Genomic DNA, 72089 nt, shown 5'->3' on the forward strand with positions numbered 1-72089 from the left:
CCACTGAGCTATACCCCCTCTCCTATTACGATATAAATTAAGTTGATCCTTGTCTTATTCTTGGCTTGGGATAACGATGATGATGTATTTTCATGTAGAACTCCAGATATCCAACTAACAATACTTTGAAAAGGTAGTCCAACTACAACCCAAATACACTTGATGCATTGGGATACCCTGTATCTGTTGGTACAAGTTAGTCTATATAAGCCCCAGTGGCCTAATGGATAAGGCACTGGCCTCCTAAGCCAGGGATTGTGGGTTCGAGTCCCGTCTGGGGTGTTACAAAGCAGAGTGGCGCAGCGGAAGCGTGCTGGGCCCATAACCCAGAGGTCGATGGATCGAAACCATCCTCTGCTAAGTTTCTTTTGAGCCACTGTTGCTACACAAGTCCATGGGGACATCATCAATCAACGTTACGTTCACAGCGTTGGAAGAACAACTGGACTTCATTCAAACAAATAGCAACTTAACAAGGAAAAGTGCCAACAGTCCAAACTCCCCACTTTCAATAGAGAGCATGTCCTGACCTGTTAGCTCTACAGTCACAAATGTTGTTGTGCATATTCATGACACCTGGAAGGAGAGACCGGCTGTTGGTGATCCTGTGATCGTTCCTCTATCTCATTGATTCAGACCCTGGGTCTGTGTAGACTGGCAATATCTGTCATTCTTGTTTCGGCCACATACCCAGTATAAGGATTTGCAATTATTAAAGGCCCTATAGGTAGAAATATTAGGAATTGGGCAGCCACACTACCAAATATGAAGGCACATGGAAACATTGTACTGAATCATGAAATTCAGCTGCAAAGGATCATTCACCGATGTGACCTTGATAGTAGGGGGCACTGGGAGTTGAACCCAGGACCTCTTGATCTGCAGTCAAATGCTCTACCACTGAGCTATACCCCCTCTCCTATTACGATATAAATTAAGTTGATCCTTGTCTTATTCTTGGCTTGGGATAACGATGATGATGTATTTTCATGTAGAACTCCAGATATCCAACTAACAATACTTTGAAAAGGTAGTCCAACTACAACCCAAATACACTTGATGCATTGGGATACCCTGTATCTGTTGGTACAAGTTAGTCTATATAAGCCCCAGTGGCCTAATGGATAAGGCACTGGCCTCCTAAGCCAGGGATTGTGGGTTCGAGTCCCGTCTGGGGTGTTACAAAGCAGAGTGGCGCAGCGGAAGCGTGCTGGGCCCATAACCCAGAGGTCGATGGATCGAAACCATCCTCTGCTAAGTTTCTTTTGAGCCACTGTTGCTACACAAGTCCATGGGGACATCATCAATCAACGTTACGTTCACAGCGTTGGAAGAACAACTGGACTTCATTCAAACAAATAGCAACTTAACAAGGAAAAGTGCCAACAGTCCAAACTCCCCACTTTCAATAGAGAGCATGTCCTGACCTGTTAGCTCTACAGTCACAAATGTTGTTGTGCATATTCATGACACCTGGAAGGAGAGACCGGCTGTTGGTGATCCTGTGATCGTTCCTCTATCTCATTGATTCAGACCCTGGGTCTGTGTAGACTGGCAATATCTCTCATTCTTGTTTTGGTCACATACCCAGTAAAATGATTTGCAATTATTAAAGGCCCTATAGGTAGAAATATTAGGAATTGGGCAGCCACACTACCAAATATGAAGGCACATGGAAACATTGTACTGAATCATGAAATTCAGCTGCAAAGGATCATTCACCGATGTGACCTTGATAGTAGGGGGCACTGGGAGTTGAACCCAGGACCTCTTGATCTGCAGTCAAATGCTCTACCACTGAGCTATACCCCCTCTCCTATTACGATATAAATTAAGTTGATCCTTGTCTTATTCTTGGCTTGGGATAACGATGATGATGTATTTTCATGTAGAACTCCAGATATCCAACTAACAATACTTTGAAAAGGTAGTCCAACTACAACCCAAATATACTTGATGCATTGGGATACCCTGTATCTGTTGGTACAAGTTAGTCTATATAAGCCCCAGTGGCCTAATGGATAAGGCACTGGCCTCCTAAGCCAGGGATTGTGGGTTCGAGTCCCGTCTGGGGTGTTACAAAGCAGAGTGGCGCAGCGGAAGCGTGCTGGGCCCATAACCCAGAGGTCGATGGATCGAAACCATCCTCTGCTAAGTTTCTTTTGAGCCACTGTTGCTACACAAGTCCATGGGGACATCATCAATCAACGTTACGTTCACAGCGTTGGAAGAACAACTGGACTTCATTCAAACAAATAGCAACTTAACAAGGAAAAGTGCCAACAGTCCAAACTCCCCACTTTCAATAGAGAGCATGTCCTGACCTGTTAGCTCTACAGTCACAAATGTTGTTGTGCATATTCATGACACCTGGAAGGAGAGACCGGCTGTTGGTGATCCTGTGATCGTTCCTCTATCTCATTGATTCAGACCCTGGGTCTGTGTAGACTGGCAATATCTGTCATTCTTGTTTCGGCCACATACCCAGTATAAGGATTTGCAATTATTAAAGGCCCTATAGGTAGAAATATTAGGAATTGGGCAGCCACACTACCAAATATGAAGGCACATGGAAACATTGTACTGAATCATGAAATTCAGCTGCAAAGGATCATTCACCGATGTGACCTTGATAGTAGGGGGCACTGGGAGTTGAACCCAGGACCTCTTGATCTGCAGTCAAATGCTCTACCACTGAGCTATACCCCCTCTCCTATTACGATATAAATTAAGTTGATCCTTGTCTTATTCTTGGCTTGGGATAACGATGATGATGTATTTTCATGTAGAACTCCAGATATCCAACTAACAATACTTTGAAAAGGTAGTCCAACTACAACCCAAATACACTTGATGCATTGGGATACCCTGTATCTGTTGGTACAAGTTAGTCTATATAAGCCCCAGTGGCCTAATGGATAAGGCACTGGCCTCCTAAGCCAGGGATTGTGGGTTCGAGTCCCGTCTGGGGTGTTACAAAGCAGAGTGGCGCAGCGGAAGCGTGCTGGGCCCATAACCCAGAGGTCGATGGATCGAAACCATCCTCTGCTAAGTTTCTTTTGAGCCACTGTTGCTACACAAGTCCATGGGGACATCATCAATCAACGTTACGTTCACAGCGTTGGAAGAACAACTGGACTTCATTCAAACAAATAGCAACTTAACAAGGAAAAGTGCCAACAGTCCAAACTCCCCACTTTCAATAGAGAGCATGTCCTGACCTGTTAGCTCTACAGTCACAAATGTTGTTGTGCATATTCATGACACCTGGAAGGAGAGACCGGCTGTTGGTGATCCTGTGATCGTTCCTCTATCTCATTTATTCAGACCCTGGGTCTGTGTAGACTGGCAATATCTGTCATTCTTGTTTCGGCCACATACCCAGTATAAGGATTTGCAATTATTAAAGGCCCTATAGGTAGAAATATTAGGAATTGGGCAGCCACACTACCAAATATGAAGGCACATGGAAACATTGTACTGAATCATGAAATTCAGCTGCAAAGGATCATTCACCGATGTGACCTTGATAGTAGGGGGCACTGGGAGTTGAACCCAGGACCTCTTGATCTGCAGTCAAATGCTCTACCACTGAGCTATACCCCCTCTCCTATTACGATATAAATTAAGTTGATCCTTGTCTTATTCTTGGCTTGGGATAACGATGATGATGTATTTTCATGTAGAACTCCAGATATCCAACTAACAATACTTTGAAAAGGTAGTCCAACTACAACCCAAATACACTTGATGCATTGGGATACCCTGTATCTGTTGGTACAAGTTAGTCTATATAAGCCCCAGTGGCCTAATGGATAAGGCACTGGCCTCCTAAGCCAGGGATTGTGGGTTCGAGTCCCGTCTGGGGTGTTACAAAGCAGAGTGGCGCAGCGGAAGCGTGCTGGGCCCATAACCCAGAGGTCGATGGATTGAAACCATCCTCTGCTAAGTTTCTTTTGAGCCACTGTTGCTACACAAGTCCATGGGGACATCATCAATCAACGTTACGTTCACAGCGTTGGAAGAACAACTGGACTTCATTCAAACAAATAGCAACTTAACAAGGAAAAGTGCCAACAGTCCAAACTCCCCACTTTCAATAGAGAGCATGTCCTGACCTGTTAGCTCTACAGTCACAAATGTTGTTGTGCATATTCATGACACCTGGAAGGAGAGACCGGCTGTTGGTGATCCTGTGATCGTTCCTCTATCTCATTGATTCAGACCCTGGGTCTGTGTAGACTGGCAATATCTCTCATTCTTGTTTTGGTCACATACCCAGTAAAATGATTTGCAATTATTAAAGGCCCTATAGGTAGAAATATTAGGAATTGGGCAGCCACACTACCAAATATGAAGGCACATGGAAACATTGTACTGAATCATGAAATTCAGCTGCAAAGGATCATTCACCGATGTGACCTTGATAGTAGGGGGCACTGGGAGTTGAACCCAGGACCTCTTGATCTGCAGTCAAATGCTCTACCACTGAGCTATACCCCCTCTCCTATTACGATATAAATTAAGTTGATCCTTGTCTTATTCTTGGCTTGGGATAACGATGATGATGTATTTTCATGTAGAACTCCAGATATCCAACTAACAATACTTTGAAAAGGTAGTCCAACTACAACCCAAATATACTTGATGCATTGGGATACCCTGTATCTGTTGGTACAAGTTAGTCTATATAAGCCCCAGTGGCCTAATGGATAAGGCACTGGCCTCCTAAGCCAGGGATTGTGGGTTCGAGTCCCGTCTGGGGTGTTACAAAGCAGAGTGGCGCAGCGGAAGCGTGCTGGGCCCATAACCCAGAGGTCGATGGATCGAAACCATCCTCTGCTAAGTTTCTTTTGAGCCACTGTTGCTACACAAGTCCATGGGGACATCATCAATCAACGTTACGTTCACAGCGTTGGAAGAACAACTGGACTTCATTCAAACAAATAGCAACTTAACAAGGAAAAGTGCCAACAGTCCAAACTCCCCACTTTCAATAGAGAGCATGTCCTGACCTGTTAGCTCTACAGTCACAAATGTTGTTGTGCATATTCATGACACCTGGAAGGAGAGACCGGCTGTTGGTGATCCTGTGATCGTTCCTCTATCTCATTGATTCAGACCCTGGGTCTGTGAAGACTGGCAATATCTGTCATTCTTGTTTCGGCCACATACCCAGTATAAGGATTTGCAATTATTAAAGGCCCTATAGGTAGAAATATTAGGAATTGGGCAGCCACACTACCAAATATGAAGGCACATGGAAACATTGTACTGAATCATGAAATTCAGCTGCAAAGGATCATTCACCGATGTGACCTTGATAGTAGGGGGCACTGGGAGTTGAACCCAGGACCTCTTGATCTGCAGTCAAATGCTCTACCACTGAGCTATACCCCCTCTCCTATTACGATATAAATTAAGTTGATCCTTGTCTTATTCTTGGCTTGGGATAACGATGATGATGTATTTTCATGTAGAACTCCAGATATCCAACTAACAATACTTTGAAAAGGTAGTCCAACTACAACCCAAATACACTTGATGCATTGGGATACCCTGTATCTGTTGGTACAAGTTAGTCTATATAAGCCCCAGTGGCCTAATGGATAAGGCACTGGCCTCCTAAGCCAGGGATTGTGGGTTCGAGTCCCGTCTGGGGTGTTACAAAGCAGAGTGGCGCAGCGGAAGCGTGCTGGGCCCATAACCCAGAGGTCGATGGATCGAAACCATCCTCTGCTAAGTTTCTTTTGAGCCACTGTTGCTACACAAGTCCATGGGGACATCATCAATCAACGTTACGTTCACAGCGTTGGAAGAACAACTGGACTTCATTCAAACAAATAGCAACTTAACAAGGAAAAGTGCCAACAGTCCAAACTCCCCACTTTCAATAGAGAGCATGTCCTGACCTGTTAGCTTTACAGTCACAAATGTTGTTGTGCATATTCATGACACCTGGAAGGAGAGACCGGCTGTTGGTGATCCTGTGATCGTTCCTCTATCTCATTGATTCAGACCCTGGGTCTGTGTAGACTGGCAATATCTCTCATTCTTGTTTTGGTCACATACCCAGTAAAATGATTTGCAATTATTAAAGGCCCTATAGGTAGAAATATTAGGAATTGGGCAGCCACACTACCAAATATGAAGGCACATGGAAACATTGTACTGAATCATGAAATTCAGCTGCAAAGGATCATTCACCGATGTGACCTTAATAGTAGGGGGCACTGGGAGTTGAACCCAGGACCTCTTGATCTGCAGTCAAATGCTCTACCACTGAGCTATACCCCCTCTCCTATTAAGATATAAATTAAGTTGATCCTTGTCTTATTCTTGGCTTGGGATAACGATGATGATGTATTTTCTTGTAGAACTCCAGATATCCAACTAACAATACTTTGAAAAGGTAGTCCAACTACAACCCAAATACACTTGATGCATTGGGATACCCTGTATCTGTTGGTACAAGTTAGTCTATATAAGCCCCAGTGGCCTAATGGATAAGGCACTGGCCTCCTAAGCCAGGGATTGTGGGTTTGAGTCCCGTCTGGGGTGTTACAAAGCAGAGTGGCGCAGCGGAAGCGTGCTGGGCCCATAACCCAGAGGTCGATGGATCGAAACCATCCTCTGCTAAGTTTCTTTTGAGCCACTGTTGCTACACAAGTCCATGGGGACATCATCAATCAACGTTACGTTCACAGCGTTGGAAGAACAACTGGACTTCATTCAAACAAATAGCAACTTAACACTTTGACTGCCTAAAAACGCTTTACAGCGTCATTGCTGGCCATGCTAAGGTTGCCGGGGGACGCTGTACAGCGTCCTTATATCAATATTTCAAAAATCTGTAATCGGATTCATATTCCCCCTCCGCTGGCCTGAGATTCACCAGCAGGACCCACTGAGCTCTCTGGCGGTTCAGGAGCGCCATCTGGTGGCCGATCGGCGCAACTGCTTAACAGGAAGCGCAGTAGAGGTTTTGCTGGTCGGCCCTATTGCTTCCGGCCACTCGGGATAGGTTCCGGCACTCTAGCTCGTCACTCTACATAGCGATCGATTGCCAATAACTCGATAAACAACATGATTTGGACGTATATACCATTATACAAGCTGGAGATGGACCGGGTAATAATATATCCCATAATGATAAAATTTCTACTCGACGATGATCGCCCAACGGCGCGCGGAGACTGGGGTGAGTTTCAGCGTGTAACGTTACCATCTTCGATACTAACTGCTTTTATCAACATTTGACCCACATTAGATGATTGGTATAACGCTGCCCACGGAATTATAAACGCCCCCTCGCCCATCCGGTCAACATCAGATGACGTGTAGTAACTTCTAGAAGTACGTCTAGTTGGAATTTTTTATATCGCGCTGATTGCCATCAAACTGTATTTCATCATCAATATAATGCATTTGGGGCTATATATCACGTTCTGGAGAAAGTTGCAGAAAGAGATGAAAACATACTTATACATTAGACCATACTTTACTATGAATATGTGAATGAAAAAGTTTAACGTTGCTACACAATGAACAATACATATAGGACTTTGAATGGGCCCTAATAATGGCAATGTAGCAATAGAATTTAAAAAGTTATAGCCCTGCAAAGAAGGGGACTTTCTCCATAGACAAATAGCGCTGGCAATCTATGGTATATCATTAATTTAACCCAAGGCAACCAAAGTGTTAACAAGGAAAAGTGCCAACAGTCCAAACTCCCCACTTTCAATAGAGAGCATGTCCTGACCTGTTAGCTCTACAGTCACAAATGTTGTTGTGCATATTCATGACACCTGGAAGGAGAGACCGGCTGTTGGTGATCCTGTGATCGTTCCTCTATCTCATTGATTCAGACCCTGGGTCTGTGTAGACTGGCAATATCTCTCATTCTTGTTTTGGTCACATACCCAGTAAAATGATTTGCAATTATTAAAGGCCCTATAGGTAGAAATATTAGGAATTGGGCAGCCACACTACCAAATATGAAGGCACATGGAAACATTGTACTGAATCATGAAATTCAGCTGCAAAGGATCATTCACCGATGTGACCTTGATAGTAGGGGGCACTGGGAGTTGAACCCAGGACCTCTTGATCTGCAGTCAAATGCTCTACCACTGAGCTATACCCCCTCTCCTATTAAGATATAAATTAAGTTGATCCTTGTCTTATTCTTGGCTTGGGATAACGATGATGATGTATTTTCTTGTAGAACTCCAGATATCCAACTAACAATACTTAGAAAAGGTAGTCCAACTACAACCCAAATACACTTGATGCATTGGAATACCCTGTATCTGTTGGTACAAGTTAGTCTATATAAGCCCCAGTGGCCTAATGGATAAGGCACTTGCCTCCTAAGCCAGGGATTGTGGGTTCGAGTCCCGTCTGGGGTGTTACAAAGCAGAGTGGCGCAGCAGAAGCGTGCTGGGCCCATAAACCAGATGTCGATGGATCGAAACCATCCTCTGCTAAGTTTCTTTTGAGCCACTGTTGCTACACAAGTCCATGGGGACATCATCAATCAACGTTACGTTCACAGCGTTGGAAGAACAACTGGACTTCATTCAAACAAATAGCAACTTAACAAGGAAAAGTGCCAACAGTCCAAACTCCCCACTTTCAATAGACAGCATGTCCTGACCTGTTAGCTCTACAGTCACAAATGTTGTTGTGCATATTCATGACACCTGGAAGGAGAGACCGGCTGTTGGTGATCCTGTGATCGTTCCTCTATCTCATTGATTCAGACCCTGGGTCTGTGTAGACTGGCAATATCTCTCATTCTTGTTTTGGTCACATACCCAGTAAAATGATTTGCAATTATTAAAGGCCCTATAGGTAGAAATATTAGGAATTGGGCAGCCACACTACCAAATATGAAGGCACATGGAAACATTGTACTGAATCATGAAATTCAGCTGCAAAGGATCATTCACCGATGTGACCTTGATAGTAGGGGGCACTGGGAGTTGAACCCAGGACCTCTTGATCTGCAGTCAAATGCTCTACCACTGAGCTATACCCCCTCTCCTATTACGATATAAATTAAGTTGATCCTTGTCTTATTCTTGGCTTGGGATAACGATGATGATGTATTTTCATGTAGAACTCCAGATATCCAACTAACAATACTTTGAAAAGGTAGTCCAACTACAACCCAAATACACTTGATGCATTGGGATACCCTGTATCTGTTGGTACAAGTTAGTCTATATAAGCCCCAGTGGCCTAATGGATAAGGCACTGGCCTCCTAAGCCAGGGATTGTGGGTTCGAGTCCCGTCTGGGGTGTTACAAAGCAGAGTGGCGCAGCGGAAGCGTGCTGGGCCCATAACCCAGAGGTCGATGGATCGAAACCATCCTCTGCTAAGTTTCTTTAGAGCCACTGTTGCTACACAAGTCCATGGGGACATCATCAATCAACGTTACGTTCACAGCGTTGGAAGAACAACTGGACTTCATTCAAACAAATAGCAACTTAACAAGGAAAAGTGCCAACAGTCCAAACTCCCCACTTTCAATAGAGAGCATGTCCTGACCTGTTAGCTCTACAGTCACAAATGTTGTTGTGCATATTCATGACACCTGGAAGGAGAGACCGGCTGTTGGTGATCCTGTGATCGTTCCTCTATCTCATTGATTCAGACCCTGGGTCTGTGTAGACTGGCAATATCTCTCATTCTTGTTTTGGTCACATACCCAGTAAAATGATTTGCAATTATTAAAGGCCCTATAGGTAGAAATATTAGGAATTGGGCAGCCACACTACCAAATATGAAGGCACATGGAAACATTGTACTGAATCATGAAATTCAGCTGCAAAGGATCATTCACCGATGTGACCTTGATAGTAGGGGGCACTGGGAGCTGAACCCAGGACCTCTTGATCTGCAGTCAAATGCTCTACCACTGAGCTATAACCCCTCTCCTATTAAGATATAAATTAAGTTGATCCTTGTCTTATTCTTGGCTTGGGATAACGATGATGATGTATTTTCTTGTAGAACTCCAGATATCCAACTAACAATACTTAGAAAAGGTAGTCCAACTACAACCCAAATACACTTGATGCATTGGAATACCCTGTATCTGTTGGTACAAGTTAGTCTATATAAGCCCCAGTGGCCTAATGGATAAGGCACTGGCCTCCTAAGCCAGGGATTGTGGGTTCGAGTCCCGTCTGGGGTGTTACAAAGCAGAGTGGCGCAGCAGAAGCGTGCTGGGCCCATAAACCAGATGTCGATGGATCGAAACCATCCTCTGCTAAGTTTCTTTTGAGCCACTGTTGCTACACAAGTCCATGGGGACATCATCAATCAACGTTACGTTCACAGCGTTGGAAGAACAACTGGACTTCATTCAAACAAATAGCAACTTAACAAGGAAAAGTGCCAACAGTCCAAACTCCCCACTTTCAATAGAGAGCATGTCCTGACCTGTTAGCTCTACAGTCACAAATGTTGTTGTGCATATTCATGACACCTGGAAGGAGAGACCGGCTGTTGGTGATCCTGTGATCGTTCCTCTATCTCATTGATTCAGACCCTGGGTCTGTGTAGACTGGCAATATCTCTCATTCTTGTTTTGGTCACATACCCAGTAAAATGATTTGCAATTATTAAAGGCCCTATAGGTAGAAATATTAGGAATTGGGCAGCCACACTACCAAATATGAAGGCACATGGAAACATTGTACTGAATCATGAAATTCAGCTGCAAAGGATCATTCACCGATGTGACCTTGATAGTAGGGGGCACTGGGAGTTGAACCCAGGACCTCTTGATCTGCAGTCAAATGCTCTACCACTGAGCTATACCCCCTGTCCTATTACGATATAAATTAAGTTGATCCTTGTCTTATTCTTGGCTTGGGATAACGATGATGATGTATTTTCATGTAGAACTCCAGATATCCAACTAACAATACTTTGAAAAGGTAGTCCAACTACAACCCAAATACACTTGATGCATTGGGATACCCTGTATCTGTTGGTACAAGTTAGTCTATATAAGCCCCAGTGGCCTAATGGATAAGGCACTGGCCTCCTAAGCCAGGGATTGTGGGTTCGAGTCCCGTCTGGGGTGTTACAAAGCAGAGTGGCGCAGCAGAAGCGTGCTGGGCCCATAAACCAGATGTCGATGGATCGAAACCATCCTCTGCTAAGTTTCTTTTGAGCCACTGTTGCTACACAAGTCCATGGGGACATCATCAATCAACGTTACGTTCACAGCGTTGGAAGAACAACTGGACTTCATTCAAACAAATAGCAACTTAACAAGGAAAAGTGCCAACAGTCCAAACTCCCCACTTTCAATAGAGAGCATGTCCTGACCTGTTAGCTCTACAGTCACAAATGTTGTTGTGCATATTCATGACACCTGGAAGGAGAGACCGGCTGTTGGTGATCCTGTGATCGTTCCTCTATCTCATTGATTCAGACCCTGGGTCTGTGTAGACTGGCAATATCTCTCATTCTTGTTTTGGTCACATACCCAGTAAAATGATTTGCAATTATTAAAGGCCCTATAGGTAGAAATATTAGGAATTGGGCAGCCACACTACCAAATATGAAGGCACATGGAAACATTGTACTGAATCATGAAATTCAGCTGCAAAGGATCATTCACCGATGTGACCTTGATAGTAGGGGGCACTGGGAGTTGAACCCAGGACCTCTTGATCTGCAGTCAAATGCTCTACCACTGAGCTATACCCCCTGTCCTATTACGATATAAATTAAGTTGATCCTTGTCTTATTCTTGGCTTGGGATAACGATGATGATGTATTTTCATGTAGAACTCCAGATATCCAACTAACAATACTTTGAAAAGGTAGTCCAACTACAACCCAAATACACTTGATGCATTGGGATACCCTGTATCTGTTGGTACAAGTTAGTCTATATAAGCCCCAGTGGCCTAATGGATAAGGCACTGGCCTCCTAAGCCAGGGATTGTGGGTTCGAGTCCCGTCTGGGGTGTTACAAAGCAGAGTGGCGCAGCGGAAGCGTGCTGGGCCCATAACCCAGAGGTCGATGGATCGAAACCATCCTCTGCTAAGTTTCTTTTGAGCCACTGTTGCTACACAAGTCCATGGGGACATCATCAATCAACTTTACGTTCACAGCGTTGGAAGAACAACTGGACTTCATTCAAACAAATAGCAACTTAACAAGGAAAAGTGCCAACAGTCCAAACTCCCCACTTTCAATAGAGAGCATGTCCTGACCTGTTAGCTCTACAGTCACAAATGTTGTTGTGCATATTCATGACACCTGGAAGGAGAGACCGGCTGTTGGTGATCCTGTGATCGTTCCTCTATCTCATTGATTCAGACCCTGGGTCTGTGTAGACTGGCAATATCTCTCATTCTTGTTTTGGTCACATACCCAGTAAAATGATTTGCAATTATTAAAGGCCCTATAGGTAGAAATATTAGGAATTGGGCAGCCACACTACCAAATATGAAGGCACATGGAAACATTGTACTGAATCATGAAATTCAGCTGCAAAGGATCATTCACCGATGTGACCTTGATAGTAGGGGGCACTGGGAGTCGAACCCAGGACCTCTTGATCTGCAGTCAAATGCTCTACCACTGAGCTATACCCCCTCTCCTATTAAGATATAAATTAAGTTGATCCTTGTCTTATTCTTGGCTTGGGATAACGATGATGATGTATTTTCTTGTAGAACTCCAGATATCCAACTAACAATACTTAGAAAAGATAGTCCAACTACAACCCAAATACACTTGATGCATTGGAATACCCTGTATCTGTTGGTACAAGTTAGTCTATATAAGCCCCAGTGGCCTAATGGATAAGGCACTGGCCTCCTAAGCCAGGGATTGTGGGGTCGAGTCCCGTCTGGGGTGTTACAAAGCAGAGTGGCGCAGCAGAAGCGTGCTGGGCCCATAAACCAGATGTCGATGGATCGAAACCATCCTCTGCTAAGTTTCTTTTGAGCCACTGTTGCTACACAAGTCCATGGGGACATCATCAATCAACGTTACGTTCACAGCGTTGGAAGAACAACTGGACTTCATTCAAACAAATAGCAACTTAACAAGGAAAAGTGCCAACAGTCCAAACTCCCCACTTTCAATAGACAGCATGTCCTGACCTGTTAGCTCTACAGTCACAAATGTTGTTGTGCATATTCATGACACCTGGAAGGAGAGACCGGCTGTTGGTGATCCTGTGATCGTTCCTCTATCTCATTGATTCAGACCCTGGGTCTGTGTAGACTGGCAATATCTCTCATTCTTGTTTTGGTCACATACCCAGTAAAATGATTTGCAATTATTAAAGGCCCTATAGGTAGAAATATTAGGAATTGGGCAGCCACACTACCAAATATGAAGGCACATGGAAACATTGTACTGAATCATGAAATTCAGCTGCAAAGGATCATTCACCGATGTGACCTTGATAGTAGGGGGCACTGGGAGTTGAACCCAGGACCTCTTGATCTGCAATCAAATGCTCTACCACTGAGCTATACCCCCTCTCCTATTATGATATAAATTAAGTTGATCCTTGTCATATTCTTGGCTTGGGATAACGATGATGATGTATTTTCATGTAGAACTCCAGATATCCAACTAACAATACTTTGAAAAGGTAGTCCAACTACAACCCAAATACACTTGATGCATTGGGATACCCTGTATCTGTTGGTACAAGTTAGTCTATATAAGCCCCAGTGGCCTAATGGATAAGGCACTGGCCTCCTAAGCCAGGGATTGTGGGTTCGAGTCCCGTCTGGGGTGTTACAAAGCAGAGTGGTGCAGCGGAAGCGTGCTGGGCCCATAACCCAGAGGTCGATGGATCGAAACCATCCTCTGCTAAGTTTCTTTTGAGCCACTGTTGCTACACAAGTCCATGGGGACATCATCAATCAACGTTACGTTCACAGCGTTGGAAGAACAACTGGACTTCATTCAAACAAATAGCAACTTAACAAGGAAAAGTGCCAACAGTCCAAACTCCCCACTTTCAATAGAGAGCATGTCCTGACCTGTTAGCTCTACAGTCACAAATGTTGTTGTGCATATTCATGACACCTGGAAGGAGAGACCGGCTGTTGGTGATCCTGTGATCGTTCCTCTATCTCATTGATTCAGACCCTGGGTCTGTGTAGACTGGCAATATCTCTCATTCTTGTTTTGGTCACATACCCAGTAAAATGATTTGCAATTATTAAAGGCCCTATAGGTAGAAATATTAGGAATTGGGCAGCCACACTACCAAATATGAAGGCACATGGAAACATTGTACTGAATCATGAAATTCAGCTGCAAAGGATCATTCACCGATGTGACCTTGATAGTAGGGGGCACTGGGAGCTGAACCCAGGACCTCTTGATCTGCAGTCAAATGCTCTACCACTGAGCTATACCCCCTCTCCTATTAAGATATAAATTAAGTTGATCCTTGTCTTATTCTTGGCTTGGGATAACGATGATGATGTATTTTCTTGTAGAACTCCAGATATCCAACTAACAATACTTAGAAAAGGTAGTCCAACTACAACCCAAATACACTTGATGCATTGGAATACCCTGTATCTGTTGGTACAAGTTAGTCTATATAAGCCCCAGTGGCCTAATGGATAAGGCACTGGCCTCCTAAGCCAGGGATTGTGGGTTCGAGTCCCGTCTGGGGTGTTACAAAGCAGAGTGGCGCAGCAGAAGCGTGCTGGGCCCATAAACCAGATGTCGATGGATCGAAACCATCCTCTGCTAAGTTTCTTTTGAGCCACTGTTGCTACACAAGTCCATGGGGACATCATCAATCAACGTTACGTTCACAGCGTTGGAAGAACAACTGGACTTCATTCAAACAAATAGCAACTTAACAAGGAAAAGTGCCAACAGTCCAAACTCCCCACTTTCAATAGAGAGCATGTCCTGACCTGTTAGCTCTACAGTCACAAATGTTGTTGTGCATATTCATGACACCTGGAAGGAGAGACCGGCTGTTGGTGATCCTGTGATCGTTCCTCTATCTCATTGATTCAGACCCTGGGTCTGTGTAGACTGGCAATATCTCTCATTCTTGTTTTGGTCACATACCCAGTAAAATGATTTGCAATTATTAAAGGCCCTATAGGTAGAAATATTAGGAATTGGGCAGCCACACTACCAAATATGAAGGCACATGGAAACATTGTACTGAATCATGAAATTCAGCTGCAAAGGATCATTCACTGATGTGACCTTGATAGTAGGGGGCACTGGGAGTTGAACCCAGGACCTCTTGATCTGCAGTCAAATGCTCTACCACTGAGCTATACCCCCTGTCCTATTACGATATAAATTAAGTTGATCCTTGTCTTATTCTTGGCTTGGGATAACGATGATGATGTATTTTCATGTAGAACTCCAGATATCCAACTAACAATACTTTGAAAAGGTAGTCCAACTACAACCCAAATACACTTGATGCATTGGGATACCCTGTATCTGTTGGTACAAGTTAGTCTATATAAGCCCCAGTGGCCTAATGGATAAGGCACTGGCCTCCTAAGCCAGGGATTGTGGGTTCGAGTCCCGTCTGGGGTGTTACAAAGCAGAGTGGCGCAGCGGAAGCGTGCTGGGCCCATAACCCAGAGGTCGATGGATCGAAACCATCCTCTGCTGAGTTTCTTTTGAGCCACTGTTGCTACACAAGTCCATGGGGACATCATCAATCAACGTTACGTTCACAGCGTTGGAAGAACAACTGGACTTCATTCAAACAAATAGCAACTTAACAAGGAAAAGTGCCAACAGTCCAAACTCCCCACTTTCAATAGAGAGCATGTCCTGACCTGTTAGCTCTACAGTCACAAATGTTGTTGTGCATATTCATGACACCTGGAAGGAGAGACCGGCTGTTGGTGATCCTGTGATCGTTCCTCTATCTCATTGATTCAGACCCTGGGTCTGTGTAGACTGGCAATATCTCTCATTCTTGTTTCGGTCACATACCCAGTAAAATGATTTGCAATTATTAAAGGCCCTATAGGTAGAAATATTAGGAATTGGGCAGCCACACTACCAAATATGAAGGCACATGGAAACATTGTACTGAATCATGAAATTCAGCTGCAAAGGATTGTGGGTTCGAGTCCCGTCTCGGGTGTTACAAAGCAGAGTGGCGCAGCGGAAGCGTGCTGGGCCCATAACCCAGAGGTCGATGGATCGAAACCATCCTCTGCTAAGTTTCTTTTGAGCCACTGTTGCTACACAAGTCCATGGGGACATCATCAATCAACTTTACGTTCACAGCGTTGGAAGAACAACTGGACTTCATTCAAACAAATAGCAACTTAACAAGGAAAAGTGCCAACAGTCCAAACTCCCCACTTTCAATAGAGAGCATGTCCTGACCTGTTAGCTCTACAGTCACAAATGTTGTTGTGCATATTCATGACACCTGGAAGGAGAGACCGGCTGTTGGTGATCCTGTGATCGTTCCTCTATCTCATTGATTCAGACCCTGGGTCTGTGTAGACTGGCAATATCTGTCATTCTTGTTTCGGCCACATACCCAGTATAAGGATTTGCAATTATTAAAGGCCCTATAGGTAGAAATATTAGGAATTGGGCAGCCACACTACCAAATATGAAGGCACATGGAAACATTGTACTGAATCATGAAATTCAGCTGCAAAGGATCATTCACCGATGTGACCTTGATAGTAGGGGGCACTGGGAGTCGAACCCAGGACCTCTTGATCTGCAGTCAAATGCTCTACCACTGAGCTATACCCCCTCTCCTATTAAGATATAAATTAAGTTGATCCTTGTCTTATTCTTGGCTTGGGATAACGATGATGATGTATTTTCTTGTAGAACTCCAGATATCCAACTAACAATACTTAGAAAAGATAGTCCAACTACAACCCAAATACACTTGATGCATTGGAATACCCTGTATCTGTTGGTACAAGTTAGTCTATATAAGCCCCAGTGGCCTAATGGATAAGGCACTGGCCTCCTAAGCCAGGGATTGTGGGGTCGAGTCCCGTCTGGGGTGTTACAAAGCAGAGTGGCGCAGCAGAAGCGTGCTGGGCCCATAAACCAGATGTCGATGGATCGAAACCATCCTCTGCTAAGTTTCTTTTGAGCCACTGTTGCTACACAAGTCCATGGGGACATCATCAATCAACGTTACGTTCACAGCGTTGGAAGAACAACTGGACTTCATTCAAACAAATAGCAACTTAACAAGGAAAAGTGCCAACAGTCCAAACTCCCCACTTTCAATAGACAGCATGTCCTGACCTGTTAGCTCTACAGTCACAAATGTTGTTGTGCATATTCATGACACCTGGAAGGAGAGACCGGCTGTTGGTGATCCTGTGATCGTTCCTCTATCTCATTGATTCAGACCCTGGGTCTGTGTAGACTGGCAATATCTCTCATTCTTGTTTTGGTCACATACCCAGTAAAATGATTTGCAATTATTAAAGGCCCTATAGGTAGAAATATTAGGAATTGGGCAGCCACACTACCAAATATGAAGGCACATGGAAACATTGTACTGAATCATGAAATTCAGCTGCAAAGGATCATTCACCGATGTGACCTTGATAGTAGGGGGCACTGGGAGTTGAACCCAGGACCTCTTGATCTGCAATCAAATGCTCTACCACTGAGCTATACCCCCTCTCCTATTATGATATAAATTAAGTTGATCCTTGTCATATTCTTGGCTTGGGATAACGATGATGATGTATTTTCATGTAGAACTCCAGATATCCAACTAACAATACTTTGAAAAGGTAGTCCAACTACAACCCAAATACACTTGATGCATTGGGATACCCTGTATCTGTTGGTACAAGTTAGTCTATATAAGCCCCAGTGGCCTAATGGATAAGGCACTGGCCTCCTAAGCCAGGGATTGTGGGTTCGAGTCCCGTCTGGGGTGTTACAAAGCAGAGTGGTGCAGCGGAAGCGTGCTGGGCCCATAACCCAGAGGTCGATGGATCGAAACCATCCTCTGCTAAGTTTCTTTTGAGCCACTGTTGCTACACAAGTCCATGGGGACATCATCAATCAACGTTACGTTCACAGCGTTGGAAGAACAACTGGACTTCATTCAAACAAATAGCAACTTAACAAGGAAAAGTGCCAACAGTCCAAACTCCCCACTTTCAATAGAGAGCATGTCCTGACCTGTTAGCTCTACAGTCACAAATGTTGTTGTGCATATTCATGACACCTGGAAGGAGAGACCGGCTGTTGGTGATCCTGTGATCGTTCCTCTATCTCATTGATTCAGACCCTGGGTCTGTGTAGACTGGCAATATCTCTCATTCTTGTTTTGGTCACATACCCAGTAAAATGATTTGCAATTATTAAAGGCCCTATAGGTAGAAATATTAGGAATTGGGCAGCCACACTACCAAATATGAAGGCACATGGAAACATTGTACTGAATCATGAAATTCAGCTGCAAAGGATCATTCACCGATGTGACCTTGATAGTAGGGGGCACTGGGAGCTGAACCCAGGACCTCTTGATCTGCAGTCAAATGCTCTACCACTGAGCTATACCCCCTCTCCTATTAAGATATAAATTAAGTTGATCCTTGTCTTATTCTTGGCTTGGGATAACGATGATGATGTATTTTCTTGTAGAACTCCAGATATCCAACTAACAATACTTAGAAAAGGTAGTCCAACTACAACCCAAATACACTTGATGCATTGGAATACCCTGTATCTGTTGGTACAAGTTAGTCTATATAAGCCCCAGTGGCCTAATGGATAAGGCACTGGCCTCCTAAGCCAGGGATTGTGGGTTCGAGTCCCGTCTGGGGTGTTACAAAGCAGAGTGGCGCAGCAGAAGCGTGCTGGGCCCATAAACCAGATGTCGATGGATCGAAACCATCCTCTGCTAAGTTTCTTTTGAGCCACTGTTGCTACACAAGTCCATGGGGACATCATCAATCAACGTTACGTTCACAGCGTTGGAAGAACAACTGGACTTCATTCAAACAAATAGCAACTTAACAAGGAAAAGTGCCAACAGTCCAAACTCCCCACTTTCAATAGAGAGCATGTCCTGACCTGTTAGCTCTACAGTCACAAATGTTGTTGTGCATATTCATGACACCTGGAAGGAGAGACCGGCTGTTGGTGATCCTGTGATCGTTCCTCTATCTCATTGATTCAGACCCTGGGTCTGTGTAGACTGGCAATATCTCTCATTCTTGTTTTGGTCACATACCCAGTAAAATGATTTGCAATTATTAAAGGCCCTATAGGTAGAAATATTAGGAATTGGGCAGCCACACTACCAAATATGAAGGCACATGGAAACATTGTACTGAATCATGAAATTCAGCTGCAAAGGATCATTCACTGATGTGACCTTGATAGTAGGGGGCACTGGGAGTTGAACCCAGGACCTCTTGATCTGCAGTCAAATGCTCTACCACTGAGCTATACCCCCTGTCCTATTACGATATAAATTAAGTTGATCCTTGTCTTATTCTTGGCTTGGGATAACGATGATGATGTATTTTCATGTAGAACTCCAGATATCCAACTAACAATACTTTGAAAAGGTAGTCCAACTACAACCCAAATACACTTGATGCATTGGGATACCCTGTATCTGTTGGTACAAGTTAGTCTATATAAGCCCCAGTGGCCTAATGGATAAGGCACTGGCCTCCTAAGCCAGGGATTGTGGGTTCGAGTCCCGTCTGGGGTGTTACAAAGCAGAGTGGTGCAGCGGAAGCGTGCTGGGCCCATAACCCAGAGGTCGATGGATCGAAACCATCCTCTGCTGAGTTTCTTTTGAGCCACTGTTGCTACACAAGTCCATGGGGACATCATCAATCAACGTTACGTTCACAGCGTTGGAAGAACAACTGGACTTCATTCAAACAAATAGCAACTTAACAAGGAAAAGTGCCAACAGTCCAAACTCCCCACTTTCAATAGAGAGCATGTCCTGACCTGTTAGCTCTACAGTCACAAATGTTGTTGTGCATATTCATGACACCTGGAAGGAGAGACCGGCTGTTGGTGATCCTGTGATCGTTCCTCTATCTCATTGATTCAGACCCTGGGTCTGTGTAGACTGGCAATATCTCTCATTCTTGTTTCGGTCACATACCCAGTAAAATGATTTGCAATTATTAAAGGCCCTATAGGTAGAAATATTAGGAATTGGGCAGCCACACTACCAAATATGAAGGCACATGGAAACATTGTACTGAATCATGAAATTCAGCTGCAAAGGATTGTGGGTTCGAGTCCCGTCTCGGGTGTTACAAAGCAGAGTGGCGCAGCGGAAGCGTGCTGGGCCCATAACCCAGAGGTCGATGGATCGAAACCATCCTCTGCTAAGTTTCTTTTGAGCCACTGTTGCTACACAAGTCCATGGGGACATCATCAATCAACTTTACGTTCACAGCGTTGGAAGAACAACTGGACTTCATTCAAACAAATAGCAACTTAACAAGGAAAAGTGCCAACAGTCCAAACTCCCCACTTTCAATAGAGAGCATGTCCTGACCTGTTAGCTCTACAGTCACAAATGTTGTTGTGCATATTCATGACACCTGGAAGGAGAGACCGGCTGTTGGTGATCCTGTGATCGTTCCTCTATCTCATTGATTCAGACCCTGGGTCTGTGTAGACTGGCAATATCTGTCATTCTTGTTTCGGCCACATACCCAGTATAAGGATTTGCAATTATTAAAGGCCCTATAGGTAGAAATATTAGGAATTGGGCAGCCACACTACCAAATATGAAGGCACATGGAAACATTGTACTGAATCATGAAATTCAGCTGCAAAGGATCATTCACCGATGTGACCTTGATAGTAGGGGGCACTGGGAGTTGAACCCAGGACCTCTTGATCTGCAGTCAAATGCTCTACCACTGAGCTATACCCCCTCTCCTATTAAGATATAAATTAAGTTGATCCTTGTCCTATTCTTGGCTTGGGATAACGATGATGATGTATTTTCATGTAGAACTCCAGATATCCAACTAACAATACTTTGAAAAGGTAGTCCAACTACAACCCAAATACACTTGATGCATTGGGATACCCTGTATCTGTTGGTACAAGTTAGTCTATATAAGCCCCAGTGGCCTAATGGATAAGGCACTGGCCTCCTAAGCCAGGGATTGTGGGTTCGAGTCCCGTCTGGGGTGTTACAAAGCAGAGTGGCGCAGCGGAAGCGTGCTGGGCCCATAACCCAGAGGTCGATGGATCGAAACCATCCTCTGCTGAGTTTCTTTTGAGCCACTGTTGCTACACAAGTCCATGGGGACATCATCAATCAACGTTACGTTCACAGCGTTGGAAGAACAACTGGACTTCATTCAAACAAATAGCAACTTAACAAGGAAAAGTGCCAACAGTCCAAACTCCCCACTTTCAATAGAGAGCATGTCCTGACCTGTTAGCTCTACAGTCACAAATGTTGTTGTGCATATTCATGACACCTGGAAGGAGAGACCGGCTGTTGGTGATCCTGTGATCGTTCCTCTATCTCATTGATTCAGACCCTGGGTCTGTGTAGACTGGCAATATCTCTCATTCTTGTTTCGGTCACATACCCAGTAAAATGATTTGCAATTATTAAAGGCCCTATAGGTAGAAATATTAGGAATTGGGCAGCCACACTACCAAATATGAAGGCACATGGAAACATTGTACTGAATCATGAAATTCAGCTGCAAAGGATCATTCACCGATGTGACCTTGATAGTAGGGGGCACTGGGAGTTGAACCCAGGACCTCTTGATCTGCAGTCAAATGCTCTACCACTGAGCTATACCCCCTCTCCTATTACGATATAAATTAAGTTGATCCTTGTCTTATTCTTGGCTTGGGATAACGATGATGATGTATTTTCTTGTAGAACTCCAGATATCCAACTAACAATACTTTGAAAAGGTAGTCCAACTACAACCAAAATACACTTGATGCATTGGAATACCCTGTATCTGTTGGTACAAATTAGTCTATATAAGCCCCAGTGGCCTAATGGATAAGGCACTGGCCTCCTAAGCCAGGGATTGTGGGTTCGAGTCCCGTCTGGGGTGTTACAAAGCAGAGTGGCGCAGCGGAAGCGTGCTGGGCCCATAACCCAGAGGTCCATGGATAGAAACCATCCTCTGCTAAGTTTCTTTTGAGCCACTGTTGCTACACAAGTCCATGGGGACATCATCAATCAACTTTACGTTCACAGCGTTGGAAGAACAACTGGACTTCATTCAAACAAATAGCAACTTAACAAGGAAAAGTGCCAACAGTCCAAACTCCCCACTTTCAATAGAGAGCATGTCCTGACCTGTTAGCTCTACAGTCACAAATGTTGTTGTGCATATTCATGACACCTGGAAGGAGAGACCGGCTGTTGGTGATCCTGTGATCGTTCCTCTATCTCATTGATTCAGACCCTGGGTCTGTGTAGACTGGCAATATCTGTCATTCTTGTTTCGGCCACATACCCAGTATAAGGATTTGCAATTATTAAAGGCCCTATAGGTAGAAATATTAGGAATTGGGCAGCCACACTACCAAATATGAAGGCACATGGAAACATTGTACTGAATCATGAAATTCAGCTGCAAAGGATCATTCACCGATGTGACCTTGATAGTAGGGGGCACTGGGAGTTGAACCCAGGACCTCTTGATCTGCAGTCAAATGCTCTACCACTGAGCTATACCCCCTCTCCTATTACGATATAAATTAAGTTGATCCTTGTCTTATTCTTGGCTTGGGATAACGATGATGATGTATTTTCATGTAGAACTCCAGATATCCAACTAACAATACTTTGAAAAGGTAGTCCAACTACAACCCAAATACACTTGATGCATTGGGATACCCTGTATCTGTTGGTACAAGTTAGTCTATATAAGCCCCAGTGGCCTAATGGATACGGCACTGGCCTCCTAAGCCAGGGATTGTGGGTTCGAGTCCCGTCTGGGGTGTTACAAAGCAGAGTGGCGCAGCGGAAGCGTGCTGCGCCCATAACCCAGAGGTCGATGGATCGAAACCATCCTCTGCTAAGTTTCTTTTGAGCCACTGTTGCTACACAAGTCCATGGGGACATCATCAATCAACTTTACGTTCACAGCGTTGGAAGAACAACTGGACTTCATTCAAACAAATAGCAACTTAACAAGGAAAAGTGCCAACAGTCCAAACTCCCCACTTTCAATAGAGAGCATGTCCTGACCTGTTAGCTCTACAGTCACAAATGTTGTTGTGCATATTCATGACACCTGGAAGGAGAGACCGGCTGTTGGTGATCCTGTGATCGTTCCTCTATCTCATTGATTCAGACCCTGGGTCTGTGTAGACTGGCAATATCTCTCATTCTTGTTTCGGTCACATACCCAGTAAAATGATTTGCAATTATTAAAGGCCCTATAGGTAGAAATATTAGGAATTGGGCAGCCACACTACCAAATATGAAGGCACATGGAAACATTGTACTGAATCATGAAATTCAGCTGCAAAGGATCATTCACCGATGTGACCTTGATAGTAGGGGGCACTGGGAGTTGAACCCAGGACCTCTTGATCTGCAGTCAAACGCTCTACCACTGAGCTATACCCCCTCTCCTATTAAGATATAAATTAAGTTGATCCTTGTCTTATTCTTGGCTTGGGATAACGATGATGATGTATTTTCTTGTAGAACTCCAGATATCCAACTAACAATACTTTGAAAAGGTAGTCCAACTACAACCCAAATACACTTGATGCATTGGAATACCCTGTATCTGTTGGTACAAATTAGTCTATATAAGCCCCAGTGGCCTAATGGATAAGGCACTGGCCTCCTAAGCCAGGGATTGTGGGTTCGAGTCCTGTCTGGGGTGTTACAAAGCAGAGTGGCGCAGCGGAAGCGTGCTGGGCCCATAACCCAGAGGTCGATGGATCGAAACCATCCTCTGCTAAGTTTCTTTTGAGCCACTGTTGCTACACAAGTCCATGGGGACATCATCAATCAACTTTACGTTCACAGCGTTGGAAGAACAACTGGACTTCATTCAAACAAATAGCAACTTAACAAGGAAAAGTGCCAACAGTCCAAACTCCCCACTTTCAATAGAGAGCATGTCCTGACCTGTTAGCTCTACAGTCACAAATGTTGTTGTGCATATTCATGACACCTGGAAGGAGAGACCGGCTGTTGGTGATCCTGTGATCGTTCCTCTATCTCATTGATTCAGACCCTGGGTCTGTGTAGACTGGCAATATCTGTCATTCTTGTTTCGGCCACATACCCAGTATAAGGATTTGCAATTATTAAAGGCCCTATAGGTAGAAATATTAGGAATTGGGCAGCCACACTACCAAATATGAAGGCACATGGAAACATTGTACTGAATCATGAAATTCAGCTGCAAAGGATCATTCACCGATGTGACCTTGATAGTAGGGGGCACTGGGAGTTGAACCCAGGACCTCTTGATCTGCAGTCAAATGCTCTACCACTGAGCTATACCCCCTCTCCTATTACGATATAAATTAAGTTGATCCTTGTCTTATTCTTGGCTTGGGATAACGATGATGATGTATTTTCATGTAGAACTCCAGATATCCAACTAACAATACTTTGAAAAGGTAGTCCAACTACAACCCAAATACACTTGATGCATTGGGATACCCTGTATCTGTTGGTACAAGTTAGTCTATATAAGCCCCAGTGGCCTAATGGATAAGGCACTGGCCTCCTAAGCCAGGGATTGTGGGTTCGAGTCCCGTCTGGGGTGTTACAAAGCAGAGTGGCGCAGCGGAAGCGTGCTGGGCCCATAACCCAGAGGTCGATGGATCGAAACCATCCTCTGCTAAGTTTCTTTTGAGCCACTGTTGCTACACAAGTCCATGGGGACATCATCAATCAACGTTACGTTCACAGCGTTGGAAGAACAACTGGACTTCATTCAAACAAATAGCAACTTAACAAGGAAAAGTGCCAACAGTCCAAACTCCCCACTTTCAATAGAGAGCATGTCCTGACCTGTTAGCTCTACAGTCACAAATGTTGTTGTGCATATTCATGACACCTGGAAGGAGAGACCGGCTGTTGGTGATCCTGTGATCGTTCCTCTATCTCATTGATTCAGACCCTGGGTCTGTGTAGACTGGCAATATCTCTCATTCTTGTTTTGGTCACATACCCAGTAAAATGATTTGCAATTATTAAAGGCCCTATAGGTAGAAATATTAGGAATTGGGCAGCCACACTACCAAATATGAAGGCACATGGAAACATTGTACTGAATCATGAAATTCAGCTGCAAAGGATCATTCACCGATGTGACCTTGATAGTAGGGGGCACTGGGAGTTGAACCCAGGACCTCTTGATCTGCAGTCAAATGCTCTACCACTGAGCTATACCCCCTCTCCTATTACGATATAAATTAAGTTGATCCTTGTCTTATTCTTGGCTTGGGATAACGATGATGATGTATTTTCATGTAGAACTCCAGATATCCAACTAACAATACTTTGAAAAGGTAGTCCAACTACAACCCAAATATACTTGATGCATTGGGATACCCTGTATCTGTTGGTACAAGTTAGTCTATATAAGCCCCAGTGGCCTAATGGATAAGGCACTGGCCTCCTAAGCCAGGGATTGTGGGTTCGAGTCCCGTCTGGGGTGTTACAAAGCAGAGTGGCGCAGCGGAAGCGTGCTGGGCCCATAACCCAGAGGTCGATGGATCGAAACCATCCTCTGCTAAGTTTCTTTTGAGCCACTGTTGCTACACAAGTCCATGGGGACATCATCAATCAACGTTACGTTCACAGCGTTGGAAGAACAACTGGACTTCATTCAAACAAATAGCAACTTAACAAGGAAAAGTGCCAACAGTCCAAACTCCCCACTTTCAATAGAGAGCATGTCCTGACCTGTTAGCTCTACAGTCAAATGTTGTTGTGCATATTCATGACACCTGGAAGGAGAGACCGGCTGTTGGTGATCCTGTGATCGTTCCTCTATCTCATTGATTCAGACCCTGGGTCTGTGAAGACTGGCAATATCTGTCATTCTTGTTTCGGCCACATACCCAGTATAAGGATTTGCAATTATTAAAGGCCCTATAGGTAGAAATATTAGGAATTGGGCAGCCACACTACCAAATATGAAGGCACATGGAAACATTGTACTGAATCATGAAATTCAGCTGCAAAGGATCATTCACCGATGTGACCTTGATAGTAGGGGGCACTGGGAGTTGAACCCAGGACCTCTTGATCTGCAGTCAAATGCTCTACCACTGAGCTATACCCCCTCTCCTATTACGATATAAATTAAGTTGATCCTTGTCTTATTCTTGGCTTGGGATAACGATGATGATGTATTTTCATGTAGAACTCCAGATATCCAACTAACAATACTTTGAAAAGGTAGTCCAACTACAACCCAAATACACTTGATGCATTGGGATACCCTGTATCTGTTGGTACAAGTTAGTCTATATAAGCCCCAGTGGCCTAATGGATAAGGCACTGGCCTCCTAAGCCAGGGATTGTGGGTTCGAGTCCCGTCTGGGGTGTTACAAAGCAGAGTGGCGCAGCGGAAGCGTGCTGGGCCCATAACCCAGAGGTCGATGGATCGAAACCATCCTCTGCTGAGTTTCTTTTGAGCCACTGTTGCTACACAAGTCCATGGGGACATCATCAATCAACGTTACGTTCACAGCGTTGGAAGAACAACTGGACTTCATTCAAACAAATAGCAACTTAACAAGGAAAAGTGCCAACAGTCCAAACTCCCCACTTTCAATAGAGAGCATGTCCTGACCTGTTAGCTCTACAGTCACAAATGTTGTTGTGCATATTCATGACACCTGGAAGGAGAGACCGGCTGTTGGTGATCCTGTGATCGTTCCTCTATCTCATTGATTCAGACCCTGGGTCTGTGTAGACTGGCAATATCTGTCATTCTTGTTTCGGCCACATACCCAGTATAAGGATTTGCAATTATTAAAGGCCCTATAGGTAGAAATATTAGGAATTGGGCAGCCACACTACCAAATATGAAGGCACATGGAAACATTGTACTGAATCATGAAATTCAGCTGCAAAGGATCATTCACCGATGTGACCTTGATAGTAGGGGGCACTGGGAGTTGAACCCAGGACCTCTTGATCTGCAGTCAAATGCTCTACCACTGAGCTATACCCCCTCTCCTATTAAGTTATAAATTAAGTTATAAATTAAGTTGATCCTTGTCCTATTCTTGGCTTGGGATAACGATGATGATGTATTTTCATGTAGAACTCCAGATATCCAACTAACAATACTTTGAAAAGGTAGTCCAACTACAACCCAAATACACTTGATGCATTGGGATACCCTGTATCTGTTGGTACAAGTTAGTCTATATAAGCCCCAGTGGCCTAATGGATAAGGCACTGGCCTCCTAAGCCAGGGATTGTGGGTTCGAGTCCCGTCTGGGGTGTTACAAAGCAGAGTGGCGCAGCGGAAGCGTGCTGGGCCCATAACCCAGAGGTCGATGGATCGAAACCATCCTCTGCTAAGTTTCTTTTGAGCCACTGTTGCTACACAAGTCCATGGGGACATCATCAATCAACGTTACGTTCACAGCGTTGGAAGAACAACTGGACTTCATTCAAACAAATAGCAACTTAACAAGGAAAAGTGCCAACAGTCCAAACTCCCCACTTTCAATAGAGAGCATGTCCTGACCTGTTAGCTCTACAGTCACAAATGTTGTTGTGCATATTCATGACACCTGGAAGGAGAGACCGGCTGTTGGTGATCCTGTGATCGTTCCTCTATCTCATTGATTCAGACCCTGGGTCTGTGTAGACTGGCAATATCTCTCATTCTTGTTTTGGTCACATACCCAGTAAAATGATTTGCAATTATTAAAGGCCCTATAGGTAGAAATATTAGGAATTGGGCAGCCACACTACCAAATATGAAGGCACATGGAAACATTGTACTGAATCATGAAATTCAGCTGCAAAGGATCATTCACCGATGTGACCTTGATAGTAGGGGGCACTGGGAGTTGAACCCAGGACCTCTTGATCTGCAGTCAAATGCTCTACCACTGAGCTATACCCCCTGTCCTATTACGATATAAATTAAGTTGATCCTTGTCTTATTCTTGGCTTGGGATAACGATGATGATGTATTTTCATGTAGAACTCCAGATATCCAACTAACAATACTTTGAAAAGGTAGTCCAACTACAACCCAAATACACTTGATGCATTGGGATACCCTGTATCTGTTGGTACAAGTTAGTCTATATAAGCCCCAGTGGCCTAATGGATACGGCACTGGCCTCCTAAGCCAGGGATTGTGGGTTCGAGTCCCGTCTGGGGTGTTACAAAGCAGAGTGGCGCAGCGGAAGCGTGCTGGGCCCATAACCCAGAGGTCGATGGATCGAAACCATCCTCTGCTAAGTTTCTTTTGAGCCACTGTTGCTACACAAGTCCATGGGGACATCATCAATCAACTTTACGTTCACAGCGTTGGAAGAACAACTGGACTTCATTCAAACAAATAGCAACTTAACAAGGAAAAGTGCCAACAGTCCAAACTCCCCACTTTCAATAGAGAGCATGTCCTGACCTGTTAGCTCTACAGTCACAAATGTTGTTGTGCATATTCATGACACCTGGAAGGAGAGACCGGCTGTTGGTGATCCTGTGATCGTTCCTCTATCTCATTGATTCAGACCCTGGGTCTGTGTAGACTGGCAATATCTCTCATTCTTGTTTCGGTCACATACCCAGTAAAATGATTTGCAATTATTAAAGGCCCTATAGGTAGAAATATTAGGAATTGGGCAGCCACACTACCAAATATGAAGGCACATGGAAACATTGTACTGAATCATGAAATTCAGCTGCAAAGGATCATTCACCGATGTGACCTTGATAGTAGGGGGCACTGGGAGTTGAACCCAGGACCTCTTGATCTGCAGTCAAACGCTCTACCACTGAGCTATACCCCCTCTCCTATTAAGATATAAATTAAGTTGATCCTTGTCTTATTCTTGGCTTGGGATAACGATGATGATGTATTTTCTTGTAGAACTCCAGATATCCAACTAACAATACTTTGAAAAGGTAGTCCAACTACAACCCAAATACACTTGATGCATTGGAATACCCTGTATCTGTTGGTACAAATTAGTCTATATAAGCCCCAGTGGCCTAATGGATAAGGCACTGGCCTCCTAAGCCAGGGATTGTGGGTTCGAGTCCTGTCTGGGGTGTTACAAAGCAGAGTGGCGCAGCGGAAGCGTGCTGGGCCCATAACCCAGAGGTCGATGGATCGAAACCATCTTCTGCTAAGTTTCTTTTGAGCCACTGTTGCTACACAAGTCCATGGGGACATCATCAATCAACTTTACGTTCACAGCGTTGGAAGAACAACTGGACTTCATTCAAACAAATAGCAACTTAACAAGGAAAAGTGCCAACAGTCCAAACTCCCCACTTTCAATAGAGAGCATGTCCTGACCTGTTAGCTCTACAGTCACAAATGTTGTTGTGCATATTCATGACACCTGGAAGGAGAGACCGGCTGTTGGTGATCCTGTGATCGTTCCTCTATCTCATTGATTCAGACCCTGGGTCTGTGTAGACTGGCAATATCTGTCATTCTTGTTTCGGCCACATACCCAGTATAAGGATTTGCAATTATTAAAGGCCCTATAGGTAGAAATATTAGGAATTGGGCAGCCACACTACCAAATATGAAGGCACATGGAAACATTGTACTGAATCATGAAATTCAGCTGCAAAGGATCATTCACCGATGTGACCTTGATAGTAGGGGGCACTGGGAGTTGAACCCAGGACCTCTTGATCTGCAGTCAAATGCTCTACCACTGAGCTATACCCCCTCTCCTATTAAGTTATAAATTAAGTTATAAATTAAGTTGATCCTTGTCCTATTCTTGGCTTGGGATAACGATGATGATGTATTTTCATGTAGAACTCCAGATATCCAACTAACAATACTTTGAAAAGGTAGTCCAACTACAACCCAAATACACTTGATGCATTGGGATACCCTGTATCTGTTGGTACAAGTTAGTCTATATAAGCCCCAGTGGCCTAATGGATAAGGCACTGGCCTCCTAAGCCAGGGATTGTGGGTTCGAGTCCCGTCTGGGGTGTTACAAAGCAGAGTCGCGCAGCGGAAGCGTGCTGGGCCCATAACCCAGAGGTCGATGGATCGAAACCATCCTCTGCTAAGTTTCTTTTGAGCCACTGTTGCTACACAAGTCCATGGGGACATCATCAATCAACTTTACGTTCACAGCGTTGGAAGAACAACTGGACTTCATTCAAACAAATAGCAACTTAACAAGGAAAAGTGCCAACAGTCCAAACTCCCCACTTTCAATAGAGAGCATGTCCTGACCTGTTAGCTCTACAGTCACAAATGTTGTTGTGCATATTCATGACACCTGGAAGGAGAGACCGGCTGTTGGTGATCCTGTGATCGTTCCTCTATCTCATTGATTCAGACCCTGGGTCTGTGTAGACTGGCAATATCTGTCATTCTTGTTTCGGCCACATACCCAGTATAAGGATTTGCAATTATTAAAGGCCCTATAGGTAGAAATATTAGGAATTGGGCAGCCACACTACCAAATATGAAGGCACATGGAAACATTGTACTGAATCATGAAATTCAGCTGCAAAGGATCATTCACCGATGTGACCTTGATAGTAGGGGGCACTGGGAGTTGAACCCAGGACCTCTTGATCTGCAGTCAAATGCTCTACCACTGAGCTATACCCCCTCTCCTATTAAGTTATAAATTAAGTTATAAATTAAGTTGATCCTTGTCCTATTCTTGGCTTGGGATAACGATGATGATGTATTTTCATGTAGAACTCCAGATATCCAACTAACAATACTTTGAAAAGGTAGTCCAACTACAACCCAAATACACTTGATGCATTGGGATACCCTGTATCTGTTGGTACAAGTTAGTCTATATAAGCCCCAGTGGCCTAATGGATAAGGCACTGGCCTCCTAAGCCAGGGATTGTGGGTTCGAGTCCCGTCTGGGGTGTTACAAAGCAGAGTGGCGCAGCGGAAGCGTGCTGGGCCCATAACCCAGAGGTCGATGGATCGAAACCATCCTCTGCTGAGTTTCTTTTGAGCCACTGTTGCTACACAAGTCCATGGGGACATCATCAATCAACGTTACGTTCACAGCGTTGGAAGAACAACTGGACTTCATTCAAACAAATAGCAACTTAACAAGGAAAAGTGCCAACAGTCCAAACTCCCCACTTTCAATAGAGAGCATGTCCTGACCTGTTAGCTCTACAGTCACAAATGTTGTTGTGCATATTCATGACACCTGGAAGGAGAGACCGGCTGTTGGTGATCCTGTGATCGTTCCTCTATCTCATTGATTCAGACCCTGGGTCTGTGTAGACTGGCAATATCTCTCATTCTTGTTTCGGTCACATACCCAGTAAAATGATTTGCAATTATTAAAGGCCCTATAGGTAGAAATATTAGGAATTGGGCAGCCACACTACCAAATATGAAGGCACATGGAAACATTGTACTGAATCATGAAATTCAGCTGCAAAGGATCATTCACCGATGTGACCTTAATAGTAGGGGGCACTGGGAGTTGAACCCAGGACCTCTTGAGCTGCAGTCAAATGCTCTACCACTGAGCTATACCCCCTCTCCTATTACGATATAAATTAAGTTGATCCTTGTCTTATTCTTGGCTTGGGATAACGATGATGATGTATTTTCTTGTAGAACTCCAGATATCCAACTAACAATACTTTGAAAAGGTAGTCCAACTACAACCCAAATACACTTGATGCATTGGAATACCCTGTATCTGTTGGTACAAATTAGTCTATATAAGCCCCAGTGGCCTAATGGATAAGGCACTGGCCTCCTAAGCCAGGGATTGTGGGTTCGAGTCCTGTCTGGGGTGTTACAAAGCAGAGTGGCGCAGCGGAAGCGTGCTGGGCCCATAACCCAGAGGTCGATGGATCGAAACCATCCTCTGCTAAGTTTCTTTTGAGCCACTGTTGCTACACAAGTCCATGGGGACATCATCAATCAACGTTACGTTCACAGCGTTGGAAGAACAACTGGACTTCATTCAAACAAATAGCAACTTAACAAGGAAAAGTGCCAACAGTCCAAACTCCCCACTTTCAATAGAGAGCATGTCCTGACCTGTTAGCTCTACAGTCACAAATGTTGTTGTGCATATTCATGACACCTGGAAGGAGAGACCGGCTGTTGGTGATCCTGTGATCGTTCCTCTATCTCTTTGATTCAGACCCTGGGTCTGTGTAGACTGGCAATATCTCTCATTCTTGTTTCGGTCACATACCCAGTAAAATGATTTGCAATTATTAAAGGCCCTATAGGTAGAAATATTAGGAATTGGGCAGCCACACTACCAAATATGAAGGCACATGGAAACATTGTACTGAATCATGAAATTCAGCTGCAAAGGATTGTGGGTTCGAGTCCCGTCTCGGGTGTTACAAAGCAGAGTGGCGCAGCGGAAGCGTGCTGGGCCCATAACCCAGAGGTCGATGGATCGAAACCATCCTCTGCTAAGTTTCTTTTGAGCCACTGTTGCTACACAAGTCCATGGGGACATCATCAATCAACTTTACGTTCACAGCGTTGGAAGAACAACTGGACTTCATTCAAACAAATAGCAACTTAACAAGGAAAAGTGCCAACAGTCCAAACTCCCCACTTTCAATAGAGAGCATGTCCTGACCTGTTAGCTCTACAGTCACAAATGTTGTTGTGCATATTCATGACACCTGGAAGGAGAGACCGGCTGTTGGTGATCCTGTGATCGTTCCTCTATCTCATTGATTCAGACCCTGGGTCTGTGTAGACTGGCAATATCTGTCATTCTTGTTTCGGCCACATACCCAGTATAAGGATTTGCAATTATTAAAGGCCCTATAGGTAGAAATATTAGGAATTGGGCAGCCACACTACCAAATATGAAGGCACATGGAAACATTGTACTGAATCATGAAATTCAGCTGCAAAGGATCATTCACCGATGTGACCTTGATAGTAGGGGGCACTGGGAGTTGAACCCAGGACCTCTTGATCTGCAGTCAAATGCTCTACCACTGAGCTATACCCCCTCTCCTATTAAGATATAAATTAAGTTGATCCTTGTCCTATTCTTGGCTTGGGATAACGATGATGATGTATTTTCATGTAGAACTCCAGATATCCAACTAACAATACTTTGAAAAGGTAGTCCAACTACAACCCAAATACACTTGATGCATTGGGATACCCTGTATCTGTTGGTACAAATTAGTCTATATAAGCCCCAGTGGCCTAATGGATAAGGCACTGGCCTCCTAAGCCAGGGATTGTGGGTTCGAGTCCTGTCTGGGGTGTTACAAAGCAGAGTGGCGCAGCGGAAGCCTGCTGGGCCCATAACCCAGAGGTCGATGGATCGAAACCATCCTCTGCTAAGTTTCTTTTGAGCCACTGTTGCTACACAAGTCCATGGGGACATCATCAATCAACTTTACGTTCACAGCGTTGGAAGAACAACTGGACTTCATTCAAACAAATAGCAACTTAACAAGGAAAAGTGCCAACAGTCCAAACTCCCCACTTTCAATAGAGAGCATGTCCTGACCTGTTAGCTCTACAGTCACAAATGTTGTTGTGCATATTCATGACACCTGGAAGGAGAGACCGGCTGTTGGTGATCCTGTGATCGTTCCTCTATCTCATTGATTCAGACCCTGGGTCTGTGTAGACTGGCAATATCTCTCATTCTTGTTTCGGTCACATACCCAGTAAAATGATTTGCAATTATTAAAGGCCCTATAGGTAGAAATATTAGGAATTGGGCAGCCACACTACCAAATATGAAGGCACATGGAAACATTGTACTGAATCATGAAATTCAGCTGCAAAGGATCATTCACCGATGTGACCTTGATAGTAGGGGGCACTGGGAGTTGAACCCAGGACCTCTTGATCTGCAGTCAAATGCTCTACCACTGAGCTATACCCCCTCTCCTATTAAGATATAAATTAAGTTGATCCTTGTCTTATTCTTGGCTTGGGATAACGATGATGATGTATTTTCTTGTAGAACTCCAGATATCCAACTAACAATACTTTGAAAAGGTAGTCCAACTACAACCCAAATACACTTGATGCATTGGAATACCCTGTATCTGTTGGTACAAATTAGTCTATATAAGCCCCAGTGGCCTAATGGATAAGGCACTGGCCTCCTAAGCCAGGGATTGTGGGTTCGAGTCCTGTCTGGGGTGTTACAAAGCAGAGTGGCGCAGCGGAAGCGTGCTGGGCCCATAACCCAGAGGTCCATGGATAGAAACCATCCTCTGCTAAGTTTCTTTTGAGCCACTGTTGCTACACAAGTCCATGGGGACATCATCAATCAACTTTACGTTCACAGCGTTGGAAGAACAACTGGACTTCATTCAAACAAATAGCAACTTAACAAGGAAAAGTGCCAACAGTCCAAACTCCCCACTTTCAATAGAGAGCATGTCCTGACCTGTTAGCTCTACAGTCACAAATGTTGTTGTGCATATTCATGACACCTGGAAGGAGAGACCGGCTGTTGGTGATCCTGTGATCGTTCCTCTATCTCATTGATTCAGACCCTGGGTCTGTGTAGACTGGCAATATCTGTCATTCTTGTTTCGGCCACATACCCAGTATAAGGATTTGCAATTATTAAAGGCCCTATAGGTAGAAATATTAGGAATTGGGCAGCCACACTACCAAATATGAAGGCACATGGAAACATTGTACTGAATCATGAAATTCAGCTGCAAAGGATCATTCACCGATGTGACCTTGATAGTAGGGGGCACTGGGAGTTGAACCCAGGACCTCTTAATCTGCAGTCAAATGCTCTACCACTGAGCTATACCCCCTCTCCTATTAAGATATAAATTAAGTTGATCCTTGTCTTATTCTTGGCTTGGGATAACGATGATGATGTATTTTCTTGTAGAACTCCAGATATCCAACTAACAATACTTTGAAAAGGTAGTCCAACTACAACCCAAATACACTTGATGCATTGGAATACCCTGTATCTGTTGGTACAAATTAGTCTATATAAGCCCCAGTGGCCTAATGGATAAGGTACTGGCCTCCTAAGCCAGGGATTGTGGGTTCGAGTCCTGTCTGGGGTGTTACAAAGCAGAGTGGCGCAGCGGAAGCGTGCTGGGCCCATAACCCAGAGGTCGATGGATCGAAACCATCCTCTGCTAAGTTTCTTTTGAGCCACTGTTGCTACACAAGTCCATGGGGACATCATCAATCAACTTTACGTTCACAGCGTTGGAAGAACAACTGGACTTCATTCAAACAAATAGCAACTTAACAAGGAAAAGTGCCAACAGTCCAAACTCCCCACTTTCAATAGAGAGCATGTCCTGACCTGTTAGCTCTACAGTCACAAATGTTGTTGTGCATATTCATGACACCTGGAAGGAGAGACCGGCTGTTGGTGATCCTGTGATCGTTCCTCTATCTCATTGATTCAGACCCTGGGTCTGTGTAGACTGGCAATATCTGTCATTCTTGTTTCGGCCACATACCCAGTATAAGGATTTGCAATTATTAAAGGCCCTATAGGTAGAAATATTAGGAATTGGGCAGCCACACTACCAAATATGAAGGCACATGGAAACATTGTACTGAATCATGAAATTCAGCTGCAAAGGATCATTCACCGATGTGACCTTGATAGTAGGGGGCACTGGGAGTTGAACCCAGGACCTCTTGATCTGCAGTCAAATGCTCTACCACTGAGCTATACCCCCTCTCCTATTAAGTTATAAATTAAGTTATAAATTAAGTTGATCCTTGTCCTATTCTTGGCTTGGGATAACGATGATGATGTATTTTCATGTAGAACTCCAGATATCCAACTAACAATACTTTGAAAAGGTAGTCCAACTACAACCCAAATACACTTGATGCATTGGGATACCCTGTATCTGTTGGTACAAGTTAGTCTATATAAGCCCCAGTGGCCTAATGGATAAGGCACTGGCCTCCTAAGCCAGGGATTGTGGGTTCGAGTCCCGTCTGGGGTGTTACAAAGCAGAGTGGCGCAGCGGAAGCGTGCTGGGCCCATAACCCAGAGGTCGATGGATCGAAACCATCCTCTGCTAAGTTTCTTTTGAGCCACTGTTGCTACACAAGTCCATGGGGACATCATCAATCAACTTTACGTTCACAGCGTTGGAAGAACAACTGGACTTCATTCAAACAAATAGCAACTTAACAAGGAAAAGTGCCAACAGTCCAAACTCCCCACTTTCAATAGAGAGCATGTCCTGACCTGTTAGCTCTACAGTCACAAATGTTGTTGTGCATATTCATGACACCTGGAAGGAGAGACCGGCTGTTGGTGATCCTGTGATCGTTCCTCTATCTCATTGATTCAGACCCTGGGTCTGTGTAGACTGGCAATATCTGTCATTCTTGTTTCGGCCACATACCCAGTATAAGGATTTGCAATTATTAAAGGCCCTATAGGTAGAAATATTAGGAATTGGGCAGCCACACTACCAAATATGAAGGCACATGGAAACATTGTACTGAATCATGAAATTCAGCTGCAAAGGATCATTCACCGATGTGACCTTGATAGTAGGGGGCACTGGGAGTTGAACCCAGGACCTCTTGATCTGCAGTCAAATGCTCTACCACTGAGCTATACCCCCTCTCCTATTAAGTTATAAATTAAGTTATAAATTAAGTTGATCCTTGTCCTATTCTTGGCTTGGGATAACGATGATGATGTATTTTCATGTAGAACTCCAGATATCCAACTAACAATACTTTGAAAAGGTAGTCCAACTACAACCCAAATACACTTGATGCATTAGGATACCCTGTATCTGTTGGTACAAGTTAGTCTATATAAGCCCCAGTGGCCTAATGGATAAGGCACTGGCCTCCTAAGCCAGGCATTGTGGGTTCGAGTCCCGTCTGGGGTGTTACAAAGCAGAGTGGCGCAGCGGAAGCGTGCTGGGCCCATAACCCAGAGGTCGATGGATCGAAACCATCCTCCGCTAAGTTTCTTTTGAGTCACTGTTGCTACACAAGTCCATGGGGACATCATCAATCAACGTTACGTTCACAGCGTTGGAAGAACAACTGGACTTCATTCAAACAAATAGCAACTTAACAAGGAAAAGTGCCAACAGTCCAAACTCCCCACTTTCAATAGAGAGCATGTCCTGACCTGTTAGCTCTACAGTCACAAATGTTGTTGTGCATATTCATGACACCTGGAAGGAGAGACCGGCTGTTGGTGATCCTGTGATCGTTCCTCTATCTCTTTGATTCAGACCCTGGGTCTGTGTAGACTGGCAATATCTCTCATTCTTGTTTCGGTCACATACCCAGTAAAATGATTTGCAATTATTAAAGGCCCTATAGGTAGAAATATTAGGAATTGGGCAGCCACACTACCAAATATGAAGGCACATGGAAACATTGTACTGAATCATGAAATTCAGCTGCAAAGGATTGTGGGTTCGAGTCCCGTCTCGGGTGTTACAAAGCAGAGTGGCGCAGCGGAAGCGTGCTGGGCCCATAACCCAGAGGTCGATGGATCGAAACCATCCTCTGCTAAGTTTCTTTTGAGCCACTGTTGCTACACAAGTCCATGGGGACATCATCAATCAACTTTACGTTCACAGCGTTGGAAGAACAACTGGACTTCATTCAAACAAATAGCAACTTAACAAGGAAAAGTGCCAACAGTCCAAACTCCCCACTTTCAATAGAGAGCATGTCCTGACCTGTTAGCTCTACAGTCACAAATGTTGTTGTGCATATTCATGACACCTGGAAGGAGAGACCGGCTGTTGGTGATCCTGTGATCGTTCCTCTATCTCATTGATTCAGACCCTGGGTCTGTGTAGACTGGCAATATCTGTCATTCTTGTTTCGGCCACATACCCAGTATAAGGATTTGCAATTATTAAAGGCCCTATAGGTAGAAATATTAGGAATTGGGCAGCCACACTACCAAATATGAAGGCACATGGAAACATTGTACTGAATCATGAAATTCAGCTGCAAAGGATCATTCACCGATGTGACCTTGATAGTAGGGGGCACTGGGAGTTGAACCCAGGACCTCTTGATCTGCAGTCAAATGCTCTACCACTGAGCTATACCCCCTCTCCTATTAAGATATAAATTAAGTTGATCCTTGTCCTATTCTTGGCTTGGGATAACGATGATGATGTATTTTCATGTAGAACTCCAGATATCCAACTAACAATACTTTGAAAAGGTAGTCCAACTACAACCCAAATACACTTGATGCATTGGGATACCCTGTATCTGTTGGTACAAGTTAGTCTATATAAGCCCCAGTGGCCTAATGGATAAGGCACTGGCCTCCTAAGCCAGGGATTGTGGGTTCGAGTCCCGTCTGGGGTGTTACAAAGCAGAGTGGCGCAGCGGAAGTGTGCTGGGCCCATAACCCAGAGGTCGATGGATCGAAACCATCCTCTGCTGAGTTTCTTTTGAGCCACTGTTGCTACACAAGTCCATGGGGACATCATCAATCAACGTTACGTTCACAGCGTTGGAAGAACAACTGGACTTCATTCAAACAAATAGCAACTTAACAAGGAAAAGTGCCAACAGTCCAAACTCCCCACTTTCAATAGAGAGCATGTCCTGACCTGTTAGCTCTACAGTCACAAATGTTGTTGTGCATATTCATGACACCTGGAAGGAGAGACCGGCTGTTGGTGATCCTGTGATCGTTCCTCTATCTCATTGATTCAGACCCTGGGTCTGTGTAGACTGGCAATATCTCTCATTCTTGTTTCGGTCACATACCCAGTAAAATGATTTGCAATTATTAAAGGCCCTATAGGTAGAAATATTAGGAATTGGGCAGCCACACTACCAAATATGAAGGCACATGGAAACATTGTACTGAATCATGAAATTCAGCTGCAAAGGATCATTCACCGATGTGACCTTGATAGTAGGGGGCACTGGGAGTTGAACCCAGGACCTCTTGATCTGCAGTCAAATGCTCTACCACTGAGCTATACCCCCTCTCCTATTACGATATAAATTAAGTTGATCCTTGTCTTATTCTTGGCTTGGGATAACGATGATGATGTATTTTCTTGTAGAACTCCAGATATCCAACTAACAATACTTTGAAAAGGTAGTCCAACTACAACCAAAATACACTTGATGCATTGGAATACCCTGTATCTGTTGGTACAAATTAGTCTATATAAGCCCCAGTGGCCTAATGGATAAGGCACTGGCCTCCTAAGCCAGGGATTGTGGGTTTGAGTCCCGTCTGGGGTGTTACAAAGCAGAGTGGCGCAGCGGAAGCGTGCTGGGCCCATAACCCAGAGGTCCATGGATATAAACCATCCTCTGCTAAGTTTCTTTTGAGCCACTGTTGCTACACAAGTCCATGGGGACATCATCAATCAACTTTACGTTCACAGCGTTGGAAGAACAACTGGACTTCATTCAAACAAATAGCAACTTAACAAGGAAAAGTGCCAACAGTCCAAACTCCCCACTTTCAATAGAGAGCATGTCCTGACCTGTTAGCTCTACAGTCACAAATGTTGTTGTGCATATTCATGACACCTGGAAGGAGAGACCGGCTGTTGGTGATCCTGTGATCGTTCCTCTATCTCATTGATTCAGACCCTGGGTCTGTGTAGACTGGCAATATCTGTCATTCTTGTTTCGGCCACATACCCAGTATAAGGATTTGCAATTATTAAAGGCCCTATAGGTAGAAATATTAGGAATTGGGCAGCCACACTACCAAATATGAAGGCACATGGAAACATTGTACTGAATCATGAAATTCAGCTGCAAAGGATCATTCACCGATGTGACCTTGATAGTAGGGGGCACTGGGAGTTGAACCCAGGACCTCTTGATCTGCAGTCAAATGCTCTACCACTGAGCTATACCCCCTCTCCTATTACGATATAAATTAAGTTGATCCTTGTCTTATTCTTGGCTTGGGATAACGATGATGATGTATTTTCATGTAGAACTCCAGATATCCAACTAACAATACTTTGAAAAGGTAGTCCAACTATAACCCAAATACACTTGATGCATTGGGATACCCTGTATCTGTTGGTACAAGTTAGTCTATATAAGCCCCAGTGGCCTAATGGATAAGGCACTGGCCTCCTAAGCCAGGGATTGTGGGTTCGAGTCCCGTCTGGGGTGTTACAAAGCAGAGTGGCGCAGCGGAAGCGTGCTGGGCCCATAACCCAGAGGTCGATGGATCGAAACCATCCTCTGCTAAGTTTCTTTTGAGCCACTGTTGCTACACAAGTCCATGGGGACATCATCAATCAACGTTACGTTCACAGCGTTGGAAGAACAACTGGACTTCATTCAAACAAATAGCAACTTAACAAGGAAAAGTGCCAACAGTCCAAACTCCCCACTTTCAATAGAGAGCATGTCCTGACCTGTTAGCTCTACAGTCACAAATGTTGTTGTGCATATTCATGACACCTGGAAGGAGAGACCGGCTGTTGGTGATCCTGTGATCGTTCCTCTATCTCATTGATTCAGACCCTGGGTCTGTGTAGACTGGCAATATCTCTCATTCTTGTTTCGGTCACATACCCAGTAAAATGATTTGCAATTATTAAAGGCCCTATAGGTAGAAATATTAGGAATTGGGCAGCCACACTACCAAATATGAAGGCACATGGAAACATTGTACTGAATCATGAAATTCAGCTGCAAAGGATCATTCACCGATGTGACCTTGATAGTAGGGGGCACTGGGAGTTGAACCCAGGACCTCTTGATCTGCAGTCAAATGCTCTACCACTGAGCTATACCCCCTCTCCTATTACGATATAAATTAAGTTGATCCTTGTCTTATTCTTGGCTTGGGATAACGATGATGATGTATTTTCTTGTAGAACTCCAGATATCCAACTAACAATACTTTGAAAAGGTAGTCCAACTACAACCAAAATACACTTGATGCATTGGAATACCCTGTATCTGTTGGTACAAATTAGTCTATATAAGCCCCAGTGGCCTAATGGATAAGGCACTGGCCTCCTAAGCCAGGGATTGTGGGTTCGAGTCCCGTCTGGGGTGTTACAAAGCAGAGTGGCGCAGCGGAAGCGTGCTGGGCCCATAACCCAGAGGTCCATGGATAGAAACCATCCTCTGCTAAGTTTCTTTTGAGCCACTGTTGCTACACAAGTCCATGGGGACATCATCAATCAACTTTACGTTCACAGCGTTGGAAGAACAACTGGACTTCATTCAAACAAATAGCAACTTAACAAGGAAAAGTGCCAACAGTCCAAACTCCCCACTTTCAATAGAGAGCATGTCCTGACCTGTTAGCTCTACAGTCACAAATGTTGTTGTGCATATTCATGACACCTGGAAGGAGAGACCGGCTGTTGGTGATCCTGTGATCGTTCCTCTATCTCATTGATTCAGACCCTGGGTCTGTGTAGACTGGCAATATCTGTCATTCTTGTTTCGGCCACATACCCAGTATAAGGATTTGCAATTATTAAAGGCCCTATAGGTAGAAATATTAGGAATTGGGCAGCCACACTACCAAATATGAAGGCACATGGAAACATTGTACTGAATCATGAAATTCAGCTGCAAAGGATCATTCACCGATGTGACCTTGATAGTAGGGGGCACTGGGAGTTGAACCCAGGACCTCTTGATCTGCAGTCAAATGCTCTACCACTGAGCTATACCCCCTCTCCTATTACGATATAAATTAAGTTGATCCTTGTCTTATTCTTGGCTTGGGATAACGATGATGATGTATTTTCTTGTAGAACTCCAGATATCCAACTAACAATACTTTGAAAAGATAGTCCAACTACAACCAAAATACACTTGATGCATTGGAATACCCTGTATCTGTTGGTACAAATTAGTCTATATAAGCCCCAGTGGCCTAATGGATAAGGCACTGGCCTCCTAAGCCAGGGATTGTGGGTTCGAGTCCCGTCTGGGGTGTTACAAAGCAGAGTGGCGCAGCGGAAGCGTGCTGGGCCCATAACCCAGAGGTCCATGGATAGAAACCATCCTCTGCTAAGTTTCTTTTGAGCCACTGTTGCTACACAAGTCCATGGGGACATCATCAATCAACTTTACGTTCACAGCGTTGGAAGAACAACTGGACTTCATTCAAACAAATAGCAACTTAACAAGGAAAAGTGCCAACAGTCCAAACTCCCCACTTTCAATAGAGAGCATGTCCTGACCTGTTAGCTCTACAGTCACAAATGTTGTTGTGCATATTCATGACACCTGGAAGGAGAGACCGGCTGTTGGTGATCCTGTGATCGTTCCTCTATCTCATTGATTCAGACCCTGGGTCTGTGTAGACTGGCAATATCTGTCATTCTTGTTTCGGCCACATACCCAGTATAAGGATTTGCAATTATTAAAGGCCCTATAGGTAGAAATATTAGGAATTGGGCAGCCACACTACCAAATATGAAGGCACATGGAAACATTGTACTGAATCATGAAATTCAGCTGCAAAGGATCATTCACCGATGTGACCTTGAAAGTAGGGGGCACTGGGAGTTGAACCCAGGACCTCTTGATCTGCAGTCAAATGCTCTACCACTGAGCTATACCCCCTCTCCTATTACGATATAAATTAAGTTGATCCTTGTCTTATTCTTGGCTTGGGATAACGATGATGATGTATTTTCTTGTAGAACTCCAGATATCCAACTAACAATACTTTGAAAAGATAGTCCAACTACAACCAAAATACACTTGATGCATTGGAATACCCTGTATCTGTTGGTACAAATTAGTCTATATAAGCCCCAGTGGCCTAATGGATAAGGCACTGGCCTCCTAAGCCAGGGATTGTGGGTTCGAGTCCCGTCTGGGGTGTTACAAAGCAGAGTGGCGCAGCGGAAGCGTGCTGGGCCCATAACCCAGAGGTCCATGGATAGAAACCATCCTCTGCTAAGTTTCTTTTGAGCCACTGTTGCTACACAAGTCCATGGGGACATCATCAATCAACTTTACGTTCACAGCGTTGGAAGAACAACTGGACTTCATTCAAACAAATAGCAACTTAACAAGGAAAAGTGCCAACAGTCCAAACTCCCCACTTTCAATAGAGAGCATGTCCTGACCTGTTAGCTCTACAGTCACAAATGTTGTTGTGCATATTCATGACACCTGGAAGGAGAGACCGGCTGTTGGTGATCCTGTGATCGTTCCTCTATCTCATTGATTCAGACCCTGGGTCTGTGTAGACTGGCAATATCTGTCATTCTTGTTTCGGCCACATACCCAGTATAAGGATTTGCAATTATTAAAGGCCCTATAGGTAGAAATATTAGGAATTGGGCAGCCACACTACCAAATATGAAGGCACATGGAAACATTGTACTGAATCATGAAATTCAGCTGCAAAGGATCATTCACCGATGTGACCTTGATAGTAGGGGGCACTGGGAGTTGAACACAGGACCTCTTGATCTGCAGTCAAATGCTCTACCACTGAGCTATACCCCCTCTCCTATTACGATATAAATTAAGTTGATCCTTGTCTTATTCTTGGCTTGGGATAACGATGATGATGTATTTTCATGTAGAACTCCAGATATCCAACTAACAATACTTTGAAAAGGTAGTCCAACTACAACCCAAATACACTTGATGCATTGGGATACCCTGTATCTGTTGGTACAAGTTAGTCTATATAAGCCCCAGTGGCCTAATGGATAAGGCACTGGCCTCCTAAGCCAGGGATTGTGGGTTCGAGTCCCGTCTGGGGTGTTACAAAGCAGAGTGGCGCAGCGGAAGCGTGCTGGGCCCATAACCCAGAGGTCGATGGATCGAAACCATCCTCTGCTAAGTTTCTTTTGAGCCACTGTTGCTACACAAGTCCATGGGGACATCATCAATCAACGTTACGTTCACAGCGTTGGAAGAACAACTGGACTTCATTCAAACAAATAGCAACTTAACAAGGAAAAGTGCCAACAGTCCAAACTCCCCACTTTCAATAGAGAGCATGTCCTGACCTGTTAGCTCTACAGTCACAAATGTTGTTGTGCATATTCATGACACCTGGAAGGAGAGACCGGCTGTTGGTGATCCTGTGATCGTTCCTCTATCTCATTGATTCAGACCCTGGGTCTGTGTAGACTGGCAATATCTCTCATTCTTGTTTCGGTCACATACCCAGTAAAATGATTTGCAATTATTAAAGGCCCTATAGGTAGAAATATTAGGAATTGGGCAGCCACACTACCAAATATGAAGGCACATGGAAACATTGTACTGAATCATGAAATTCAGCTGCAAAGGATCATTCACCGATGTGACCTTGATAGTAGGGGGCACTGGGAGTTGAACCCAGGACCTCTTGATCTGCAGTCAAATGCTCTACCACTGAGCTATACCCCCTCTCCTATTACGATATAAATTAAGTTGATCCTTGTCTTATTCTTGGCTTGGGATAACGATGATGATGTATTTTCTTGTAGAACTCCAGATATCCAACTAACAATACTTTGAAAAGGTAGTCCAACTACAACCCAAATACACTTAATGCATTGGAATACCCTGTATCTGTTGGTACAAATTAGTCTATATAAGCCCCAGTGGCCTAATGGATAAGGCACTGGCCTCCTAAGCCAGGGATTGTGGGTTCGAGTCCCGTCTGGGGTGTTACAAAGCAGAGTGGCGCAGCGGAAGCCTGCTGGGCCCATAACCCAGAGGTCGATGGATCGAAACCATCCTCTGCTAAGTTTCTTTTGAGCCACTGTTGCTACACAAGTCCATGGGGACATCATCAATCAACTTTACGTTCACAGCGTTGGAAGAACAACTGGACTTCATTCAAACAAATAGCAACTTAACAAGGAAAAGTGCCAACAGTCCAAACTCCCCACTTTCAATAGAGAGCATGTCCTGACCTGTTAGCTCTACAGTCACAAATGTTGTTGTGCATATTCATGACACCTGGAAGGAGAGACCGGCTGTTGGTGATCCTGTGATCGTTCCTCTATCTCATTGATTCAGACCCTGGGTCTGTGTAGACTGGCAATATCTCTCATTCTTGTTTCGGTCACATACCCAGTAAAATTATTTGCAATTATTAAAGGCCCTATAGGTAGAAATATTAGGAATTGGGCAGCCACACTACCAAATATGAAGGCACATGGAAACATTGTACTGAATCATGAAATTCAGCTGCAAAGGATCATTCACCGATGTGACCTTGATAGTAGGGGGCACTGGGAGTTGAACCCAGGACCTCTTGATCTGCAGTCAAATGCTCTACCACTGAGCTATACCCCCTCTCCTATTAAGATATAAATTAAGTTGATCCTTGTCTTATTCTTGGCTTGGGATAACGATGATGATGTATTTTCTTGTAGAACTCCAGATATCCAACTAACAATACTTTGAAAAGGTAGTCCAACTACAACCCAAATACACTTGATGCATTGGAATACCCTGTATCTGTTGGTACAAATTAGTCTATATAAGCCCCAGTGGCCTAATGGATAAGGCACTGGCCTCCTAAGCCAGGGATTGTGGGTTCGAGTCCTGTCTGGGGTGTTACAAAGCAGAGTGGCGCAGCGGAAGCGTGCTGGGCCCATAACCCAGAGGTCGATGGATCGAAACCATCCTCTGCTAAGTTTCTTTTGAGCCACTGTTGCTACACAAGTCCATGGGGACATCATCAATCAACTTTACGTTCACAGCGTTGGAAGAACAACTGGACTTCATTCAAACAAATAGCAACTTAACAAGGAAAAGTGCCAACAGTCCAAACTCCCCACTTTCAATAGAGAGCATGTCCTGACCTGTTAGCTCTACAGTCACAAATGTTGTTGTGCATATTCATGACACCTGGAAGGAGAGACCGGCTGTTGGTGATCCTGTGATCGTTCCTCTATCTCATTGATTCAGACCCTGGGTCTGTGTAGACTGGCAATATCTGTCATTCTTGTTTCGGCCACATACCCAGTATAAGGATTTGCAATTATTAAAGGCCCTATAGGTAGAAATATTAGGAATTGGGCAGCCACACTACCAAATATGAAGGCACATGGAAACATTGTACTGAATCATGAAATTCAGCTGCAAAGGATCATTCACCGATGTGACCTTGATAGTAGGGGGCACTGGGAGTTGAACCCAGGACCTCTTGATCTGCAGTCAAATGCTCTACCACTGAGCTATACCCCCTCTCCTATTAAGATATAAATTAAGTTGATCCTTGTCTTATTCTTGGCTTGGGATAACGATGATGATGTATTTTCTTGTAGAACTCCAGATATCCAACTAACAATACTTTGAAAAGGTAGTCCAACTACAACCCAAATACACTTGATGCATTGGAATACCCTGTATCTGTTGGTACAAATTAGTCTATATAAGCCCCAGTGGCCTAATGGATAAGGCACTGGCCTCCTAAGCCAGGGATTGTGGGTTCGAGTCCTGTCTGGGGTGTTACAAAGCAGAGTGGCGCAGCGGAAGCGTGCTGGGCCCATAACCCAGAGGTCGATGGATCAAAACCATCCTCTGCTAAGTTTCTTTTGAGCCACTGTTGCTACACAAGTCCATGGGGACATCATCAATCAACTTTACGTTCACAGCGTTGGAAGAACAACTGGACTTCATTCAAACAAATAGCAACTTAACAAGGAAAAGTGCCAACAGTCCAAACTCCCCACTTTCAATAGAGAGCATGTCCTGACCTGTTAGCTCTACAGTCACAAATGTTGTTGTGCATATTCATGACACCTGGAAGGAGAGACCGGCTGTTGGTGATCCTGTGATCGTTCCTCTATCTCATTGATTCAGACCCTGGGTCTGTGTAGACTGGCAATATCTGTCATTCTTGTTTCGGCCACATACCCAGTATAAGGATTTGCAATTATTAAAGGCCCTATAGGTAGAAATATTAGGAATTGGGCAGCCACACTACCAAATATGAAGGCACATGGAAACATTGTACTGAATCATGAAATTCAGCTGCAAAGGATCATTCACCGATGTGACCTTGATAGTAGGGGGCACTGGGAGTTGAACCCAGGACCTCTTGATCTGCAGTCAAATGCTCTACCACTGAGCTATACCCCCTCTCCTATTAAGTTATAAATTAAGTTATAAATTAAGTTGATCCTTGTCCTATTCTTGGCTTGGGATAACGATGATGATGTATTTTCATGTAGAACTCCAGATATCCAACTAACAATACTTTGAAAAGGTAGTCCAACTACAACCCAAATACACTTGATGCATTGGGATACCCTGTATCTGTTGGTACAAGTTAGTCTATATAAGCCCCAGTGGCCTAATGGATAAGGCACTGGCCTCCTAAGCCAGGGATTGTGGGTTCGAGTCCCGTCTGGGGTGTTACAAAGCAGAGTGGCGCAGCGGAAGCGTGCTGGGCCCATAACCCAGAGGTCGATGGATCGAAACCATCCTCTGCTAAGTTTCTTTTGAGCCACTGTTGCTACACAAGTCCATGGGGACATCATCAATCAACTTTACGTTCACAGCGTTGGAAGAACAACTGGACTTCATTCAAACAAATAGCAACTTAACAAGGAAAAGTGCCAACAGTCCAAACTCCCCACTTTCAATAGAGAGCATGTCCTGACCTGTTAGCTCTACAGTCACAAATGTTGTTGTGCATATTCATGACACCTGGAAGGAGAGACCGGCTGTTGGTGATCCTGTGATCGTTCCTCTATCTCATTGATTCAGACCCTGGGTCTGTGTAGACTGGCAATATCTGTCATTCTTGTTTCGGCCACATACCCAGTATAAGGATTTGCAATTATTAAAGGCCCTATAGGTAGAAATATTAGGAATTGGGCAGCCACACTACCAAATATGAAGGCACATGGAAACATTGTACTGAATCATGAAATTCAGCTGCAAAGGATCATTCACCGATGTGACCTTGATAGTAGGGGGCACTGGGAGTTGAACCCAGGACCTCTTGATCTGCAGTCAAATGCTCTACCACTGAGCTATACCCCCTCTCCTATTAAGTTATAAATTAAGTTATAAATTAAGTTGATCCTTGTCCTATTCTTGGCTTGGGATAACGATGATGATGTATTTTCATGTAGAACTCCAGATATCCAACTAACAATACTTTGAAAAGGTAGTCCAACTACAACCCAAATACACTTGATGCATTGGGATACCCTGTATCTGTTGGTACAAGTTAGTCTATATAAGCCCCAGTGGCCTAATGGATAAGGCACTGGCCTCCTAAGCCAGGGATTGTGGGTTCGAGTCCCGTCTGGGGTGTTACAAAGCAGAGTGGCGCAGCGGAAGCGTGCTGGGCCCATAACCCAGAGGTCGATGGATCGAAACCATCCTCTGCTGAGTTTCTTTTGAGCCACTGTTGCTACACAAGTCCATGGGGACATCATCAATCAACGTTACGTTCACAGCGTTGGAAGAACAACTGGACTTCATTCAAACAAATAGCAACTTAACAAGGAAAAGTGCCAACAGTCCAAACTCCCCACTTTCAATAGAGAGCATGTCCTGACCTGTTAGCTCTACAGTCACAAATGTTGTTGTGCATATTCATGACACCTGGAAGGAGAGACCGGCTGTTGGTGATCCTGTGATCGTTCCTCTATCTCATTGATTCAGACCCTGGGTCTGTGTAGACTGGCAATATCTCTCATTCTTGTTTCGGTCACATACCCAGTAAAATGATTTGCAATTATTAAAGGCCCTATAGGTAGAAATATTAGGAATTGGGCAGCCACACTACCAAATATGAAGGCACATGGAAACATTGTACTGAATCATGAAATTCAGCTGCAAAGGATCATTCACCGATGTGACCTTGATAGTAGGGGGCACTGGGAGTTGAACCCAGGACCTCTTGATCTGCAGACAAATGCTCTACCACTGAGCTATACCCCGTCTCCTATTACGATATAAATTAAGTTGATCCTTGTCTTATTCTTGGCTTGGGATAACGATGATGATGTATTTTCTTGTAGAACTCCAGATATCCAACTAACAATACTTTGAAAAGGTAGTCCAACTACAACCCAAATACACTTGATGCATTGGAATACCCTGTATCTGTTGGTACAAATTAGTCTATATAAGCCCCAGTGGCCTAATGGATAAGGCACTGGCCTCCTAAGCCAGGGATTGTGGGTTCGAGTCCCGTCTGGGGTGTTACAAAGCAGAGTGGCGCAGCGGAAGCCTGCTGGGCCCATAACCCAGAGGTCGATGGATCGAAACCATCCTCTGCTAAGTTTCTTTTGAGCCACTGTTGCTACACAAGTCCATGGGGACATCATCAATCAACTTTACGTTCACAGCGTTGGAAGAACAACTGGACTTCATTCAAACAAATAGCAACTTAACAAGGAAAAGTGCCAACAGTCCAAACTCCCCACTTTCAATAGAGAGCATGTCCTGACCTGTTAGCTCTACAGTCACAAATGTTGTTGTGCATATTCATGACACCTGGAAGGAGAGACCGGCTGTTGGTGATCCTGTGATCGTTCCTCTATCTCATTGATTCAGACCCTGGGTCTGTGTAGACTGGCAATATCTCTCATTCTTGTTTCGGTCACATACCCAGTAAAATGATTTGCAATTATTAAAGGCCCTATAGGTAGAAATATTAGGAATTGGGCAGCCACACTACCAAATATGAAGGCACATGGAAACATTGTACTGAATCATGAAATTCAGCTGCAAAGGATCATTCACCGATGTGACCTTGATAGTAGGGGGCACTGGGAGTTGAACCCAGGACCTCTTGATCTGCAGTCAAATGCTCTACCACTGAGCTATACCCCCTCTCCTATTAAGATATAAATTAAGTTGATCCTTGTCTTATTCTTGGCTTGGGATAACGATGATGATGTATTTTCTTGTAGAACTCCAGATATCCAACTAACAATACTTTGAAAAGGTAGTCCAACTACAACCCAAATACACTTGATGCATTGGAATACCCTGTATCTGTTGGTACAAATTAGTCTATATAAGCCCCAGTGGCCTAATGGATAAGGCACTGGCCTCCTAAGCCAGGGATTGTGGGTTCGAGTCCTGTCTGGGGTGTTACAAAGCAGAGTGGCGCAGCGGAAGCGTGCTGGGCCCATAACCCAGAGGTCGATGGATCGAAACCATCCTCTGCTAAGTTTCTTTTGAGCCACTGTTGCTACACAAGTCCATGGGGACATCATCAATCAACTTTACGTTCACAGCGTTGGAAGAACAACTGGACTTCATTCAAACAAATAGCAACTTAACAAGGAAAAGTGCCAACAGTCCAAACTCCCCACTTTCAATAGAGAGCATGTCCTGACCTGTTAGCTCTACAGTCACAAATGTTGTTGTGCATATTCATGACACCTGGAAGGAGAGACCGGCTGTTGGTGATCCTGTGATCGTTCCTCTATCTCATTGATTCAGACCCTGGGTCTGTGTAGACTGGCAATATCTGTCATTCTTGTTTCGGCCACATACCCAGTATAAGGATTTGCAATTATTAAAGGCCCTATAGGTAGAAATATTAGGAATTGGGCAGCCACACTACCAAATATGAAGGCACATGGAAACATTGTACTGAATCATGAAATTCAGCTGCAAAGGATCATTCACCGATGTGACCTTGATAGTAGGGGGCACTGGGAGTTGAACCCAGGACCTCTTGATCTGCAGTCAAATGCTCTACCACTGAGCTATACCCCCTCTCCTATTAAGTTATAAATTAAGTTATAAATTAAGTTGATCCTTGTCCTATTCTTGGCTTGGGATAACGATGATGATGTATTTTCATGTAGAACTCCAGATATCCAACTAACAATACTTTGAAAAGGTAGTCCAACTACAACCCAAATACACTTGATGCATTGGGATACCCTGTATCTGTTGGTACAAGTTAGTCTATATAAGCCCCAGTGGCCTAATGGATAAGGCACTGGCCTCCTAAGCCAGGGATTGTGGGTTCGAGTCCCGTCTGGGGTGTTACAAAGCAGAGTGGCGCAGCGGAAGCGTGCTGGGCCCATAACCCAGAGGTCGATGGATCGAAACCATCCTCTGCTAAGTTTCTTTTGAGCCACTGTTGCTACACAAGTCCATGGGGACATCATCAATCAACTTTACGTTCACAGCGTTGGAAGAACAACTGGACTTCATTCAAACAAATAGCAACTTAACAAGGAAAAGTGCCAACAGTCCAAACTCCCCACTTTCAATAGAGAGCATGTCCTGACCTGTTAGCTCTACAGTCACAAATGTTGTTGTGCATATTCATGACACCTGGAAGGAGAGACCGGCTGTTGGTGATCCTGTGATCGTTCCTCTATCTCATTGATTCAGACCCTGGGTCTGTGTAGACTGGCAATATCTCTCATTCTTGTTTCGGTCACATACCCAGTAAAATTATTTGCAATTATTAAAGGCCCTATAGTTAGAAATATTAGGAATTGGGCAGCCACACTACCAAATATGAAGGCACATGGAAACATTGTACTGAATCATGAAATTCAGCTGCAAAGGATCATTCACCGATGTGACCTTGATAGTAGGGGGCACTGGGAGTTGAACCCAGGACCTCTTGATCTGCAGTCAAATGCTCTACCACTGAGCTATACCCCCTCTCCTATTAAGATATAAATTAAGTTGATCCTTGTCTTATTCTTGGCTTGGGTTAACGATGATGATGTATTTTCTTGTAGAACTCCAGATATCCAACTAACAATACTTTGAAAAGGTAGTCCAACTACAACCCAAATACACTTGATGCATTGGAATACCCTGTATCTGTTGGTACAAATTAGTCTATATAAGCCCCAGTGGCCTAATGGATAAGGCACTGGCCTCCTAAGCCAGGGATTGTGGGGTCGAGTCCCGTCTGGGGTGTTACAAAGCAGAGTGGCGCAGCGGAAGCGTGCTGGGCCCATAACCCAGAGGTCGATGGATCGAAACCATCCTCTGCTAAGTTTCTTTTGAGCCACTGTTGCTACACAAGTCCATGGGGACATCATCAATCAACTTTACGTTCACAGCGTTGGAAGAACAACTGGACTTCATTCAAACAAATAGCAACTTAACAAGGAAAAGTGCCAACAGTCCAAACTCCCCACTTTCAATAGAGAGCATGTCCTGACCTGTTAGCTCTACAGTCACAAATGTTGTTGTGCATATTCATGACACCTGGAAGGAGAGACCGGCTGTTGGTGATCCTGTGATCGTTCCTCTATCTCATTGATTCAGACCCTGGGTCTGTGTAGACTGGCAATATCTCTCATTCTTGTTTCGGTCACATACCCAGTAAAATTATTTGCAATTATTAAAGGCCCTATAGTTAGAAATATTAGGAATTGGGCAGCCACACTACCAAATATGAAGGCACATGGAAACATTGTACTGAATCATGAAATTCAGCTGCAAAGGATCATTCACCGATGTGACCTTGATAGTAGGGGGCACTGGGAGTTGAACCCAGGACCTCTTGATCTGCAGTCAAATGCTCTACCACTGAGCTATACCCCCTCTCCTATTAAGATATAAATTAAGTTGATCCTTGTCTTATTCTTGGCTTGGGTTAACGATGATGATGTATTTTCTTGTAGAACTCCAGATATCCAACTAACAATACTTTGAAAAGGTAGTCCAACTACAACCCAAATACACTTGATGCATTGGAATACCCTGTATCTGTTGGTACAAATTAGTCTATATAAGCCCCAGTGGCCTAATGGATAAGGCACTGGCCTCCTAAGCCAGGGATTGTGGGTTCGAGTCCCGTCTGGGGTGTTACAAAGCAGAGTGGCGCAGCGGAAGCGTGCTGGGCCTATAACCCAGAGGTCGATGGATCGAAACCATCCTCTGCTAAGTTTCTTTTGAGCCACTGTTGCTACACAAGTCCATGGGGACATCATCAATCAACTTTACGTTCACAGCGTTGGAAGAACAACTGGACTTCATTCAAACAAATAGCAACTTAACAAGGAAAAGTGCCAACAGTCCAAACTCCCCACTTTCAATAGAGAGCATGTCCTGACCTGTTAGCTCTACAGTCACAAATGTTGTTGTGCATATTCATGACACCTGGAAGGAGAGACCGGCTGTTGGTGATCCTGTGATCGTTCCTCTATCTCATTGATTCAGACCTTGGGTCTGTGTAGACTGGCAATATCTCTCATTCTTGTTTCGGTCACATACCCAGTAAAATTATTTGCAATTATTAAAGGCCCTATAGTTAGAAATATTAGGAATTGGGCAGCCACACTACCAAATATGAAGGCACATGGAAACATTGTACTGAATCATGAAATTCAGCTGCAAAGGATCATTCACCGATGTGACCTTGATAGTAGGGGGCACTGGGAGTTGAACCCAGGACCTCTTGATCTGCAGTCAAATGCTCTACCACTGAGCTATACCCCCTCTCCTATTAAGATATAAATTAAGTTGATCCTTGTCTTATTCTTGGCTTGGGTTAACGATGATGATGTATTTTCTTGTAGAACTCCAGATATCCAACTAACAATACTTTGAAAAGGTAGTCCAACTACAACCCAAATACACTTGATGCATTGGAATACCCTGTATCTGTTGGTACAAATTAGTCTATATAAGCCCCAGTGGCCTAATGGATAAGGCACTGGCCTCCTAAGCCAGGGATTGTGGGTTCGAGTCCCGTCTGGGGTGTTACAAAGCAGAGTGGCGCAGCGGAAGCGTCCTGGGCCCATAACCCAGAGGTCGATGGATCGAAACCATCCTCTGCTAAGTTTCTTTTGAGCCACTGTTGCTACACAAGTCCATGGGGACATCATCAATCAACTTTACGTTCACAGCGTTGGAAGAACAACTGGACTTCATTCAAACAAATAGCAACTTAACAAGGAAAAGTGCCAACAGTCCAAACTCCCCACTTTCAATAGAGAGCATGTCCTGACCTGTTAGCTCTACAGTCACAAATGTTGTTGTGCATATTCATGACACCTGGAAGGAGAGACCGGCTGTTGGTGATCCTGTGATCGTTCCTCTATCTCATTGATTCAGACCCTGGGTCTGTGTAGACTGGCAATATCTCTCATTCTTGTTTCGGTCACATACCCAGTAAAATTATTTGCAATTATTAAAGGCCCTATAAGTAGAAATATTAGGAATTGGGCAGCCACACTACCAAATATGAAGGCACATGGAAACATTGTACTGAATCATGAAATTCAGCTGCAAAGGATCATTCACCGATGTGACCTTGATAGTAGGGGGCACTGGGAGTTGAACCCAGGACCTCTTGATCTGCAGTTAAATGCTCTACCACTGAGCTATACCCCCTCTCCTATTAAGTTATAAATTAAGTTATAAATTAAGTTGATCCTTGTCCTATTCTTGGCTTGGGATAACGATGATGATGTATTTTCATGTAGAACTCCAGATATCCAACTAACAATACTTTGAAAAGGTAGTCCAACTACAACCCAAATACACTTGATGCATTGGGATACCCTGTATCTGTTGGTACAAGTTAGTCTATATAAGCCCCAGTGGCCTAATGGATAAGGCACTGGCCTCCTAAGCCAGGGATTGTGGGTTCGAGTCCCGTCTGGGGTGTTACAAAGCAGAGTGGCGCAGCGGAAGCGTGCTGGGCCCATAACCCAGAGGTCGATGGATCGAAACCATCCTCTGCTAAGTTTCTTTTGAGCCACTGTTGCTACACAAGTCCATGGGGACATCATCAATCAACTTTACGTTCACAGCGTTGGAAGAACAACTGGACTTCATTCAAACAAATAGCAACTTAACAAGAAAAAGTGCCAACAGTCCAAACTCCCCACTTTCAATAGAGAGCATGTCCTGACCTGTTAGCTCTACAGTCACAAATGTTGTTGTGCATATTCATGACACCTGGAAGGAGAGACCGGCTGTTGGTGATCCTGTGATTGTTCCTCTATCTCATTGATTCAGACCCTGGGTCTGTGTAGACTGGCAATATCTCTCATTCTTGTTTCGGTCACATACCCAGTAAAATTATTTGCAATTATTAAAGGCCCTATAGTTAGAAATATTAGGAATTGGGCAGCCACACTACCAAATATGAAGGCACATGGAAACATTGTACTGAATCATGAAATTCAGCTGCAAAGGATCATTCACCGATGTGACCTTGATAGTAGGGGGCACTGGGAGTTGAACCCAGGACCTCTTGATCTGGAGTCAAATGCTCTACCACTGAGCTATACCACCTCTCCTATTAAGATATAAATTAAGTTGATCCTTGTCTTATTCTTGGCTTGGGTTAACGATGATGATGTATTTTCTTGTAGAACTCCAGATATCCAACTAACAATACTTTGAAAAGGTTGTCCAACTACAACCCAAATACACTTGATGCATTGGAATACCCTGTATCTGTTGGTACAAATTAGTCTATATAAGCCCCAGTGGCCTAATGGATAAGGCACTGGCCTCCTAAGCCAGGGATTGTGGGTTCGAGTCCCGTCTGGGGTGTTACAAAGCAGAGTGGTGCAGCGGAAGCGTGCTGGGCCCATAACCCAGAGGTCGATGGATCGAAACCATCCTCTGCTAAGTTTCTTTTGAGCCACTGTTGCTACACAAGTCCATGGGGACATCATCAATCAACTTTACGTTCACAGCGTTGGAAGAACAACTGGACTTCATTCAAACAAATAGCAACTTAACAAGGAAAAGTGCCAACAGTCCAAACTCCCCACTTTCAATAGAGAGCATGTCCTGACCTGTTAGCTCTACAGTCACAAATGTTGTTGTGCATATTCATGACACCTGGAAGGAGAGACCGGCTGTTGGTGATCCTGTGATCGTTCCTCTATCTCATTGATTCAGACCCTGGGTCTGTGTAGACTGGCAATATCTCTCATTCTTGTTTCGGTCACATACCCAGTAAAATTATTTGCAATTATTAAAGGCCCTATAGTTAGAAATATTAGGAATTGGGCAGCCACACTACCAAATATGAAGGCACATGGAAACATTGTACTGAATCATGAAATTCAGCTGCAAAGGATCATTCACCGATGTGACCTTGATAGTAGGGGGCACTGGGAGTTGAACCCAGGACCTCTTGATCTGGAGTCAAATGCTCTACCACTGAGCTATACCACCTCTCCTATTAAGATATAAATTAAGTTGATCCTTGTCTTATTCTTGGCTTGGGTTAACGATGATGATGTATTTTCTTGTAGAACTCCAGATATCCAACTAACAATACTTTGAAAAGGTAGTCCAACTACAACCCAAATACACTTGATGCATTGGAATACCCTGTATCTGTTGGTACAAATTAGTCTATATAAGCCCCAGTGGCCTAATGGATAAGGCACTGGCCTCCTAAGCCAGGGATTGTGGGTTCGAGTCCCGTCTGGTGTGTTACAAAGCAGAGTGGTGCAGCGGAAGCGTGCTGGGCCCATAACCCAGAGGTCGATGGATCGAAACCATCCTCTGCTAAGTTTCTTTTGAGCCACTGTTGCTACACAAGTCCATGGGGACATCATCAATCAACTTTACGTTCACAGCGTTGGAAGAACAACTGGACTTCATTCAAACAAATAGCAACTTAACAAGGAAAAGTGCCAACAGTCCAAACTCCCCACTTTCAATAGAGAGCATGTCCTGACCTGTTAGCTCTACAGTCACAAATGTTGTTGTGCATATTCATGACACCTGGAAGGAGAGACCGGCTGTTGGTGATCCTGTGATCGTTCCTCTATCTCATTGATTCAGACCCTGGGTCTGTGTAGACTGGCAATATCTCTCATTCTTGTTTCGGTCACATACCCAGTAAAATTATTTGCAATTATTAAAGGCCCTATAAGTAGAAATATTAGGAATTGGGCAGCCACACTACCAAATATGAAGGCACATGGAAACATTGTACTGAATCATGAAATTCAGCTGCAAAGGATCATTCACCGATGTGACCTTGATAGTAGGGGGCACTGGGAGTTGAACCCAGGACCTCTTGATCTGCAGTCAAATGCTCTACCACTGAGCTATACCCCCTCTCCTATTAAGTTATAAATTAAGTTATAAATTAAGTTGATCCTTGTCCTATTCTTGGCTTGGGATAACGATGATGATGTATTTTCATGTAGAACTCCAGATATCCAACTAACAATACTTTGAAAAGGTAGTCCAACTACAACCCAAATACACTTGATGCATTGGGATACCCTGTATCTGTTGGTACATGTAAGGGCCGAATGAGTGTTTTTTGTTATTGATTATTATTATTATTATTAGTATTATTATTATCATTATTATCATTATTATTATCAATAGAAGGTTACAATTTATGGGAATGTAATGATTGAGGGGAATGTTATGATTCTGTGCAGCCTGTTGGGTGGACTCTGCTGCGCCGTGAGTGGATCACCTGCACCTGTCGGGTGATCGGCGACGGCGCGGCGGAGATCATTAAATAGGTGATAGGAATCAGCTGTTGGGCGGTAGTCGATGGGGAAAGCATATGATTTTCTTACCGCTTCAGCGCTTCAGGACGCTTTCGGAAACTGTTTAGATTACACTTTAAGCAATTAGACCAGGTTATATGACGTTTTAGGATCACTGTGATCAACCCTCCCATGTAACCTACTTATTCTAATTAAATCGGGTCACCACATCGGTGTCTGATAACGGAGCTTAATGTGTGGAAAACTATTTCTTTGGACGTTGAGCGCGTATGGATTCACTCCCCGTCTACACCAGGAAACGGCGCCGGCATGCTGCCGTTACATTTAGTAAGAAAATCGCGTTTATTGAACCCCAACCAGCTTCAATAAAGTGAAAGAGGACTCGCGCAGATATTGACGCGACCCAAGGCAGAGGCGCGCGTCAATAAGCACAACACCAGAGGAGGACTCGCAAGAGGACTGACAACAAGGGGCCAGCATTGTTGTGAGAGACAATCAAAGATCAGCGATCAGCAGGAAGGAATCGATCAGCACAGTGAATGATCACAGCCCGAGGACATCGCTGCCTGTGATCAGCTACAGGATCGATCAACGAAAGCATCACCACCAAGAGGGGAGGATCTTCCCTCCCGGCTCGAGGACATCAAAGGGAACGTGCGTGAGTAGAATGTATGAATGGAATAGACACTACCACGTACGTGGCGCGCGCAGACGGCGCTGTGGATTATAAACCAAATTATAAAACTGTCTTAAGAACTGGTGGATAAATATAGACAAGATGTCAGATATTGAAACGGAGAATATGGATTTGACACAAGCCGATATTGAGCTGAAACAACTAATGGCATCACGTAAAGCCAGGCTTGCAGCATGCACCCGCAAGAAAAATGAGATTATTCTGATGATGAAATCAAATGATGAACAAGGAGTAAGAACGGATATGGCACTGTTCAATAAGACACTCAGTGCTTTTAAGTCAGCAATTGAGTCTGTACAGCCGTATTTACAGGAAAGCGATGAGGATGAAACACAACGGTATAAACCAAGAATAGATGAATTCAATGCATTTATTAATGTGATGGAAAAATGGTTGATGGAAGGGAATAAGGAAAGGCAAACTCCAGCCCAAAGTCCAACTGGGTCTGGGATCCAAGAGTCTCCAGTAGAGACTCAAGATGAGCTGGAAAGGGACCTTCAGGCTACAATAGGCCCAGAGGATAGCGTTTCCAGGGCCCCATCAAGATCATCCAAATCATCAAAATCATCAAGTAAAAGCCAATCATCCAGGTTATCTGCCGCCCGTCGAAGGGCTGAAAACGAGAGGGCCACCATTCTGGCAAAGGCCGCTGCACTTTCAGCCAGACAAGCCATAAGCCTAAAGGAGGCTGAATTAGAGGTTGAAACAAATCTAAATAAAGCTAAAGCCATAGCTGAATTAAGTCTGCAGGCTAGCCTAAAGGAGGCTGAATTAGAGGTTGAAACAAATCTAAATAAAGCTAAAGCCATAGCTGAATTAAGTCTGCAGGAGGCTAAAGCCAAGGCTAAATTAAAGGCTGAGAAGGATAAACTCGACTTTGACACAGACATGGCTGTATCAGCGGCCAAACTCAAGATACTGGATGAGTATGAGACATTATCACAAACCAACTCATCTAGAACCACGAGGTATCCATCACAAATTAACCAGCCACCCTCTCAAGAGGACGGATATGTGTACAAGATGCAACCTAGAGATGGTATGAATGATTATGTTGACCAAGCACATGCTCTAGACACCTCAGAAGGACTACCGATATTGCAATCCACGGTAGAATATGCATCCATAAATACTGTTCCAAAAACCCCTGTGCAAAGACAGCTCTTGGACCAGTATGCATGGGCGCACACACCACAACAACAACAACATCAGCAACAACAACGACAACAACAACAACAACAACCACAACAGCATCAACAACAGCAGCAGCAACAACAGCAACCACAACAACAACAACAACAACATCAGCAACAACAACAGCATCAACAACAGCAGCAACAACAGCAACCACAACAACAACAACAACAACATCAGCAACAACAACAGCATCAACAACAGCAGCAACAACAGCAACCACAACAACAACAACAACAACATCAGCAACAACAACAGCATCAACAACAGCAGCAGCAACAACAGCAACCACAACAACAACAACAACATCAGCAACAACAGCAGCAACAGCAGCAACAACAGCAGCAACCACAACAACAACAACATCAGCAACAACAACAGCAACAACAACAGCAGCAACCACAACAACAACAACAACAACAACAGCAACAACAACCACAACAGCATCAACAACAGCAACAACCACAACAGCATCAACAGCAACAACAACAACAACAACAACAACAACAACAACAACAACAACAACAACAACAACAACAACAACAACAACAACAACAACAACAACAACAACAACAGAGGCCTCCACAAGTAGTGAGACCCAAACAGCCATATATACAGCCACTACCACCTGTACAGTATCGACCACCACCATATGTGCTACCTCAGCCACAACCTTGGCAACAACCACATGCTCCATATCAGCATCAGAACCCTGTGCAGCTTCAGCTACTACCATCTGGAGCTACTGCAGGACAACAGGGTCAAACCCAAACAGACCAGGTTCTATCAAATGTCATGGCAAGGCAGAACGACATTGCAGATATACTTGTCTCACAGCAGAATCTGGCGCTACTCCCAACCAGGGAGATTCCCATGTTTAACGGAGATCCTATGAACTTTAGGTCATTCATGCGAGCCTTCGAGTATGGCATAGAAAATAGAACCACCAGCGAGCAAGATAGACTCTACTTTTTAGAACAATACACCACAGGGCAACCTAAAGATCTTGTGAGGAGCTGCCTACACATGCATCCACAGGATGGATATGTGGAAGCCAAAAGACTACTTAAAGAGAATTTCGGTGATGAAATAAGGATAACTAATGCTTATATAAAGAAGGCCTTGGACTGGTCCAGCATCAAACCGGAGGATAGTCAGGCTTTGCGCGCCTACGCCCTCTACCTGAGAGGATGCAGTAATGCAATGCAGGAGCTCCACTATATGGATGAGCTGGACAATCCATCTAACCTACGACTGATCTTATCCAAGATACCCTTTAGGATCAGAGAAAGGTGGAGGTCAACAGCCTACGACATCCAGGAGCGCACTGGGCAAAGAGCCAAATTCAAGGACCTTGTGGCTTACCTGGAAAAACAAGCCAAAATGGCCTCCGACCCATTGTGGGGCAATATTCAGGATTACAGTCCTGACGGAGCTGCCCCAAGGTACCTTAAGACTGCAGCCTCTGTATGGCAAACAAGAGCAGGAACAGCGGCTGCACCGGTTAAAGAGAGAAGCAGCTTCGTCACGACAGTGACACCAGTCACAAACATACCGCCAACCGTCGGTAATGTAGGATGCAAGGCAGATGGCTCTGTGGCTTTTAGAACTCCTTGCTTGTACTGTGCAGGCGATCACTCACTTGAAGCCTGCAGGAGGATAAGAGCTCAGAAACATCTAGACAAAATAGAGTTCTTAAAGGTGAAAGGACTTTGTTTTGGTTGTCTCACCAAGGGACATCTCAGTAGGCACTGTAGCCAGCGGATGAGGTGTCAGCATTGTCAGAAAGAACACCTGACTCTGCTACACATAGAGACAAATGACCAAGAAGGACCGGATGAGCAAAAAGGAACAGTCGGGTCAATGGAATGGAAATCACCTCAACAGGAGAGGACACCACCCCTGACCAAGAAGACTGTGGGTAGTGCTCTGGTGAGGCTTGGTGAACATAATGGGGCCGGTAAGGACTGTGCTTTACCCATCGTGCCAGTAAAGGTGAAACAGGCTGACGAAAGTGGGTATGTAACGACATATGCCTTCTTGGACCATGGCAGCTCGGCATCCTTTTGCACAGAGAGCCTCATGAGGAAGCTGAACGCTAAGGGCCGGAAAACATCAATTCTCCTTAAGACAATGGCACAAGAGAAACATGTCCCAGCATATGAGATCTCAGGCCTGGAGGTAGGCAACATCAATGATGACACCTTTATTGCACTGCCTACGCTATACACTCAACCAGCAATCCCAGTGTCAAAAGAAAACATCCCTACTCAAGAGGAACTGAAGAAATGGCCCTACCTAAAGGATGTTCACATCACTTACATTGACTCAGATGTGGAGCTTCTGATTGGAGTCAATACTCCGAGAGCCATGGAGCCTCGGCAGATAGTGAACAGCCAGGATGACGGACCATATGCTGTAAGGTCACTCTTGGGATGGGCGGTCTATGGTCCACTGAACGTCAACGCGGTGGATGTGACAAGAAGATATGGTCCACTGAACGTCAACGTGGTGGATGTGACAAGAAGACCCAAAGCCATCACCAACAGTTCGATAAACTTAAAAGATGGTCAGTATAACTTGCCACTCTCCTTTCGGAAAGGAGATGTGATGACACGCAACAACAGACAGGTGGCGACACGAGCCATGCACCTGCAAAAGAAGAGGAAGGATGAAGGGTACCATGCAGAGTACAGACAGGTGACGACACAACGAGCCATGAGCCTGCAAAAGAAGACAGGAAGATCTAAGAGCAGAGAGAAGACTGTAAGATCAAAGAGGAAAGAGGATGGAATATCTAAGACCACAGAGAAGGTACCTCTTCAAGAACCAAGGAAGGATGGCTGTGTCTGGTACATACCCCATCACAGGGTGTATCACAAAAGAAAGAAAGAAAGTGGAAAGAACATGAGTGGTGTTTGATTCACATCGTCATTCCAATGCACCACCATGGCAAACCCTGGAGTGAAGTGGATTGTGGATCAACTTGAAGATTTTTTATTTTGTGACGTGGAATGTTCTCAGTTGTATTGTGGTGATTCACGTGACAGGTGAATCTGCCACGGCACAGCTGATAACATAAATAGCCAAAGAGAACTTCGCCCCTGGTGACTTGGTGGTCATAGTGGACGACACAGCGCCCAGGAATTCCTGGCCGCTTGGACGGATCCTGGAAACCTTTCCGGATAACAAGGACCTACTACTGGAGTCAAAGGAGGATTGCCAGCTGTAATGAACACTCGCCCGACCATATTTTGTAATTGTGTAGGCACAATTAGGGGCCGGTGTAAGGGCCGAATGAGTGTTTTTTGTTATTGATTATTATTATTATTATTAGTATTATTATTATCATTATTATCATTATTATTATCAATAGAAGGTTACAATTTATGGGAATGTAATGATTGAGGGGAATGTTATGATTCTGTGCAGCCTGTTGGGTGGACTCTGCTGCGCCGTGAGTGGATCACCTGCACCTGTCGGGTGATCGGCGACGGCGCGGCGGAGATCATTAAATAGGTGATAGGAATCAGCTGTTGGGCGGTAGTCGATGGGGAAAGCATATGATTTTCTTACCGCTTCAGCGCTTCAGGACGCTTTCGGAAACTGTTTAGATTACACTTTAAGCAATTAGACCAGGTTATATGACGTTTTAGGATCACTGTGATCAACCCTCCCATGTAACCTACTTATTCTAATTAAATCGGGTCACCACATCGGTGTCTGATAACGGAGCTTAATGTGTGGAAAACTATTTCTTTGGACGTTGAGCGCGTATGGATTCACTCCCCGTCTACACCAGGAAACGGCGCCGGCATGCTGCCGTTACAGTACAAGTTAGTCTATATAAGCCCCAGTGGCCTAATGGATAAGGCACTGGCCTCCTAAGCCAGGGATTGTGGGTTCGAGTCCCGTCTGGGGTGTTACAAAGCAGAGTGGCGCAGCGGAAGCGTGCTGGGCCCATAACCCAGAGGTCGATGGATCGAAACCATCCTCTGCTAAGTTTCTTTTGAGCCACTGTTGCTACACAAGTCCATGGGGACATCATCAATCAACTTTACGTTCACAGCGTTGGAAGAACAACTGGACTTCATTCAAACAAATAGCAACTTAACAAGGAAAAGTGCCAACAGTCCAAACTCCCCACTTTCAATAGAGAGCATGTCCTGACCTGTTAGCTCTACAGTCACAAATGTTGTTGTGCATATTCATGACACCTGGAAGGAGAGACCGGCTGTTGGTGATCCTGTGATCGTTCCTCTATCTCATTGATTCAGACCCTGGGTCTGTGTAGACTGGCAATATCTGTCATTCTTGTTTCGGCCACATACCCAGTAAAAGGATTTGCAATTATTAAAGGCCCTATAGGTAGAAATATTAGGAATTGGGCAGCCACACTACCAAATATGAAGGCGCATGGAAACATTGTACTGAATCATGAAATTCAGCTGCAAAGGATCATTCACCAATGTGACCTTGATAGTAGGGGGCACTGGGAGTTGAACCCAGGACCTCTTGATCTGCAGTCAAATGCTCTACCACTGAGCTATACCCCCTCTCCTATTAAGTTATAAATTAAGTTGATCCTTGTCTTATTCTTGGCTTGGGATAACGATGATGATGTATTTTCTTGTAGAACTCCAGATATCCAACTAACAATACTTTGAAAAGGTAGTCCAACTACAACCCAAATACACTTGATGCATTGGGATACCCTGTATCTGTTGGTACAAATTAGTCTATATAAGCCCCAGTGGCCTAATGGATAAGGCACTGGCCTCCTAAGCCAGGGATTGTGGGTTCGAGTCCCGTCTGGGGTGTTACAAAGCAGAGTGGCGCAGCGGAAGCGTGCTGGGCCCATAACCCAGAGGTCGATGGATCGAAACCATCCTCTGCTAAGTTTCTTTTGAGCCACTGTTGCTACACAAGTCCATGGGGACATCATCAATCAACTTTACGTTCACAGCGTTGGAAGAACAACTGGACTTCATTCAAACAAATAGCAACTTAACAAGGAAAAGTGCCAACAGTCCAAACTCCCCACTTTCAATAGAGAGCATGTCCTGACCTGTTAGCTCTACAGTCACAAATGTTGTTGTGCATATTCATGACACCTGGAAGGAGAGACCGGCTGTTGGTGATCCTGTGATCGTTCCTCTATCTCATTGATTCAGACCCTGGGTCTGTGTAGACTGGCAATATCTCTCATTCTTGTTTCGGTCACATACCCAGTAAAATTATTTGCAATTATTAAAGGCCCTATAAGTAGAAATATTAGGAATTGGGCAGCCACACTACCAAATATGAAGGCACATGGAAACATTGTACTGAATCATGAAATTCAGCTGCAAAGGATCATTCACCGATGTGACCTTGATAGTAGGGGGCACTGGGAGTTGAACCCAGGACCTCTTGATCTGCAGTCAAATGCTCTACCACTGAGCTATACCCCCTATCCTATTAAGATATAAATTAAGTTGATCCTTGTCTTATTCTTGGCTTGGGTTAACGATGATGATGTATTTTCTTGTAGAACTCCAGATATCCAACTAACAATACTTTGAAAAGGTAGTCCAACTACAACCCAAATACACTTGATGCATTGGAATACCCTGTATCTGTTGGTACAAATTAGTCTATATAAGCCCCAGTGGCCTAATGGATAAGGCACTGGCCTCCTAAGCCAGGGATTGTGGGTTCGAGTCCCGTCTGGGGTGTTACAAAGCAGAGTGGCGCAGCGGAAGCGTGCTGGGCCCATAACCCAGAGGTCGATGGATCGAAACCATCCTCTGCTAAGTTTCTTTTGAGCCACTGTTGCTACACAAGTCCATGGGGACATCATCAATCAACTTTACGTTCACAGCGTTGGAAGAACAACTGGACTTCATTCAAACAAATAGCAACTTAACAAGGAAAAGTGCCAACAGTCCAAACTCCCCACTTTCAATAGAGAGCATGTCCTGACCTGTTAGCTCTACAGTCACAAATGTTGTTGTGCATATTCATGACACCTGGAAGGAGAGACCGGCTGTTGGTGATCCTGTGATCGTTCCTCTATCTCATTGATTCAGACCCTGGGTCTGTGTAGACTGGCAATATCTCTCATTCTTGTTTCGGTCACATACCCAGTAAAATTATTTGCAATTATTAAAGGCCCTATAGTTAGAAATATTAGGAATTGGGCAGCCACACTACCAAATATGAAGGCACATGGAAACATTGTACTGAATCATGAAATTCAGCTGCAAAGGATCATTCACCGATGTGACCTTGATAGTAGGGGGCACTGGGAGTTGAACCCAGGACCTCTTGATCTGCAGTCAAATGCTCTACCACTGAGCTATACCCCCTCTCCTATTAAGATATAAATTAAGTTGATCCTTGTCTTATTCTTGGCTTGGGTTAACGATGATGATGTATTTTCTTGTAGAACTCCAGATATCCAACTAACAATACTTTGAAAAGGTAGTCCAACTACAACCCAAATACACTTGATGCATTGGAATACCCTGTATCTGTTGGTACAAATTAGTCTATATAAGCCCCAGTGGCCTAATGGATAAGGCACTGGCCTCCTAAGCCAGGGATTGTGGGTTCGAGTCCCGTCTGGGGTGTTACAAAGCAGAGTGGCGCAGCGGAAGCGTGCTGGGCCCATAACCCAGAGGTCGATGGATCGAAACCATCCTCTGCTAAGTTTCTTTTGAGCCACTGTTGCTACACAAGTCCATGGGGACATCATCAATCAACTTTACGTTCACAGCGTTGGAAGAACAACTGGACTTCATTCAAACAAATAGCAACTTAACAAGGAAAAGTGCCAACAGTCCAAACTCCCCACTTTCAATAGAGAGCATGTCCTGACCTGTTAGCTCTACAGTCACAAATGTTGTTGTGCATATTCATGACACCTGGAAGGAGAGACCGGCTGTTGGTGATCCTGTGATCGTTCCTCTATCTCATTGATTCAGACCCTGGGTCTGTGTAGACTGGCAATATCTCTCATTCTTGTTTCGGTCACATACCCAGTAAAATTATTTGCAATTATTAAAGGCCCTATAGTTAGAAATATTAGGAATTGGGCAGCCACACTACCAAATATGAAGGCACATGGAAACATTGTACTGAATCATGAAATTCAGCTGCAAAGGATCATTCACCGATGTGACCTTGATAGTAGGGGGCACTGGGAGTTGAACCCAGGACCTCTTGATCTGCAGTCAAATGCTCTACCACTGAGCTATACCCCCTCTCCTATTAAGATATAAATTAAGTTGATCCTTGTCTTATTCTTGGCTTGGGTTAACGATGATGATGTATTTTCTTGTAGAACTCCAGATATCCAACTAACAATACTTTGAAAAGGTAGTCCAACTACAACCCAAATACACTTGATGCATTGGAATACCCTGTATCTGTTGGTACAAATTAGTCTATATAAGCCCCAGTGGCCTAATGGATAAGGCACTGGCCTCCTAAGCCAGGGATTGTGGGTTCGAGTCCCGTCTGGGGTGTTACAAAGCAGAGTGGTGCAGCGGAAGCGTGCTGGGCCCATAACCCACAGGTCGATGGATCGAAACCATCCTCTGCTAAGTTTCTTTTGAGCCACTGTTGCTACACAAGTCCATGGGGACATCATCAATCAACTTTACGTTCACAGCGTTGGAAGAACAACTGGACTTCATTCAAACAAATAGCAACTTAACAAGGAAAAGTGCCAACAGTCCAAACTCCCCACTTTCAATAGAGAGCATGTCCTGACCTGTTAGCTCTACAGTCACAAATGTTGTTGTGCATATTCATGACACCTGGAAGGAGAGACCGGCTGTTGGTGATCCTGTGATCGTTCCTCTATCTCATTGATTCAGACCCTGGGTCTGTGTAGACTGGCAATATCTCTCATTCTTGTTTCGGTCACATACCCAGTAAAATTATTTGCAATTATTAAAGGCCCTATAGTTAGAAATATTAGGAATTGGGCAGCCACACTACCAAATATGAAGGCACATGGAAACATTGTACTGAATCATGAAATTCAGCTGCAAAGGATCATTCACCGATGTGACCTTGATAGTAGGGGGCACTGGGAGTTGAACCCAGGACCTCTTGATCTGCAGTCAAATGCTCTACCACTGAGCTATACCCCCTCTCCTATTAAGATATAAATTAAGTTGATCCTTGTCTTATTCTTGGCTTGGGTTAACGATGATGATGTATTTTCTTGTAGAACTCCAGATATCCAACTAACAATACTTTGAAAAGGTAGTCCAACTACAACCCAAATACACTTGATGCATTGGAATACCCTGTATCTGTTGGTACAAATTAGTCTATGTAAGCCCCAGTGGCCTAATGGATAAGGCACTGGCCTCCTAAGCCAGGGATTGTGGGTTCGAGTCCCGTCTGGGGTGTTACAAAGCAGAGTGGTGCAGCGGAAGCGTGCTGGGCCCATAACCCAGAGGTCGATGGATCGAAACCATCCTCTGCTAAGTTTCTTTTGAGCCACTGTTGCTACACAAGTCCATGGGGACATCATCAATCAACTTTACGTTCACAGCGTTGGAAGAACAACTGGACTTCATTCAAACAAATAGCAACTTAACAAGGAAAAGTGCCAACAGTCCAAACTCCCCACTTTCAATAGAGAGCATGTCCTGACCTGTTAGCTCTACAGTCACAAATGTTGTTGTGCATATTCATGACACCTGGAAGGAGAGACCGGCTGTTGGTGATCCTGTGATCGTTCCTCTATCTCATTGATTCAGACCCTGGGTCTGTGTAGACTGGCAATATCTCTCATTCTTGTTTCGGTCACATACCCAGTAAAATTATTTGCAATTATTAAAGGCCCTATAAGTAGAAATATTAGGAATTGGGCAGCCACACTACCAAATATGAAGGCACATGGAAACATTGTACTGAATCATGAAATTCAGCTGCAAAGGATCATTCACCGATGTGACCTTGATAGTAGGGGGCACTGGGAGTTGAACCCAGGACCTCTTGATCTGCAGTCAAATGCTCTACCACTGAGCTATACCCCCTCTCCTATTAAGTTATAAATTAAGTTATAAATTAAGTTGATCCTTGTCCTATTCTTGGCTTGGGATAACGATGATGATGTATTTTCATGTAGAACTCCAGATATCCAACTAACAATACTTTGAAAAGGTAGTCCAACTACAACCCAAATACACTTGATGCATTGGGATACCCTGTATCTGTTGGTACAAGTTAGTCTATATAAGCCCCAGTGGCCTAATGGATAAGGCACTGGCCTCCTAAGCCAGGGATTGTGGGTTCGAGTCCCGTCTGGGGTGTTACAAAGCAGAGTGGCGCAGCGGAAGCGTGCTGGGCCCATAACCCAGAGGTCGATGGATCGAAACCATCCTCTGCTAAGTTTCTTTTGAGCCACTGTTGCTACACAAGTCCATGGGGACATCATCAATCAACTTTACGTTCACAGTGTTGGAAGAACAACTGGACTTCATTCAAACAAATAGCAACTTAACAAGGAAAAGTGCCAACAGTCCAAACTCCCCACTTTCAATAGAGAGCATGTCCTGACCTGTTAGCTCTACAGTCACAAATGTTGTTGTGCATATTCATGACACCTGGAAGGAGAGACCGGCTGTTGGTGATCCTGTGATCGTTCCTCTATCTCATTGATTCAGACCCTGGGTCTGTGTAGACTGGCAATATCTCTCATTCTTGTTTCGGTCACATACCCAGTAAAATTATTTGCAATTATTAAAGGCCCTATAAGTAGAAATATTAGGAATTGGGCAGCCACACTACCAAATATGAAGGCACATGGAAACATTGTACTGAATCATGAAATTCAGCTGCAAAGGATCATTCACCGATGTGACCTTGATAGTAGGGGGCACTGGGAGTTGAACCCAGGACCTCTTGATCTGCAGTCAAATGCTCTACCACTGAGCTATACCCCCTATCCTATTAAGATATAAATTAAGTTGATCCTTGTCTTATTCTTGGCTTGGGTTAACGATGATGATGTATTTTCTTGTAGAACTCCAGATATCCAACTAACAATACTTTGAAAAGGTAGTCCAACTACAACCCAAATACACTTGATGCATTGGAATACCCTGTATCTGTTGGTACAAATTAGTCTATATAAGCCCCAGTGGCCTAATGGATAAGGCACTGGCCTCCTAAGCCAGGGATTGTGGGTTCGAGTCCCGTCTGGGGTGTTACAAAGCAGAGTGGCGCAGCGGAAGCGTGCTGGGCCCATAACCCAGAGGTCGATGGATCGAAACCATCCTCTGCTAAGTTTCTTTTGAGCCACTGTTGCTACACAAGTCCATGGGGACATCATCAATCAACTTTACGTTCACAGCGTTGGAAGAACAACTGGACTTCATTCAAACAAATAGCAACTTAACAAGGAAAAGTGCCAACAGTCCAAACTCCCCACTTTCAATAGAGAGCATGTCCTGACCTGTTAGCTCTACAGTCACAAATGTTGTTGTGCATATTCATGACACCTGGAAGGAGAGACCGGCTGTTGGTGATCCTGTGATCGTTCCTCTATCTCATTGATTCAGACCCTGGGTCTGTGTAGACTGGCAATATCTCTCATTCTTGTTTCGGTCACATACCCAGTAAAATTATTTGCAATTATTAAAGGCCCTATAGTTAGAAATATTAGGAATTGGGCAGCCACACTACCAAATATGAAGGCACATGGAAACATTGTACTGAATCATGAAATTCAGCTGCAAAGGATCATTCACCGATGTGACCTTGATAGTAGGGGGCACTGGGAGTTGAACCCAGGACCTCTTGATCTGCAGTCAAATGCTCTACCACTGAGCTATACCCCCTCTCCTATTAAGATATAAATTAAGTTGATCCTTGTCTTATTCTTGGCTTGGGTTAACGATGATGATGTATTTTCTTGTAGAACTCCAGATATCCAACTAACAATACTTTGAAAAGGTAGTCCAACTACAACCCAAATACACTTGATGCATTGGAATACCCTGTATCTGTTGGTACAAATTAGTCTATATAAGCCCCAGTGGCCTAATGGATAAGGCACTGGCCTCCTAAGCCAGGGATTGTGGGTTCGAGTCCCGTCTGGGGTGTTACAAAGCAGAGTGGCGCAGCGGAAGCGTGCTGGGCCCATAACCCAGAGGTCGATGGATCGAAACCATCCTCTGCTAAGTTTCTTTTGAGCCACTGTTGCTACACAAGTCCATGGGGACATCATCAATCAACTTTACGTTCACAGCGTTGGAAGAACAACTGGACTTCATTCAAACAAATAGCAACTTAACAAGGAAAAGTGCCAACAGTCCAAACTCCCCACTTTCAATAGAGAGCATGTCCTGACCTGTTAGCTCTACAGTCACAAATGTTGTTGTGCATATTCATGACACCTGGAAGGAGAGACCGGCTGTTGGTGATCCTGTGATCGTTCCTCTATCTCATTGATTCAGACCCTGGGTCTGTGTAGACTGGCAATATCTCTCATTCTTGTTTCGGTCACATACCCAGTAAAATTATTTGCAATTATTAAAGGCCCTATAGTTAGAAATATTAGGAATTGGGCAGCCACACTACCAAATATGAAGGCACATGGAAACATTGTACTGAATCATGAAATTCAGCTGCAAAGGATCATTCACCGATGTGACCTTGATAGTAGGGGGCACTGGGAGTTGAACCCAGGACCTCTTGATCTGCAGTCAAATGCTCTACCACTGAGCTATACCCCCTCTCCTATTAAGATATAAATTAAGTTGATCCTTGTCTTATTCTTGGCTTGGGTTAACGATGATGATGTATTTTCTTGTAGAACTCCAGATATCCAACTAACAATACTTTGAAAAGGTAGTCCAACTACAACCCAAATACACTTGATGCATTGGAATACCCTGTATCTGTTGGTACAAATTAGTCTATATAAGCCCCAGTGGCCTAATGGATAAGGCACTGGCCTCCTAAGCCAGGGATTGTGGGTTCGAGTCCCGTCTGGGGTGTTACAAAGCAGAGTGGCGCAGCGGAAGCGTGCTGGGCCCATAACCCAGAGGTCGATGGATCGAAACCATCCTCTGCTAAGTTTCTTTTGAGCCACTGTTGCTACACAAGTCCATGGGGACATCATCAATCAACTTTACGTTCACAGCGTTGGAAGAACAACTGGACTTCATTCAAACAAATAGCAACTTAACAAGGAAAAGTGCCAACAGTCCAAACTCCCCACTTTCAATAGAGAGCATGTCCTGACCTGTTAGCTCTACAGTCACAAATGTTGTTGTGCATATTCATGACACCTGGAAGGAGAGACCGGCTGTTGGTGATCCTGTGATCGTTCCTCTATCTCATTGATTCAGACCCTGGGTCTGTGTAGACTGGCAATATCTCTCATTCTTGTTTCGGTCACATACCCAGTAAAATTATTTGCAATTATTAAAGGCCCTATAGTTAGAAATATTAGGAATTGGGCAGCCACACTACCAAATATGAAGGCACATGGAAACATTGTACTGAATCATGAAATTCAGCTGCAAAGGATCATTCACCGATGTGACCTTGATAGTAGGGGGCACTGGGAGTTGAACCCAGGACCTCTTGATCTGCAGTCAAATGCTCTACCACTGAGCTATACCCC

Source organism: Notolepis coatsorum (genome assembly GCF_963971535.1).
Source record: "Notolepis coatsorum genome assembly, chromosome: 13".
Classification (NCBI taxonomy): Eukaryota; Metazoa; Chordata; class Actinopteri; order Aulopiformes; family Paralepididae; genus Notolepis; species Notolepis coatsorum.